At 41.6% G+C, this 71,438-nt stretch overlaps 3 protein-coding genes across 3 annotated transcripts; 2 read left to right on the top strand and 1 right to left on the bottom strand.

The window, feature by feature from the left end:
* Positions 1-39,409: 39,409 nt before the first annotated feature.
* Positions 39,410-41,530, bottom strand: LOC128113937 (KH homology domain-containing protein 1-like). Its single transcript, XM_052743792.1, has 3 exons — positions 41,425-41,530; positions 39,846-40,028; positions 39,410-39,534 (listed from the first exon to the last, which is right to left on the bottom strand). Exons 1-3 carry the CDS (start codon positions 41,528-41,530, stop codon positions 39,410-39,412), a joined length of 414 nt encoding a protein of 137 aa, XP_052599752.1.
* A 10,758-nt stretch (positions 41,531-52,288) lies between these two features.
* LOC128113936 (KH homology domain-containing protein 1-like) lies at positions 52,289-54,076 on the top strand. The gene is made up of 3 exons (XM_052743791.1): positions 52,289-52,388; positions 53,464-53,646; positions 53,958-54,076. The coding sequence occupies exons 1-3, from the start codon at positions 52,289-52,291 to the stop codon at positions 54,074-54,076; spliced, it is 402 nt and encodes a 133-aa protein (XP_052599751.1).
* Positions 54,077-56,730: 2,654 nt separating this feature from the next.
* On the top strand, positions 56,731-58,458 carry LOC128113935 (putative KHDC1-like protein). Its single transcript, XM_052743790.1, has 3 exons — positions 56,731-56,830; positions 57,847-58,029; positions 58,340-58,458. Exons 1-3 carry the CDS (start codon positions 56,731-56,733, stop codon positions 58,456-58,458), a joined length of 402 nt encoding a protein of 133 aa, XP_052599750.1.
* Positions 58,459-71,438: the final 12,980 nt, after the last annotated feature.

The following is a 71,438-nucleotide window of genomic DNA, read 5'->3' as shown; positions in this document are numbered from 1 at the left end:
AAAATACCAAATAATCCAATTAAAAAAATGGGGTACTGATTTAAACAGAATTCTTAACATAAGAATCTCAAATGGCCAATAAACACTTACAGAATTGTTCAACATCCTTAGCTATCAGGGAAATACAAATCAAAATGACTCTGAGATACCATCATCTTTCACCTGTCAGAATGGCTAAGATTAAAAAAAAGCTAGCCAGGCGGTGGTGGCGCACGCCTTTAATCCCAGCACTTGGGAGGCAAAGGCAGGTGGATCTCTGTGAGTTCGAGGCCAGCCTGGTCTCCAAAGCGAGTACCAGGAAAGGCGCAAAGCTACACAGAGAAACCCTGTCTTGAAAAAAAAAAACAAACCAAAAAATAAAAAATAAATGAAAAAAAGCTAGCCAGGCAATGGTGACTCACACCTTTAATCCCAGCACTTGGGAGGCAGATCTCTATGAGTTCAAGGCTAGCCTGGTTTACAGAGCTAGTTTCAGAACAGCTATAGCTGTTACACAGAGAAACTGTCTCAAAAAGCCAAAAACAAAAACAAAATCAAACAAACAAACCCCAAAACAAAACAAAAACCCCAAACCAAAAAGCCAAATAAGCCGGGTGGTGGTGGCTCATGCCTTTAATCCCAGCACTCAGGAGGCAGAGGCAGGTGGATCTCTGTGAGTTTGAGGCCAGCCTGGGCTACCAAGTGAGTTCCAGAAAAGGCGCAAAGCTACACGGAGAAACCCTGTCTCGAAAAAAAAAAAACAAAAAAACAAACAAACAAAAAAAGCCAAACAAAACAAAACAAAAAATACTAATGACAGCCTTTGTTGAAGAGGATGTGGAGCAAGGGGAACACTTCTCCTCCACTACTGGTGGGAATGCAAACTTGTACAGCCACTTTGGAAATCAGTGTGGTGGTTTCTCAGAAAATCGGGCATCAATCTACTTCAAGACCCAGCTATACCACTCTTGGGCATATACCCAAGGAATGCTCAATCATACCACAAGGACACTTGCTCAGCTATGTTCATAGCAGCATTATTTGTAATAGCCAGAACCTGGAAACAACCTAGATGCCCCTCAACCAAAGAATGGATAAAGAAAATGTGTTACATTTACACAGTGGAGTATTACTCAGCAGTAAAAAAACAAAGACATAGTGCAATTTACAGGGAAATGGATAGAACTAGAAAAAAACCATCCTGAGTAAGGTAACCCAGAAAGACAAATATGGTATGTACTCACTTAAAAGTAGATATTAGATGTGAAACAAAGGATAACCAGGCTACAATCCACAGCCCCAGAGAAGCTAGGTAACAAGCAGGACCCTAAGAGGAAGAGGAATGAATGGATTGCTCTGGGAAGGGGAAATAGATGAGATCTCCTGGGTAAACTGGGGACAAGGTAGGTGTTGGAGGGGAGGGTGTAGGGGATGGTAACATGAAGGATCAAGTTGGTTGAGTTGGGGGCGGGACGGAGGGGGAGAGTAATGAAAGAGATACCATGATAGAGGGGGCCACTTTGGAGTTAGGAAGAAACCTGGTGCCAGGGGAAACTCCCAGGAATTCACAAGGATGACCCCAGCTAAGACTCCTAGTAATAGTGGGGAGGGTGTCTGAACTGGCCTTCTCTTGTAATCAGACTGGTGACTACCCTAATTGTCATCGTAGAAGCATCATCCACTAACTGATGGAAGCAAATGTAGAGATCCATAGCCAAGCACTGGGCTGAGCTCTGGGAGTCCAGCTGATGAGAGGGAGGAGGGATTAAGATCATGACTGGGGAACCCACAGAGACAGCTGACCTGAGCTCGTGGGAGTTCACGGGGCTCTAAACCAACAGCTAGGGAACCTGCATGGGACTGACCTAGGCCCTCTGAATATGGGTGACAGCCGTGTAGCTTGAAGTGTGTAGCTTGAGGAGAAAAGGGAGGGGAAACTGTGTATGAAAAAAAAAAAAAGATAATGTAACAAAAAAAACCCCACAAAAACCAAAAACAAAAAAAACAGGAAAGCTATCAAACAAAATGGGACAACCCTGCTCTCAAGAAAACACATAAATAACAATAAAATAACTCATAAATAATATTTTATTTATTTTTGTTTTGGTTTGTTTTTTCAAAACAGGGTTTCTCTGTCTAGTTTTGGTGCCTGTCCTGGATCTCGCTCTGTAGACCAGGCTGGCCTTGAACTCACAGAGATCTGCCTGCCTCTGCCTCCTGAGTGCTGGGATTAAAGGCATGCATGGCACCACCACCCCGCCATGAATGATATTTTAAGGAGTCAATTTCATAGTAATGGAATCAGATGTAGAAAGGCCGCTCAGAAACTGTTTGAAATTAAGTTAGGATGGCATTTATAATATCGCCTTAAGGGCTGGGAGGTAGTAGCATGGTACGTCTCTTGCCAAGTATGCCCAGGGCTCTGGTTAGTGCCCAAGCATGAGAAAAACAAACAAAAAAATAAAGGAAGCCAATTGTCCTAGTTAAATACTGTAACCAAAAGCAACCTGGGGAGGAAGAGGGCTTACACAGCCTTCCCTTGACCCTTGCTCTATGCACAGTCAGTAGACTCCTCCAAAATTCTTTGCTACTACAGAGTATGAAATTTTGGGTTCTTTAGCATTAGAGAGGTAAGTAGTGATTTGGCCAGTGATTCTCAACCTGTGGGTTGTGACCCCTCTGGAGATCACATATCAGATATTAAATTATGATTCATAACAGTAGCAAAATTACAGTTATGAAGTAGCAACAAAGTAATGTTATGGTGAGGGGGTCACCACAATGTGAGGAATTGTATTAGAGAGTCACAGCATTAGGAAGGTTGAGAACCACTGAATTAGACTATCAAATTTGGCCTGAAAGATTAAGTTAGCATAGATAGTTGGGGCTAGAGAGATGGCTCATCAGTTAAGACCATTTGTTGCTTTTGCAGAGGACCTGGCTTCTATTTTTAGCACAACATATGGTGGTTCACAACTCTTGGTGACTCCAGTTCCAGGACATCCAATGACCTTTCTGGGATTCACGGTCATCAGGCATGCATATATTGCACATCACTTTATTTAGGCAAAACACTCATACAAAGAACAAAAATAAACACATTTTTGAAAAAAATCAGACAGTTGATTGAATAAAAGTTTGGTGTGAGAACTGTGGGATAGGACCGTTTCCCAGTGGTGGGCCAACGGCTGTGTTTTTGGACTGGGCCCTTTTCTATACTGTGTGCCTGGACTTGCCATGTTCTGGAACAAGCAGGAGCCTCACAGGAGATGGGTATTGGTGAAATTATTAAGGTCAATGGGGGTTGGAACTTCCAGATCAAATGCCACCCACGACAGATGGGAATGAGTGCTCTCAGCAAAAAAGCATCATCTTTGCTTAAGAAGTTTAATGCCCTCCATGCTGTTCTATGTGTGTGTGGGGAAAGGACCAGGAGGAGGACATACTTGGTAGGTAGCTCTTGCCCACATCTCCCTTTCACTCTCTTTTCCATTTCCAATCTTCTCCCTCTCTGTCTATCCTATAATGCTGCCCTCAAGGATGCCAGTCTACCCACCAAGTGCTGGTGGTTTACATGTTCTCCTTCCTCTTCTGTTCTCAGGTCCCCGGAACACGGAACACATACTTCAGCTGCACTAAGGTGCAATGTCACACCAGGTTCGAGAAGTGGTTCTCAGCTTCAGGCCAGACTTAAGTCACTGTTGTGGTGATCACTCATTTCAAGGCCGTGTGTGATAGACATGATCTGAAGTGCTACCATTGGGACTTCTACCATTAGCCTGGCAATAGGCTTTCTTAACTGACTTGAAAGGGTTTGGTGCCTGTCATGGTAGACTCTTATGCCATTATCCATTCTTAAAGAATTGCGGAGGTGTCTGAGAACTCATATACTCCTCAGAATTCATACAAAGGGGAGGAACCTAAAGTAGCTGGATTATTTTTTGATGGAACAAATTCACCAAGGAAGTAGAAGGTAGGAGGGAGGAATGAGTAAGTCATGTAGGAGGGTTAGGGCTAGAATGACTTAGTTTGCCGAAAGACCCGAGAAGACCTTTCTTCCAGTTACTTGATGCTCTACTTCCTCATGGCCACACATTCCCTCTACAAGCCATGTGATGCTACAGTAGGTAGAGATCCAGCCCCTGACCAAGACTGACCTGGACACCATTATCAGGATTGCAGACAGCTATCTGGGACCTGTCTCTGGCTACCAGGCTGGGTAGAGATACTATGGCTTCCTTATGCCAATTCTTTGGTTGTTTTGGGTTTTGTTAGCGTTAGCTCTATCCGTAATAAAAAGCTTACATCTCTTGGAAACAGGAGTAATCAAAGTCATGGACTGTTTTTGTTGAGAATAGGTCAAGCATGCTGGTGGAAGTTGTAAGTTTGTGACTTGTCCATTGTGACATCTCAGGTCTTCTATTCATGTCTCTGAGGGAAGACTGCTAAGAGTAAAACTGTTCTACCAGAAAACATGTCCAATAAAGCAACTTATGTAATATTTATTGTCTTTGATGTGATGGCCTCTCTTTTGGATTAGTTTATCTAGTCCGGAATAGGCGTTTACAGTTAAGTGTGGTACCAAAGCAAGGGTGGCCTACAGTACTGTGGGGGAGAACAATACCAAGCAAGGAACCAGAGTTTGCGTATTTCTTGCGTGACTTGCTTCTCTCTGATGAGAAGTCTGGCAGGCTGCTCCAATATGAGAGAAACCAGGGGTTTGTTCTGTGAAGGGCTCTCCCCAAGAAGCCAATGATTCTCATTATCATAAAATACAGACAAATGGGGAGTAAAGAAGAGGGAGTGAGTGGTCCAGATGAAGCCAGAAAGAGGTTACCCTGCTAGCCTTCTCTGCTCAGCCCCTCCTTTATGAACTTTCCTCCTCCCAGGTCTACTGCAGTCTGTTTCCCACAACAAAACTGTCACCCTGTTCTATTAGGAGAGAGACACGGTCATTCCAGCCAGTGTGGAGTGTGTCAAGGAACAGTTTTTAAAATGTCCCCTCCTTGTTAGACAGTGGTGGTGCATAACTTTAATCCCAGCACTCAGGAGGCAGAGACAGGTGGTTTCTGTGAGTTCAAGGCTAGCCTGGTCTCCAAAGCAAGTTTCAGGACAGCCAGGACTGCACAAACTATGTCTCAAAAAACAAAATAAAACAAAACAAAAAATAAACACCAAAAATTGCCTAAACATTGACTTTTCCTGGATCTGAGGTAGAACTCAGAGCTTCTGCCAGCCACTGTCACCCTCTATTACCAGACTACTTACACAGATCGGGGTCTTCTGAAACAGTCCCACTATGTGTCCCAAACTCCCTCTACAGCTGACCCTGCTGGGGGAATTTCTGTGGAACTCTGATATCAATGAGAGTAAAAGAGAGGGGATGTCATTAGTGGACCAAAACTGGGTCGCTCCTGAAAGGCTTTGATGCCAGGTGTAGTGGTCTAGTTTATGTTTGAATTTTACGTTTAAATCTGTGAGGTGGGGCAGTCAGTTGGGCAAGATTTTTACAGAAGCCTAGGCAGTCAGCAGGTTGTTAAGGGCAATGACCCATTGTTTCTGCTATTCCTCCAGGTCCTTCTGTTCCAGGTAGCAAGTGAAGTCATGCTTGGTGAATAGGCAGTACAAGTGATGCTTTAAGTAAATCACTAAATGAATCAATAAAACAATATCTATCAATTGGTTTTTTTTTTCCCTACCTGATTCTACTTCAACCTCAACTCTCTAGCTTGGGATTCTATCCAAGGCTCACCGTTCTCATCAATATACTGATTTCTTTCTTTCTTTCTTTCTTTCTTTCTTTCTTTCTTTCTTTCTTTCTTTCTTTCTTTCTTTCTTTCTTTCTTTCAGAGGAACTATCTATGGAGCTGAGGACAATTTCTTAATTTCAGATCAAATGACATCAACTCTCAATTAACAGCATGGAAACAGTTAGCCTGACAGACAAGGGCACTAACAGATACCAACAGATCCCCGATCCCTTTGTAGATCAGGCTGCTCTGGTATTCACAGAAGTCCACCTGCCTCCATCTTCCTAGTGCTGGGGTCAAAGGCATGAGATACCAGCAAATACTAAAGGCTTCAATATGTCCCATAAAGTCTATTAGAAATGACCCTAATGTAGAACCAACAAAGAGTTTTCATTTTAAATAATCAATGTGTTGTGTAACCCAGGTATGGCTAAACATGTCTATAATCCTAGCCCTTGGGAGATAAAGTTAGGACAATCAGAAGTTTAAGGTTATTCTCTCTTTATAACAAGGTCCAGGCCAGCCTTGTCTCAAAGGAAAAAAAAAAAAGTAAATTGTAAGGTCACTTATCGGGAGAGGTGAATCCTGGGGAAATGACTTAGTTTCAAGCTGTTAACCAAAGGTAGGATTAATCGAATAACTGCTTCAGCTCTGAATTGTAACTGGTTCTGGTCATTGTTCTCTTCATTTCTGGATGGAGTGATCTTATTCCTGAAGATCCCAGGTTCTGAGGATAGAACCCCTTCCCAGTTGTTCTGGACCCAAAGAACTCATTTGTTCTTCAGTGAGGCAGGAGAAACAGTCCACGATGGCTATTACTGTTAGTGAACATCCGCTCCAAAATGTATTTCCTTAAAAATAATAAATAAAGGCGCAGACAGCCCCCCACTACCCGATCTCAGACAGTACTCCGGAAAAGAAAGCAAAACCCTTCAACTGAAATCCTGGAAACGCACCAACACTTGAACTTCCGTTGTCCAACAATTCTAGTCTTGGAGGCTTGGGAGAGTGGAGTTGTGAAGGGGGAATGCAGGAATATTTGGAACCAACAGTTAAGGTTTCACGACCACCCAGAATGTAATGATATTTAGAAGTCCACAAAACTCCCAATTTTCAGATTAAGAAGCTGATGACCCTGAGTGGGTACTTCTCTTCTATCAAGAGACTCAAGATGTGTCTTCTTACTCGACCCCTTAAAGCCCTGCTGCACTTCGCGTGCTTTGCTGCCCTCTAGAGGCCGGCCAAGGTTTCAAGACGGGTTCAGGAATCTCCCTTCACATTTCCATGGCCTTTGTTACTCTGGTATCTAAAGAAATGCAAAGTGTCCAGCTACTGTTTTGTTCTGTTTTTATCTTGTTTTGACACAGGGTCTTGCTTATGTCGGCCAGGCCGACTCCTATATCGTACTTTAGTCTAGGCTGAAAGTATTAAATGGACATCTTGGCTCTGCCTCTGGAGCATTTTGGTACACAGACATTCACCTCTGCTGGGTTGTATTCCTTCCCTCTCCTTCCCTCTCCTTCCTCTCCTCTTTTTTTTTTTTTTTTCTAAAAGCTATTGGCAGTTGCTGGTTGCTGGGAGAGGGGAGTCATTTTTCTTGTGGGTGTGGTCACTGGTAGGCTGCCCATGCTCCAATGGATGGTTCCACACAAACATGCATACTGTGAGTCTAAACGACGGGAAAAGGGAGAAAGTGAAGTTGGGAGGGGGATGAATGGGAGTGGGTTCAGGGGGAGTAGGAGTAGGGAAATGGGAAATAGATACGATCAAAACACACTGTATATGTGTATGAAGTTCTTAAAGAATAAGTAAAAATAGTAAAATAAATAAGGTTTTTCTTAATGGATAATCCTTGTAAAAAGAGTTGATTTTATGAAGACCTCAAAATATTATGTATGTATATAATGAATGTTGACCTAATTTATGTCTCTACTTTCTCCTATTGGCTTTCCTTTCTCCTCCTGGTCATCCTTCTTGTTCTGAATTATCTATTCTGTTGACACATTGTGTGTGTGTGTGTGTGTGTGTGTGTGTGTGTGTGTGTGTGTGTGTGTGTGTGTGTTTGAGAGTGTGTACTATGTAACCTTCCCATCCTCCAGTACTGGGATGCCAAGCTTACATCATGGTGACCTGTGGGAGCCCACAGCTGACTCAGTTTCCCAGTTTGACTCTGAAGTCTATTCTGAGTCAATAGAGTTCAGGCTTGCTTGCTCCAGGGCTGTGAGAAAGTCCTAATTAGCCCACAGAGTCTCTTTGAAGGGCTGTGAGAAGGTCCTGATTAGCCCACAGGAAGGAACACATTGTCTAGCTAGATGCAGGCTGCTGATGCCAGTCAGAGGTACATCGAGATAGAAAATGAAACTGCCTGCTCCTTGACTCAAAGCCAGGATAGATAACGGTTGAATGCCTGTGCTGTGCCTTGTTCTACCTCTGTCCTTCAAAACTGTGTATAAGCTGGCTGTGAAATAAACTCAGGGCTGTCCGGCATTGACCAGCAGACCTCTTGACTCCATTCTATCTTCTTCATTGTCTCTACAATTCGCACACCTCTACCCAGCTATCCAGCTGACTGTTGGCAGGCTCTGACGTAGTTGTTGTTTTTAAATCAAACTGATTCATGGATAGTTTTTGCTTACCACAAGATTTAACTAACACAAATTTAATAGCTGTTCAATTAAGCACTCTATAGAGCAAATTTTCTTCTAGGAATTCTGTTAATCTATTAATATTTGTTCTATTAAAGTTGCATTTGGGGTCATGATTCCATACCTTGGTTTTGCAATGTAGGCTCTGATCTCTTAGTTTATTAATAGTATTAAGAAAGAATGTTGCTGGGCGGTGGTGGCACACGCCTTTAATCCCAGCACTTGGGAGGCAGAGCCAGGCGGATCTCTGTGAGTTCAAGGTCAGCCTGGTCTACAGAGTGAGATCTAGGACAGGCACCAAAACTACACAGAGAAACCCTGTCTCGGAAGAAAAAAAAAAAGAAAAAGAAAAAAAAAGGAGTGTTTATGACAGGGCCTGGGGGCCCATGTCTTTAATCTCAACATTTGGGAGGCAAAGTCAGGGAATCTCTGTGAGTTTGAGACAGTTTTGATATACCTAGTAAGGTCCAAGCCAGCAAGGAACTACATGAGACCCAAGTAAAAGAAAAGTAGGTTTTTCAAACAATGAGCAGCATCGTATTTAAGACTGCATCATACTATGTGCAGTCATTATCTTTTTGGATGTTTCATGATATTGGTTTGCATAAGAAGGCCTCTTAGACCCTGACTGTGTGCTGCTGCAGGTGTTGATCTATGAGTCACTTTGTGATCAATGGGCTGTGACAGTGGTGTGTGCTTTAAATAGTCAGGATCCTTTTCAGGCTCCCCAGTGAGATGTGCTGAGGTGGATCTCAGGTGATCAGGTCTTTTCATAGCCACTTACAGCTCCAAATGCTATACAGTGAAGACCCAGCATGAACCTTACAAAATTTCATGCAATAAAATGTGGAGCATGCTGGGCAGTGGTGGTGCTTGCCTTTAATCCTAGCACTCAGGAGGCAGAGGCAGGAGGATCTCTATGAGTTTGAGGATAGCCTGGTCTACAGAGTGAGTTCTAGGATAGACTCCAAAAAGCTACACAGAGACACTCTGTCTCAAAAATGTGGAGTTTACCACTAGTTAACCATAGAGATCTGGAGGTCTGTACAGAGATGAGCTAGGAAGTGACAAGGAGGGGCTGAGACAGGAAGTGATAAGGCAGGGTGGAGACAGGGTCTGTGCCCTTTTGGTCAGAGGATCTGGAGAGGTAGGAAGTCACCGGTGGCTGCTTCTCTGCTTCTCTGAATTTCAAGGTTTTACCCAGATGTCTGACTCCTAATTTTTATTGATAAGATTAATTAGATTCATGCTTCATCTGGTGCTCAAGTTTTGGGGCATGAATTCACAAAAAAACTGCTTGCCCATATGCCGGAGCTGCATTGGGGGTGGGGGGCTCCTGCTGGAGTCACCACCGGACCAGTTAGGTTTTCCTTTTTTTCAACCCCAAAAGGTAGAAATCAGGAAAGATCAATTGTGAACTCTTAATGACTTTCAAAAATTTCTAGGAGACATTAACTGGCCACAGTCCACAATTGGATTTACAACTCAAAAAAATGAGTAATTTCTTTCAAAACTTACAAGGTGACAGGGACTTAAATAGTCCAAGAAAATTATCAGCTGAAGCTGAAAGAGAATTGGCTCTGGTAGAAAGAAATTAGAGGATGCTCATGTGGATTGCTTGTATCCAGAGCTTGAATGCATTCTGGTCATTGTACCTTCTATGCATGTCCCTACAAGAAATTTTACCATATAAACAGAGTAAAAAATGAAAGACCTAGGTAGAAAATGTTTTTGAGTTGATTTTAAAAGGAAAATTGAGACTTCGTCCGTTAGCAGGAATAGACCCAGCAGAAATTGTAGTACCTTTTACGAATGCTGAAATTTCCCCTATATGGGGCAGAAAATGAACATTGGCAAAGAGCTTGAAGTAATTTTTTTGGGAGAGATTAGTGACAAATATCCCAAAAGCAAGAGAATTCAGTTAATAAAGAGAACTAAATGGATCCTTCCTCACATTGTACAGGAAACACCAATTTCTGGAACCCCTACATTCTATACTGCTGCAAACAAATCAGGAAAGGTAGGTTATAAATCAGGAAATGTGAATAAAGTGTCTCAAAGCCCTTATAATTCTGTTCAAAATTCAGAATTATATGCTATTCTGATAGTATTATTAGATGTTTAATATAGTTATTGATTCTCAATATATAGAAGAGTTGTCTTACATATTGAAACTGCTGAATTTATTCCAGATGATACAGAACTAACATTGTTATTTATTCAGTTACAAGAAATAATCAGAAATAGAAATCATCCCTTGGCTCTCTGCTCTTACCACTGTGTCGGACACAGAGACCGAGCTTGGAGTTTGGAGATAATAAAGGCTCTTTGCTTTTACATGTATGTGGGGGGAGGGAAACAAAAACAAACAAACAAAAATCATCCCTTATATATAACACATATTAAATCCCATATGAATCTACCAGGCCCTCTAGCACAAGATTGCTGTGGGATGATCTGTATGTCAAATGTGTTGCTGATTGGTCAATGAATAAATCACTGATTGGCAGTGGCCAGGCAGGAAGTATAGGCGGGACTAACAGAGAGGAGAATTGAGAGAACAGGAAGCTGGGTGAGGGAGACACTGCCAGCCGCCATGATGAGAAACAGCATGTGAAGATGCCAGTAAGCCACGAGCCATGTGGCAAGGTATAGATTAATGGAAATGGATTAATTTAAGCTGTAAGAACAGTAAGAACAGTTAGCAAGAAGCCTGCCACGGCCATACAGTTTGTAACCAATATTATAAGTCTCTGTGTTTACTTGGTCGGGTCTGAGAGGCTGTGGGACTGGCGGGTGACAGAGATTTGTCCTGACTGTGGGCCAGGCAGGAAAACTCTAGCTACACAAGATAATGATGAAATTGATCAACTATTGGCAGGAAATGTGCTAGAAGCCTCAGAATTTAATAAAAAACACCATGTCACTAGCAAGAGTTTGAAAAAAGATTTTTTTTTATCACTTGGCAGCAAGCCAAGGAAATTATAAGGAAATGTCCTACTTGTTCCTTGAATAAACTCTACTACCTGCAGGAATTAATCCAAGGGGCACTCAAAGAAATGAATTTGGCAAATGGATGTGTTTCAATTAGCAGACTGGAAAATTAAAATATGTACACCATACCATAGATATATATTCAGGATTTCAATGGGCAACTGCTTTGAGTTCTGAAAAGGCTGATTTGTAATCACACATTTATTAGAAGTTATGACCATCATGGGTATACCTGTACAAATTAAGACATATGCTCCAGCATATGTCTCTAGTAAAATGAAATAGTTTTTTGCAAATTACAACATAAAGCATATTACAGGTATACCACACAATTCTACAGGGCAAGCAGTTATAGAAAGATCTAATCAAACTCTAAAAGATACATTTAATAAACAGAAAGGAGTCATAAAGACCCCCAGAGGTAGATTGCATAATGCTTTATTCACTTTAAATTTTCTAAATGCTAATGAGAAAGGAATAACAGCTACAGAGAGACATTGGATAGTAGAAAAAACTATTGAATTAAATCAGCCTGTGTACTTTAAAGATGTGTTGGCCTCATAATGGAAACCAGGATATGTGTTACATTGGAGAAGTGGTTTTGCTTTTGTTTCCACAGGAGAAGAAAAGCTTTGGATACCATCAAAACTGATAAAGATGAGATTTGAACATGAGAGACCTCTTGATTAGAAGAGGTGATAGTTCATCAGCCAGTGTGACCATTCAATCTAAACTAACTTATAAGACTAACAAATGCTTTTCATTTATTTCATATAAAAATTGCCAAAAGGGAAACTCCCCAAAGTTAGGGTTGAGACAGGGTTTTGTTTTTGTCTTTCCAGGAGAATGAAGGAATCTAGCTAAAGAATCTGAGGACCACTGGACAAATGAGACATCTGAAGAAAAAGGATGAATCATACAGAGAAAATGCCCCAAGTAAAAGTATAAATTGGCTTATTAATATATCACATTTCCAACAGGATAAAATTTTATAAATCTTCTCAAATGTTTGTTTCTGTTGTTCTCTACAGACACATAATACAAATGGTGTTTTTTGTATTCCCTGTTCAATTAAAAATTAAAGCTTGCTTTGGAGTTGGAGCATGGCTCTCTCCTTCTCTAAACCTAAGCATGCTTGTTAAAAGAAAAATCCAATATCTCTGTCTCATGTCAGAGAACCACCTGATATGGGACAGAAGAAAAACCAAAATGAAGGGGCTATTCTATTGCTACTATTCTCATAAATCGTTGGTTTTATTTTGACTCTTTAAAACTATTCTTAAGGTATAAATATTATATAGAAATTTATAAGATTAATATATACATTTTTTTTACTTTTTGTCATGATTATTAATAGTGATATAGAGAACTCATTCTAGAAAAAGGTTTCATCTAACTTCCTCACATGATTTTGGGTTTGAGTCTCTATCAGGTAACTAGGAATTAAGATTTTGTACTCTGGATGTATATAGCAAATTATGGTTCTTTAACTTCTTTGAGATCTGCTGCATATGACATTTAAAATGTTTAAGTTTCCTACAGTGAACCAAGACCATGCCTAACAGAGACCTTTAAAGTCTTCAAAAGGAGGATGGGGCCCCACTATGACAATTCCACCTGAACTATGGTAATGCCACTAAGCTAACAAACACAACCTAAAGATTGGCTTTGGACTATAAACTGCTTAAGACAATTTTAAGGTGGTTGGCTGAGATGGTGCAGCCTCACAGACTACTCTAGCCAGGACTTGAGACAAGCCCTGTACTTTCCCATTACACAGAGATTGGATAACAAATGATACAGCCAGCTCTCCCAGGACTTGACAATTATCTCGGTTTTTTTCAGGGTCCCCTAAAGATACCATCACCCCCAGACAACAGGAAGTAATTTTAAGAACATGACAGTCATATTCCCAAGGGGTCCAGTGGACAGTTTTTGATCTTTCAATGGATTATGGATATTTGTCATCATTTAGGGGGGTTGGTTACAAGTTATTATTGGTATGGTCAGGAAGAAAGCTAACAAAGGAAATTAGATTCAGGGATCTTGTTCTAAAAAGAAAAAAAGGGTGATGTATAAATAGGGTGAAAGGGTAGATTATTGAATCTACTTTTAAACCAAAAAGGAACTACTAGTCTTAAATATTTTACATTGGCTTAAATTTTTGAATATTGATACAATAGATTATTTTTGTTACACTGTAATATGTTATAGAAATGATCAGATTAAAAGAAATGATAGGTAGATTATTGAATCTACTTTTAAACCAAAAAACAACTACTAGTTTTAAATATTTTGTATTGATATTGATTTTTTTATATTGGTACAAATTTGAGGTTATTTTTGTTAGAACATACTGTACATATGTTTTTACTCTTGTTCAAGATATTATACAGCCCATTTAGCAATGTTATGTAAATTTCTAGTCCTTGAAAGTTATTATTACAAAATATTTAGGATAATAAAGAAATGCAGGTAGTTAGTAGTTAGTCATCTATTATAATCGAACTTGTAATCATGTTAGGTATATTTTCAAGTCAAGCAGAGATATATTTTAGATGGGCAGGTAGTCTTCAAACACTTCAGAGACTTGCAGAATATAGAATTTATGATGTTTTAATAACATAAGGTTCCTTTATAATGACAATGTGACATGTCTGCTCTTGTCAGCAGCAATCTACTTCACAGAAGATGATGGACATCAAAGAAACTCCAAATGGAGTTTACTGTGGATGATTGATTGATAAATAAAATGCTGATTGGCCAGTAGCCAGGCAGGAAGTATAGGCGGGACAAAGAGAGAAGAGAAGTCCGGGAAGTGGAAGGCTGGGGGGAGGAGACGCCAGCCTGCTCTCCAGGGAGTAGCATGTAAAGGCAGAAGGTAAAGCCATGGAACATGTGGCGACATATAGATTAACAGAAATGGGCTGAGTTTAAGTGTAAGAGCTAGATAGTGGTAGGCCTGAGCTAATGGCTGAGCAGTTTAATTAATATGAGCTTCTGAGTGATTATTTTATAAGTGGTTGTGGGGTCTGTGGGGCTGGGCAGGACTAGAGAAAACTCCAGCTACCGGAGTTTACCTTTTATGTGGCAAAAGTTAGCCACTGGGCAAGAAATTGCCCTTGCCTTGACTGCTGACAGTATGCTGCCCAAATTGGACAAGCAGGACAGAAAAGAAAGTGACTTGCCAAACTTTGCCAAGACAAGGTAGGACAGTCCTTTAAAAACCCTGCTTCATGGAAAAGTCTGTCAGTATCTTAGCCTGTGGGTGGAAGATGGATGCTCCAATGTTACAGAGGCAGCTGTTTCTATCGTTTCTTAATTTAGGAAGTTGTTTCCTCTGCACTTTCTGTTTACTCGGCATATACTTCAATAGTATATACTTCTTGGGTCTCTGATGGAGTTGAAGACAAGATAGTTATAGTTTTCCTTTTTAACAAATTCAGAAAAGTCATTCATAAAAGAAGTGTAAAGTATATAAGGTTGAAAGACATCAAAAGACAGTTTGAGGTTGGTAATGCAAGTTAGGATAGAAAGTGAGTTAGGTACAACACTTTGGATTCACCAAGATAGGATAGATAATGGAGTATTTTCACTAAATTTGTCAAATGCTAATGGACTAGATGTTGTTAATGTAATTATTGCCTATATATACATACACACATACATATACATATATATATATATATACTTATTATACTTATTGTATATAGTTTTTCTATGTTAGTTAAAACCTTCACTTTTATTTAGACAAAATGGGGGAAATGTGTGATTTTTGTTTGTGTTCTGACAAATAAAGCTTGCCTGGAGATGAGGTGGTGGAGCTAGACACTAGTTAACCATAGAGGTCTGGAGGTCTGTACAGAGAGGAGACAGAAAGTGATAAAGCGGGTCAGAGACAAAATCTCTGTCCTTTTGGTCAGAGGATCTGGAGAGATAGGAAGTCACAAGTGGCGGTTCCTCTGCTTCTCTAATCTTTCAGGTTTTACCCCAATATCTGAATTCTTGTTTTTATTGATAAGATTAGTTAGAATTACATTTCAGGCAACATGTTTTAATAGATATTGTTGCCAGAATCTTACATCTGGGAGACTTCCCGGCTTGAGAGTGACAGTATAGTCTACCAATTCAATTTCCTGAAGTAATTTTTACTTGTTTTTCAAAGGCTGATGAAGAATCTCTCCTCACCCCCACCCCTCTTCTTTCCAAAAGGAGTTCCCAAGGGCGATCTGTCAGAATATGAATAGAAAGAAAGAACTCTAACAGAACCTCAAGCAACCAAACAATTGTCAAAGGAAACCTTCAATAACTTCCAGAGAAATGATATTACTCATTCTGGTAGCCAAAGACAGGTCTCAGATTCTGAATGAACCCAAAATTAATGTTCAGGTCTTGCTCTGTCGGGGGATGGCTCCAAATCTGACATAGCATCACCTTGACTGAGAAGGGAATATAAGATTCAAAACTAAGAAAAAGAAAAAAAAACTGCATGACTTTATGCTCTCTCCTTCTGTACTAGATTCTGTGTTAAATCTGGTTTACCAGATAGCTGAGAGGTTCTTCAGGAATGTATGGTGCTATACATCTGTTCCTAAAGAGGCATCAAAGCCTCCACCATAATTTTGTCAAGGATACCTACCTTCAGGCTGAAGATCAGTGTCCTGATTCCCCACCTTCCAGATCACGTTCATCATCCACAGCTTTTCCTTAAGTGGTCCCACCACAGTGAGTTGAGTCTTGCCTAAGGCTGTGAGACCCCTCTCCAGCTGAATGAGGGTACATACCTCTATGCAGTGATGATATTTGTCCTCAGGGCCTTGCACAGAAGAGGTAACAGTACATGTAAACCACCAGCACTTGGGGGTGTACAGGGGGCCTTAAAGGCTGAGGACTGAGATAGGCAAGTGAAGGAAGGGAAGATGTGGGCAATGGCCACCTATCAAATATGTGCTCCTCCTGGTATTTGTCCATGCAGAACACCAGTGGACTATTAAAGTGTTCAGGAACAGTCCTCCATGCTTTCTTGCTGAGAGTGCTCATTCCTGTCACCTCTTAGGTGACTTCAGAACACAGCAATTCCAGGCAGATGGTTGCACAATGCATAGAAGGTCCCATGTCTGAACTCATATATAAATGTGTACTCATGCCCAAGGGCCCAGCTTTGACCTACCTTAGGGAGGAGGCTCTAATATTCATAGCTTTTCCCTTAAGAATTCATTTAATCACTGCTTGTAACTACAACTGGATAATTTATTTAGTCTTCACTTGAATGTCCAAGAACCTAAAATTTTCTTCTTTATAATATCAGAAATTCTGGAGGCGATCTACTGATCATGGACTAGAGACATGGATGAGGGATGGGGAAGGGTGGATGAGCTGAAGCAGGAAGGCCCAGGAGGGGTCTCTACACTTTTCTTGGGTGGTTGTTGGTTTGTTTGTATTTTGTTTTCCTTGAGACAGTATTTCACTAGCCCTGGATTTCTTAAAACCCTCTATGTAGCTCATGCTGCCTTGACCTCGTCAAGTGCTGGCATTAAAGGTGTGTGCCACCAGGCCCAATACACCCTACATCTTGACAGAAGCTAACAGAAAACTTATGACTACAAGAGTGTACTCAAGGAAAGCTGGGTTCATTGTGTTATTGCAGCACTCTGGGGAAGCAGGACACCATTTCCTAAGGTGCCATTTGGCAATTGTGTAGATTAGTATGATTTGGGTTTTTTTTGTTTGTTTTGTTTTGAGTATAGGCCAGGTTATACTCAGGCTTGCCATCTTCCCTTCCTGAGCCTCCACAGGCAGCTGTCACTATGCCCAGAAAAACAACAGTATCTTCTTTACTGTTTCCTGTGCTGGTCTGGATCCCAGGACCCCCAGTCTTGAAACACTTTCCAGGCCTCCTTGTGAGCTGTTTCAGGATGTCCTCTCTATCTAATTTTGGACAGTTTTTATGGTCTTGACTCGTTAAAAATTTTTACAGGAGAGCTTTCTGTTGGTTTTGTTTGGCTTTGTTTGCTCATTCGTTTTATTGTGTGGAGGTTAGGTTTTCTGTGGCACAGGCTAGTCTGGAACGCTTTAGACAGCACAGACTGGAGCTGGGTTTACAGAAACTTCCATCAATGTTCCTGGCCTTCCCAGTACTAGGATTATAGATGTGTGCTTCCCTATCCAGCTTTTGGGGAATTGTTTTGTTTTGTTTTTTTCAAGATAGGATTTCTCTGTAGCCCTGGCTGTCCTGGAACTCACTCTTTTTTCTAAATAAATATTTTTATTTTATAATTAATTTAATTTTACATATCAGTCATGGATTCCCCTGTCCTCCCTCCTCCCACCCCAAGCCTCCCTCCCCAATCCACCTCCCATTCTAACCTCCTCCAAGGTAGCCTCCCTGGAGTTGTGAGTTGCAGTCTGGTTATCATTTTCTTTACATTTAGTATCCACTTATGAGTGAGTACATACTATGTTTGTTTTTCTGAGTCTGGGTTACCTTACTCAGGATGATATTTTCTAGTTCTATTCATTTGCCTGCAAACCTCATGATATTGTTTTTCTCTGCTGAGTAGTACTCCATTGTGTATATGTACCACATTTTATTTATCCATTCTTCAGTTGAAGGGCATCTAGGTTGTTTCCAGGTTCTGGCTATTACAAATAATGCTGCTATGAACATAGTTGAGCATGTGTCCTTGTGGTATGATTGAACATTTCTTGGGTATATGCCCAGGGTGATATAGCTGGGTCTTGAGGGAGGTTGATTCCCAATTTTCTAAGACAGAGTCATATTGATTTCCAGAGTGGCTGTACAAATTTGCATTCCCACCAACAGTGGAGGAGTGTTCCCCTTGCTCTACATCCTCTCCAACATAAGCTATCTTCAGTGTTTTTGATCTTAGCCATTCTGACAGGTATAAGATGGTATCTTAGAGTTGTTTTGATTTGCATTTCCTTGATGATTAAGGATGCTGAGCAATTCTTTAAATGTCTTTGAGCCATTTGAGTTTCTTCTGTTGAGAATTCTGTTTATCTCTATAGCCCATTTTTTAATTGGACTGTTGGGTATTTTGATGTCTAATTTCTTGAGTTCTTTATATATCTGGATATCAGCCCTCTGTCAGATGTGGGGTTGGTGAAGATCATTTCCCATTCTGTAGGCTGTCTTTTTGTCTTATTGACTGTGTCCTTTGCCCTACAAAATCTTCTCAGCTTCAAGAGGTCCCATTTATTAATTGTTTCTCTCAGTGCCTGTGCTACTGGTGTTGTATTTAGGAAGTGATCTCCTAAGCCAGTGCGTTCAAGACTACTTCCTACTTTTTCTTCTATCAGGTTCAGAGTAACTGGATTTATGTTGAGGTCTTTGATCCACTTGGACTTGAGTTTTGTGCACAGTGACAGATATAGGTCTATTTTCAATCTTCTATATGTTGACATCCAGTTATGCCAGCACCATTTGTTGAAGATACTTTCTTTTTTCCATTGTACAGTTTTGGCTCCTTTGTCAAAAATTAGGTGTTCATACATGTGTGGATCAATGTCTGGGTCTTCAGTTCAGTTCCATGTCCACATGTCAGTTTTATGCCAGTACCAAGCTATTTTTATTACTGTAGCTCTATAGCAGAGCTTGAAGTCAGGGATCATGATGCCTCCAGAGGTTGTTTTATTGTACAGGATTCTTTTGGCTATCCTGGGTTTTTTTGTTTTTCCATATGAAGTTGAGTATTGTTCTTTCCAGGTCTGTGAAGAATTGTGTTGGGATTTTGATGGGGATTACACTGAATCTGTAGATTGCTTTTGGTAAGATTGCCATTTTTACTATGTTAATCCTACCTATCCATGAGCATGGGAGATCTTTACATTTTCTGACATCTTCTTCAATTTCTTTCTTCAGGTACTTAAAGTTCTTTTCATACAGGTCCTTCAGTTGTTTAGTTAGAGTTACCCCAAGTTATCATTTGTAGCTATTGTAAAGGGTGATGTTTTTCTGATTTCTTTCTCAGTCCATTTGTCATTTGTATATAGGAGGGCTAGTGAGTTTTTTGAGTTAATCTTGTATCCTGCTATATTACTGAAGGTGTTTCTAAGCTGTATGAGTCACTTGTTCAAATTTTGGGGGCCACTTATGTATACTATCATGTCATCTGCAAATAGTGAAAGCTTGACTTCTTCCTTTCCAATTTGTATCCCTTTGATCTCCTTATGTTGCCTTATTGCTCTGGCTAGAACTTAAAGTACTATATTGAATAAGTATGGGGAGAGTGGACAGCCTTGCCTTGTTCCTGATTTTAGTGGAATCGCTTTTTCTCCATTTACTTCGATGTTGACTTGCTGTAAATTTCCTTTATTATGGTTTTTTTTGCCTTTATTATGTTTAGGTATGTTCCCTATATTCCTGATCTCTCCAAGACCTTTATCATGAAGGGGTGTTGGATTTTCTCAAAGGCCTTTGCAGCATCTAGTGAGATGATCATGTGTTTTTTTTTTCTTTCAGTTTGTTTATATGGTGTATTACATTGACAGACTTTCGTATGTTGAATCACTCTTGCATGTCTGGGATGAAGCCTACTTGATCATGGTGGATAATTGTTTTGATGTGTTCTTGGAGTCTGTTTGCCAATATTTTATTGAGTATTTTTGCATCAATGTTCATGAGGGAGATCGGTATGTAGTTCTCTTTCTTTGTTGCATCATTTGCCTTGGGAATCAGGGTAATTGTAGCCTCATAGAAGGGGTTTGGTAACATTCCTTCTGTTTCTATTGTGTGGAACAATTTAAAGAGTATTGGTATTATCTTTTCTTTGAAGATCTGGTAGAATTCTGCGCTGAAACCATCTGGTACTGGACTTTTTTTGGTTGAGAGACTTTTAATGACTGTTTCTATTTCCTTAGGAGTTATTGGTCTATTTAAATAGTTTATCTGGTCTTGATTTAACTTAGGTATGTGGTATCTATCCAGAAAATTATCCATTTCTTTTAGATTTTCCATTTTTGTGGAGTACAGTTTTTTGAAGTATGACCTGATGATTGTCTGGATTTCCTTAGTGTTAGTTGTTATGTCTTCCTTTTCATTTCTGATTTTGCTAATTTGGATGCTCTCTCTCTCTCTCTGCCTTTTGGTTAGTTTGAATAAGGACTTGTCTATCTGTTGATTTTCTCAAAGAACCAACTCTTTATTTCATTGATTCTTTGTGTTGTTCTCTTTGTTTCTATTTTATTGATCAGCTCTCAATTTGATTATTTTCTGGCTCCTATACCGCCTTGGTGACTTGGTGGTAGTTAAGTCCCTTATTTCTCTGTTAAGTTTTGATTTGGCAGATCTGTCCAGTGGTGAGAGTGGGATGTTGAAGTCTCCAACTATTAACCTGTGGGGTGTTATGCGTGATTTAAGCTTTAGTAATGTTTCTTTTACATATGTGGGTGCCCCTTGTGTTTGGGGCATAAATGTGCAGAATTGAAACTTCATCTTGGTGGATCTTTCCTGTGATTAGTATGTAATGTTCTTCTTGGTCTCTTTTGATTGATTTAGTTTGAAGTCTATTTTGCTGGGTATTAGGATGCCTACAACAGCTTGCTTCTTAAGATCATTTGATTGGAAAGACTTTTCCCAGCCTTTTATTCTGAGGTAGTGTCTACCTTTGAAACTGAGGTGTGTTTCTTGTATGCAGCAGAAAGATGGGTCCTGCTTTTGTATCCATTCTGTTAGCCTGCGTCTTTTTATAGGTGAATTAAGTCCATTGATATTAAGGGATATTAATGGCCAGTGATTGTTAGTTCCTATTTTCTTTTGGTGGTAGTGTGTGTGTACTTCTCTTCTTTGGGGTTTACTGTTGTGGGGTTATCTATTGCCTGTGTTTTTGTGGGTGTATCTGACTTCCTTAGGTTGGAATTTTCCTTCTAGTGCTTTCTGTAGGGCTGGATTTGTGGATAGGTATTATTTAAATCTGGTTTTGTCTTGGAATGTCTTGTTCACTCTGTCTATAATGATTGAAAGTTTTGCTGGGCATATTAGTCTAGGCTGGCATCCATGGTCTCTTAGTGTCCGCATTACATCTGCCAAGGTCCTTCTGGCTTTCAAAGTCTCCATTGAGAAATTGGGTGTTATTCTGATGGGTTTGCCTTTATAAGTCATTTGGCCTTTTTCCTTTGCTGCTCTTAATATTCTTTCTTTATTCTGTAGGTTTAGTTGTTTAATTACTATGTGGCGAGGGGACTTTTTTTGGGGGGTCTAGTCTGTTTGGTGTTCTATAGGCTTCTTGTATCTTCATAGGTATTTCCTTCTTTAAGTTGGGAAAGTTTTCTTCTATGATCTTGTTGAATATATTTTCTGTGCCTTTGAGTTGGTATTCTTCTTATTCCTCTATCTCTATTTTTCTTAGGTTCGGTCTTTTCATGGTGTTCCATTTCTTGGACATTTTGTGTTATGACTTTTTTGGCTTTGGTGTTTTCTTTGACTGATGAATCTATTGTATCCTCTATACCAGAGATCCTCTCTTCCATCTCTTGTATTCTGTTGGTTATGCTTGCATCTGTGTTTCCTGTTCATTTACTCAGATTTTCTATTTCCAGCATTCCTTCTGTTTGTGTCTTCTTCATTATTTCTATTTCCCTTTTCAGGTCTTGAACTGTTTCCCTCACATGTTTAGTTGTTTTTTCATGATTTTCTTTAAGGAATTTATTGATTTCTTCCAATTTTTTTATTTGTCTTTTTCTCAGTTTCTTTATTGTTTTTTTTCTCACTTTTTTGTTTGTCTTTTCCTCAATTTCATTTTTTATTTTTTCTTGAAAGGCCTTTAGCATCTTCATGATGCTATTCTTTTTTTTTTTTTTTTTTTTGGTTTTTCGAGACAGGGTTTCTCTGTGTAGCTTTGCGCCTTTTCCTGGAACTCACTTGGTAGCCCAGGCTGGCCTCGAACTCACAGAGATCCGCCTGGCTCTGCCTCCCGAGTGCTGGGATTAAAGGCGTGCGCCACCACCGCCCGGCATGATGCTATTCTTAAGGTCACTTTCTTCTGCTTCTTCTACCTTGTGATGTTCAGGTCTTGCTGTTGGAGGAGGGCTAGGTTCTGGTGATGCTGTATTGCTCTTTATGTTGTTGTATGTACTTCTGCCTTGATGTCTGCCCATCTCCTCCTCTAATGGGTATAAGAGGTGCCCGTGTTTGAGTGAGTTGCTGTTGGTCTACTCTGTGCTTGTTTTTTTCTGTGTCTTAGCTCTTGGTCTAATTGGAGCAGGCAGATTCTTTGTCTCGGGGAGCTTCTCTTGGGTCAACCCAAGCTAGTTGATTCTGTGACTCACTGATCCGCTCTTGGTCTTATCAGGGCTCTTGGTCCAGTCAGAGCTGACAGATTCTGTGTTTCAGGAAGCCTCTCTTGGTCCCATGAGAGGTGGCTGATTCTGCTTCTCAGAAAGCCACTCTTGGTCTAATGAGGGCTGGCAGATTCCCTGTCTCCTGAGGTTACTCTTGGTCCAATGACAGCTCTTTTTCCAATGACAACTCTCTCTTTCTAGGCGCAATGAGAGCTCTAGGCCCAATGAGAGCTGGGGGCTGGTTTCCAAGCCTCAGGAAGTGGCTGGGGTCTGGGGTGGATGGGTATGGGGGCAGGACGTGTAAATTGCAGGGTCCGCTGTGGGGGTCTTATTGAGGGAGGGGTCTTTCTGCAGGAGCCCTGCCTGGTGGCCAGCAACTGGGGCTGAGTTGGGCAGGCATTCCCGGGGAATGACTGGAACCCAGGGATGGGTCCTAGAGGTAAGACTCACTGGGTATGAACAGAGTCACTCATCGCTAGGTCGGAATAGAGCTGAGGGTTGGTTTCCAAGCCCTGGAACTCACTCTTTAGATCAGGCTGGCCTCAAACTCAGAGATCTACCTGCCTCTGCCTCTCGAGTAATGGGATTAAAGGCATGCATCACCACCACCAGGATTTGAAGAAATATTTATGTTAAGGAAGAAAGATTAAAGGTTTTTTTTCAAGCTGGGACAGCCAGGGCTATATAGTGGGAACCTGTCTGGAAAAAATCAAAATGAATTCCGCCTTTTATCCTATCTTGTTTCTTCACTCTACTAAACTCGGTCTCTTTCCCTCTAAGCTCAGAGACCACTACCTCTGTGCATGGATAGAATTTTGTAAGGTTTGGACTGGGTCTTCACTGTATTGCAGGCTTTGAAGTTGTAAGTGACTGGCACCATGAAAGGACCTGATTACCTGAGATCCACCTCAGCACATCTCACTGGGGAGCCTGAAAAGGATCCTGACTGTTTAAAGCACACACCACTGTCACAGCCCATTGATCACAAAGTGACTCATAGATCAACACCTGCAGCACACAGTTAGGGTCTAAGAGGCCTTATGCAAAACAATATCATGAAACATCCTAAAAGACAATGACTGCACATAGCATGATGTAGTCTTAAATATGATACTGCTCTTTATTTGAAAAAATTTACTTTTCTTTTACTTGGGTCTCATGTAGTTCCTTGCTGGCTTGGACCTTACTAGGTATATCAAAACTGTCTCAAACTCACAGAGATCCCTGGCCTTTTCCTCCCAAGTGCTGGAATTAGAGTCATGGGACCCCAGGCCCTGTCATAAACACTTATTCTCTGTACTACTAATAAAGAAATCAGAGCCTAGATTGCAAAACCAAGGCAGAGAATCATGTCCCCAAATGCAACTTTAATAGAATGCATATTCACAGATTAATAGAATTCCTAGAAGAAAATTTGTTCTAAAAAGTGCTTAATTGAACAGCTATTAAATGTGTGTTAGTTAAATCATGTGGCAAGGAAAAACTATCCATGAATCAGTTTGATTTAAAAACAATAACTGATTCCCAACACCCAGGGAAGGAGCCGTCTCCGTGGGACGAGACCAGAATGGATCTGAACACTGTCTGAGGCCAACCCAGGGCCCAGCTGCTGATCCTGAGAAACCCAACAACTTAGAGGTGCTAGTGAGACTACCCTGCTCAGCTGAAATCCATCTGGGAGAGGATTCAGAATCCTACAGTTTGAAGTCTGAGGAAACAAGATCAGCTGAGGAGTTGACGAATGAGCAAAACATGACCTGAGAACACAAAAGAGGGCACTGCCCAGCCACCGAACCAGATCACCAGAATCATAAGTATACACTTCACTGACTGAGAACAGGTAAGCTCCCATCCCTAGACTGACAGATCAGGTCTCTAACCCCTAGGCCCTACCCATCAGAGTCCCAGAGACCAGAGAGCTACCTTTCCCTGCTCCCCACCAAAAAACCCCCCAAAAAACAAACAAACAAAAAAACTAACCCCTATTAACCTAACAACCACTGAAACCATAAGCACACCCTACACCAACTGGGAACAACTCCCAGAGACAGAACCCACTAACACTTTCCCGAAGAAACAGAGCCCAACAGTAACAATTTAACCAAGAACTCCTAGTGAACCAAGACTAAAAATTAGGACAAGAGAGGCCCCTTCAGACACAGACACAGCCTGTACAGAGCAGAGGAAGAGATGAGTAGATGCCAGTGCAAAAATACAGGCAACAACATAAAGACCTATATGACAACATCAGAACCTAGTGATTCTACACCTGCAAGACCTGAACATACCAAGGCAGAAGAAACAGAAGAAATCAATCCTAAAAATGACTTTAAGAAGATGATAGAGGCCCTTAAAGAAGAAACAAAAAATCCCCTTAAAGAGGAAATAAAAAAATTCTCTTAAAGAAATGGAAGAAAAAACAAACAAAAATTAGAAATAATCAAAGAAAGCCAAGAAAAAGTAATTAAACAGATGAAAGAAACCTTCCAAGATCTGAAAAATGAAACTGAGACAATAAAGAAAACACAAGCTGAGGGAATGATGAAAATAGAAATCCTGACTAAACGAACAGGAACTACAGAAACAAGCATAACCAACTGAATGCAAGAGATGGAACAGAGAATCTCTGACACTGAAGACACAATAGAGGAAATAGATTCATCAGTCAAAGAAAACACTAAAGACAAAAAAGTCATAACACAAAACTGTAGCTAGAGTTTTCCTGCCTGGCTCACAGTCAGGACAAATCTCTCTCACCCACCAGTCCCACAGCCGCTCAGACCCGACCAAGTAAACACAGAGACTTATATTGGTTACAAACTGTATGGCCATGGCAGACGTCTTGCTAACTGTTCTTACAGCTTAAATTAATCCATTTCCATTAATCTATACCTTGCCACATGGCTCGTGGCTTACCGGCATCTTCACATGCTGTTTGTCATCGTGGCGGCTGGCAGTGTCTCTCCAACTCAGCCTTCCACTTCCCAGCTTTATTCTCCTCTTTGTCCTGCCTATACTTCCTGCCTAGCCAAAACATCCAAGAAATTTGGGAGACCATGAAAAGACCAAACCTAAGAATAATAGGGATAGAAGAAGGAGAAGAATACCAACTCAAGGGCACAGAAAATATATTCAACAAAATCATAGAAGAAAACTTTCCTAACCTAAAGAAAGAAATACCTATGAAGATACAAGAAGCTTACAGAACACCAAATAGGCTGGATCCAAAAAAAAGTCCCCTGGCCACATAATAATCAAAACACTAAACATACAGAACAAAGGAAAAATATTAAGAGCCGCAAAGGAAAAAGACCAAGTAACATTTAAAGACAATCCCATCAGAATAACACCAGACTTCTCAATAGAGACTATGAAAGTTAGAAGGTCCTGGACAAATGTTATGCAGACACTAAGAGACCATGGATGCCATCCCAGACTATTATACCCAGCAAAACTCTCAATCACCATAGGCAGAGTAAGCAAAATATTCCATGATAAAACCAGATTTAATCAATACCTGTCCACAAATCCAGCCCTACAGAAAGCACTAGAAGGAAAAAAAAATCCAACACAAAGAAGCTAAACATACTCATGAAAACTCAGGCAATAGATAATCCCATACCAACAAACACCAAAGAAGGACAACACACCAGGAACACAAAAATAACAGGAATTAACAATCACTGGTCATTAATATCCATCAATATCAATGGTCTCAACTCACCTATAAAAAGACACAGACTAACAGAATGGATAAGAAAACAGGATCCATCCAACTGCTGCATACAAGAAACACACCTTAACTTCAAAGACAGACACTACCTCAGAGTAAAGGGCTGGGAAAAGGCTTTCCAAGCAAATGGACCTAAGAAACAAGCTGGTGTAGCTATCCTAATATCTAATAAAATAGACTTCAAACTAAAATCAATCGAAAGAGATCAGGATAGACATTACATATTTATCACAGGAAAAATCCACCAAGATGAAGTCTCGATTCTGAACATTTATGCCCCAAATACAAAGGCACCCACATTCATAAAAGAAACATTACTAAAACTTAAATCGCACATCAAACCCCACACATTAGTAGTGGGAGATTTCAACACACCACTCTCACCAAAAGACAGATCTACCAGACTGAAACTTAACAAAGAAATAAAGGACCTAACAGATGTTATGACTCAAATGGACAATAGATATCTACAGAACATTCCATCCTAACACAAAAGAATATACCTTCTTTTCAGCACCCCATGGAACCTTCTCAAAAATCGACCACATGCTTGGTCACAAAACAATTCTCAATAGATACAAAAAAATTGGAATAACCTCCTGTATCTTATTGGACCACCATGCCTTAAAGTTAGACTTCAGGGCTGAAGAGATGGCTCAGAGGTTAAGAGCACTGACTGCTCTTCCAAAGGTCCTGAGTTCAATTCCCAGCAACCACATGGTGGCTCACAACCATCTGTAATAAGACCTGGCACCCTCTTCTGGCCTGCAGGGATATGTGCAGACAGAACACTGTATACATAATAAATAAATAAATCTTTAAAAAAAGTTAGACTTCAACAACAACAAAAATTATAGAAAGCCTACAATCTCATGGAAACTGAATAATGCCCACCTGAAACATCAATGGGTCAAGGAAGAAATAAGGAAAGAAATTAAAGATTACCAAGAATTCAATGAAAATGAAAGTACAACATACCCAAACTTATGGGACACTATGAAAGCAGTGCTAAGAGGAAAATTCATAGCTCTAGATGTACACATAAAGAAGATGGAGCAATCCCATACCAATGAATTAACAGCACAACTGAAAGCTCTAGAACAAAAAGAAATAAACACACCCAGGAGAAATAGATGCCTTGAAATAATCAAATTGAGGGCTGAAATCAACGAAATAGAAACCAAGAGAACAACACAAAAAATCAATGAAACAAAGAGTTGGTTCTTTGAAAAAAATCAACAAGACAGACAAACCCCTAGCCAAATTAACCAAAAGGCAAAGAGAGATCACTCATATTAACAAAATCAGAAATGAAAAGGGAGACATAACAACAGACAACGAGGAAATCCAGAGAATCATCAGGTCATACTTCAAAAACCTGTACTCCACAAAAATGGAAAATGGAAGAAATGGACAATTTTCTGGATAGATACCACATACCAAAATTAAATCAAGACCAGATAAACCATTTAAATCGACCAATAACCCCTAGAGAAATAGAAACAGTCATCAAAAGTCTCCCAACCAAAAAAAGCCCAGGACCAGATGGTTTCAGTGCAGAATTATACCAGACCTTCAAAGAAGAATTAATACCAATACTCTTCAAATTGTTCCACACAATAGAAACAGAAGGAACACTACCAAACTCTTTTTATGAAGCTACAATTACCCTGATACCAAACCACACAAAGATGCAACAAGGAAAGAGAATTACAGATCAATCTCCCTCATGAACATTGATGCAAAAATACTCAACAAAATATTGACAAAACAAATCCAAGAATACATCAAAAAAATTATCCATCCAGACCAAGTAGGTTTCATCCCACGGATGCAAGGATGGTTCAACGTATGAAAATCTGTCAATGTAATACACCATATAAACAAACTGAAAGAAAAAAACCACATGATCATCTCATTAGATGCTGAAAAGCCTTTGACAAAATCCATCACCCCTTCATGACAAAGGTCTTAGAGAGATCAGGAATACAAGGAACATTCTTAAACATAATAAAGGCAATTTACAGCAAACCAACAGCCAACATCAAATTAAATGGAGAGAAACTCAAATCAATACCACTAAACAAATTAAATGGAGAGAAACTCAAATCAATACCACTAAAATCATGGACAAGACAAGGCTGTCCACTCTCCCCATATTTATTCAATATAGTACTAGAAGTTCTAGCTAGAGCAATAAGACAACAAAAGGAGATCAAAGGGATACAAATCGGAAAAAAAGAAGTCAAACTTTCACTATTTGCAGATGATATGATAGTATACATAAGTGACCCCAAAAATTCTACCAGGGAACTCCTACAGCTGATAAACTCCTTCAGTAAAGTGGCAGGATACAAGATCAACTCAAAAAAAAAAAAAAAAAAGAGAATCAGTAGCCCTCCTATACACAAATGACAAACGGGCTGAGAAAGAAGTCAGAGAAACATCACCCTTTACAATAGCCACAAATAATATAAAATACCTTGGGATAACACTAACTAAACAAGTGAAGGACCTTTTTGATAAGAACTTTAAATCTCTAAAGAAAGAAATTGAAGAAGGTATCAGAAAATGAAAGGATCTCCCATGCTCATGGATAGGTAGGATTAACATAGTAAAAATAGCAATCTTATCAAAAGCAATCTACAGATTCAATGCAATCTCCATCAAAATCCCAACACAATTCTTCACAGACTTGGAAAGGAAAATACTCAACTTCATATGGAAAAGCAAAAGACCCAGGATAGCTAAAAGAATCCTGTATGATAAAGCAACCTCTGGAGGCATCACCATCCCTGACCTCAAGCTCTACTATAGAGCTATAGTAACAAAAACAGCTTGGTACTGGTATAAAAACCGACATATGGACCAATGGAATCGAATTGAAGACCCTGACATTAATCCATGCACATATGAACACCTGATTTTTGACAAAGAAGCCAAAACCATACAATGGAAAAAAGAAAGTATCTTCAACAAATGGTGCTGGCATAACTGGATGTCAATATGTAAAAGATTACAAATAGATCCACATCTGTCACCATGCACAAAACTCAAGTCCAAATGGATAAAAGACCTCAACATAAATCCAGTTACACTAAACTTAATAGAAGAGAAAGTAGGAAGTACTCTTGAACGCATTGGCACCAGAGACCACTTCCTAAATATAACACCAACAGCACGGACACTGAGCACAACAATTAATAAATGGGATCTCTTAAAACTGAGAAGCTTTTGCAGGGCAAAAGACATGGTCAATAAGACAAAAAGACAGTCTACAGAATGGGAAAAGATCTTCACCAACCCCACATCTGACAGAGGATTGATCTCCAAAGTATATAAAGAACTCAAAAAACGAGACATCAAAATACTGACCAATCCATTTAAAAAATGGGCTAAAGAGCTAAACAGAGAATTCACAAAACAAGAATCACAAATGGCTGAAAGACATTTAAAGAAATGCTTAACATCCTTAATTATCAGAGAAATGCAAATCAAAACGACTCTGAGCTGGGCGGTGGTGGCGCACGCCTTTAATCCCAGCACTCAGGAGGCAGAGGCAGGCGGATCTCTGTGAGTTCGAGGCCAGCCTGGTCTACAGCGCGAGATCCAGGAAAGGCGCAAAGCTACACAGAGAAACCCTGTCTCGAAAAACCAAAAAAAAAAAAAAAAAAAAAAAGACTGAGATACCACCTTACAGCTGTCAGAATGGCTATGATCAAAAACACTAACAGCACAGATAGTCAATGTTGGAGAGGATGCGGAGCAAAGGGAACACTCCTCCACTATTGGTGGGAATGCAAGCTTGTACAACCACTGTGGAAATCAGTATGGCGGTTTCTCAGAAAATTAGGAATCAATCTACCTCAAGATCCAGCCGTACCACTCTTGGGCATATACCCAAGGAACGCTGATTCATACCACAAAGATACATGCTCAACTATGTTCATAGCAGCATTATTTGTAATAGCCAGAACCTGGAAACAACCTAGATACCCTTCAACTGAAGAATGGATTAAGAAAATGTGGTACATATACACAATGGAATACTACTCAGCAGAGAAAAACAATGACAGCATGAAATTTGCAGGCAAATGGATGGAGCTAGAAAAATTCATCCTGAGTGAGGTAACCCAAACCCAGATGGACAAACATGGTATTTTCTCACTCATAAGTGGATCCTAGATATAAAGTAAAGAACAATGAGGCTGCAGCCCTCAGAACCATGGAGGCTATATATATATAGCATAGGGGACTCCAGGATGACTATTGCTTATAATAAGTTTTGGTTTTACTCAATTACTGAGCAAGCCTCAATGAAACATTTCACTATTAAGATAAGAATTTGTACTGTATCAAGCTGATAATAGAAAAATAAATAAATTAATTTAAAAAATAAAAAATAAAAGAAAAATTTCAACTATTAAAAAAAACCAAGCAAACATATTTTACTAAAGTAAAAAGGGGGAACTAGGGACTCATCATTCCTCTCCACATTCTATTCTTTCCCTTGTTTTATATATTTTAAATTTTTTATTGGTGGATTCTGCTGGCGTATCCACTGCAGATAAGCACTGGAGGGCTCCTGTTGCAAATCACCCTCTGGAGCGATAGAAAGATCTTTCTACTGGCACGTGGAGGAGACCCGATCTGGTGTTGGTGTGGGCCTGGGGTTCTGTTTATGTCTTTCCTTAGGACAAAGAGGCTCCTCTTTGGATTCCTGAGTTCTGTGTGTGCCCTGTGGCTGCTGCTGAAGCCCAACATGGCAGAGACCTATTGGGCCTTCGTGAAAAACTCTTCCCTTCTGTTGCCAATGGGGATTGAGAGCCCAGTATGGCCAGCCTTGGCAAGCATTAATGTAAGCCTAAGAACTGTAGCCATGCAGTTGGATTCTACAGAAGGTAATGTATGGTAACTGCTTTTTTAAGTATGTTTGAGAACGTGTCACCCAGACACCTTAGAGAATAAGGATAACCCTGAAGGTCACTGACCTCCATTTGTTAACAGTAGCATGCCAGCTAAGCCTTTTCATTTTCACAATCCTCTTCAAGCTGGTGTAGTACCTACTTTTCAGGAGTGGCTCTGTGCAACATTTATTGGCCTCCTGAAATTCATTTAGCCCCCTTTGAAGATACCTTAAAATTTATGAGCCTAAATGTAGCCATTATAAGACCATTAGTTATGCTCCTTGTGAGCTACCTGCTTTTTCTTTATGGTTCTTAGTTGTTCTTTTGCCGAGCTGCCTGATTAAGTCATGCTGGGATCAAGAAAAATGGACCTTGGTGGTTTCTGGAGTTGTATCCATGCCAATGAATGCCCACATGCTTCAGAAGAGAACTTGACATCACTGCTGCTGTCGTTGCTGTTATAGCAGTGGCAGCCACTGCTGCTACTGTTTCTGGGATTACCTTTTCATAATTTGTTACTACAGCTAGCACCGTGGAGACCATGGCAGCAAAAGTAGCTACCACAGTTAGTTAATTTTTCATTCTATTGGGTATGATGAATTTAATTCAATAGTTATATACAGTTCAATTGGCTTTGAAAATTATAAATTTATAAACTCAAGATCCATTTGCTTTTGGGATACCATCTTATAAGGACTCCAATTTGCAATAAGGCTCATTAAGGAAGGGAATGGCTCAGTTCCCTTTAGCCTACTGGCTATGGGTGGGTTAGGACTTCTGTTGTTGTTCTTTTCTGTGTTGAACACACAGATTGTAAGTCCAGCACCACTTTGAGATCTTTGGCAGCAGTTAACTCTGCAACTCACATACGATTGAGCCTGTATGATAATGAGTATTCAGAGATGGGTAATGCCTGGGAAGCGCTCACCAACCTAAGACAGAGTTTCTGTGTGGCCTGGGCAGGAGTCTCCATGACAGGTAAGGTGTCCCACTGACTACCATGCAACCTAAGTCAGAAGCTCATTTTCTAGTAAAAGGGGGACCTGTAGGTCCCTGGCCTGCATTTTGAGTAACTGTTGCCTTGCTTGCTGACCTTGACCTTGATATCCTCTCTATGCTAATTCCCTGCCGGGTTCCACCCTTCTGAATGCTTAAGGGAAGTTCCTTGTCTATGTATCCTGCATAATGGGCGTTAACAGCTTAGATGTAAGATTGTAAAACATTGGTAGCAAACTTCTGCCCTCTGGGGTTCTCCCATTGTGCTGTAAGCCTGTATTTAAGACCTCCTCCCTCCTTCAATAAATGGCACTCAGCAAAAAAAAAAAAAAAAAAAAAAAAAAGAAAAAAAAGAAAAAGTAAATAACATATATAATAGATTAAAAAAAAAGGAAAAAAAAAAACAATAACTATCAGGTCATCGTGGTCCAAGCTTGGCATCCCAGTACTGGAGGATGGGAAGGTTACATAATACACACTCTCAAATACACACACACATACACACACAATGTTATCAAGAGAAATTCAGAACAAGAAGGATGACCAAGAGGAGAAAGGGAAGTCAACAGGAAAAAGTAAAGACATAAATTAGGTCAATATTCATTATATACATATATAATATCTTGAGGTCTTCATGAAATCAACTCTTTCGTACAAGAATTAGCTATTAAGAAAAACCTTATTTATTTTAATATTTTTATTCATTCTTTGAGAACTTCATATACATATACAATGTGCTTTGATTGTATCTATCCCATTTCCCTACTCCTACTCCCCCTGAACCCACTCTCACTCATTCCCCTCCCAACTTCTTTATGGCAGGTGTTGTGCTGGGTCATCTTGCCCAGTGGTCAGTGTTACCAACAATCTGTTAGAGTCATTGTTGTTGTTCTATGTCTTCTTTGTAGACCTTGGGAGTCATTGCTAGGAGCTGGGAGTCTCTGTCTGTTATATTAAGCTTTTTATTAAACATTTATTAAACATTTTAAATGCCATATTCTGCAGATCTCTGAAGCATTTGGGGACTGTCTATCTATTAGAGATATCTAAATAGACAAATTTTGCTTCTAGTTACTTATCTTCAGCTTAATTTTGAAAATATATACAGGGGACTAAGGAAGACTTATCCTTGTACTTAATTATATTAGTACTTAGCATGACTATAATTGAAGAACTTGATCATTTATAAGACGGCTATTAATTTGTGTTCCTTAACAGTCTACAATAAGTTAGCAGATCTCATAAGACTAGGACTTTACATTCCATTTCTGGCAGGTTTAGCCTTAAAAATCATGACTTTGAATTGAAGTTTTTCCAGTATCAAAATAAAACTTTTTAATCATAGATAATGGGCTCAGTAAAGAAACCAGAATAACCATTTCATGGGGGAAAAAAGAACAAGTTTGTACTAAACTAAGGCTGTCTTCTGAGAAGGCAAGGAAAAGTGACAGGAGAAAGACCACCAGGGCCCAATAGGAACAGTAGAAAGAGGGCTTTTGAGTTGGGGTGTAGCCCATGAGCAGAGCCTGAGGGAGCCTGGAGGCCAGCACTGCCCTTGATAAGCAATGGAAGGATCTGCCTGAAAGTCCAGCCCTGGGAAAAGGTCCCTCTTGGGAGACCAGAAACTCCATTATAGAATATATATCTAATTTACCAAATATCTTATTTATCAAACATATGTTCCAATTTATCTAAATTCTCTGAAAGTCTGGTGTTGAACATTGGGTAAAGACATAAGTACTTAGGTGTAATTCTCTAAGTCAGATTTGTTAACCTGAATAGACCTTTATAACCTTAAATTTTTATCACCATATAGAGTATATATTCTAAACCACAGTTGAATCACATATACAGTATGTTGTAACAAATCTAACTGCTGCAGTATGGTCTTTCTTTACACTGTAAATTTGTTTTGCTCTAATTGGTTGATAATAAAGCTGTTTTGGCCAATAACCAGGCAGAATAAGGGTTGGCAGCACATTCAAACTGAAGACCAGATGGGGAAGAATGGAATCATGGCAGATGCTTCGAGCCATTCCAGAAGCACGATGTGAAAGAACTACTAAGCCAAGGGCCATGAGGCAATAAATAGATTAATAGAAATGGGTTAATTTAAATGTAAGAACTAGACAGTAATACACCTGAGCCATCGTCCAAAAATTTATAATTAATATAAGCCTCTGAGTGGTTATTTGGAAACAGGCAGGTGGGAGAGATTCATCTGTTTACATCTAACCTTACATTTCTTTTCTTTCTTTTTTTGTAATAATTTAACTTTATTTAATGTGCATTGGTGTGAAGATGTCAGATCCCAGGGAACTGGAGTTACAGACAGTTGTGAGCTGCCATGTGGGTGCTGGGAATTGAACCTGGGTCCTCTGGAAGAGTAGCCAGTGCTCTTAACCACTGAGTCATCTCTCCAGCCCCCTAACCTTACATTTCTGTGATCATTACAACAGTCCACATCAGTGCTACTGTTCTGGGTCCGATGGCAACCATTCCCTACACCAAATATAAAGTTAGAGCCGTATTTTTCTAAAATGGCTTTGTTAGAAGTGTTGCTTTTTGCAGGCCAGAGTTCTGCATTTGTTTTGCTTTCATCTTATAAGCATTTTTCTTTTAAGAAACAGGTTTGGGCTTTTCTAAGAAACTCTGAGTAACTAAGAGTTTTAGTCTTGTCATTTCATAGAAAGCCAATCATAGAGAACCCTGTAACCCAGAGGACTATGACATGATGATTCACTATTAACCTGTAGTCTTAGTTGTATATTATATTTTTAAATAAGTCTGACATGGAACCTCAGTCCTCCTCTCTCTTTTAAAGAGCATGACCCCATTCTCAAACGTTTTGCAGTGAAGAATCATCAGCTTTGTTTTTTAAATGACGAAAACCAACCAGAATTAACATGACTTGGTCAAATCTCATACCCGCTCTGGCCTTCTACAACTTACTATACACCCCCAAGGCAGGCTTTTGCGCTCTCTGCTGCTCGGGTTCAGCCAGACATTTTATTTTAGACAAACTCCTCTTTCTCTTCTCTTCTGTTTGTAATTTCAGTTTCTTATTTTCTCTCTTGCTTTCCAGATAACATGAAAACTTTTATCAAAGTCCTTCTTGTGGTCTCCCTCAGTAGTCTAGAATATTGTATAGGCTCTTAAATTAGAACAGAAACATACATATACCATAATAAAAATAACCCTAAATTTGCATCAACACATAAAAACCTGTACCAACGTGAAACATCTGGGACTAGCAGTAGATTTTTCTTGCCCTAACCAATAATAATTTGTAACCAACCCCTCAAAATGATGACAAATATTTATAAACCAGTGGACCTGAATGACCAAAAGCCGTATTTTTTTTTTTTTTGCCCTGTGGAAACAAAAGCATAATTTCCCCTAAACATAATATTTTATAGGCTGGTTCAATTCAGCAGTTTCTTAGGCAGTGTCAAGACAGGAAGGAGTTAAGGGGAAGTAGCTGTGGCAAGAACCTTGGTCCACAGTGAAGAATTTGGCTCACAAAGGAGGGAAGGGGGAACAGTGGCTACATATAGTCACTTGTGGCCACTGAGTGCCAATCAGTGTTCCTGCAAAAGAATTATCAGCCTCCCTGGCCATAACAATCAATCCCAGGTTTTCAATCTGGTGCCTGAAGACCTTGCCCACTCCGGGCGGGTCGCAGCAGGCTGCCCCACCTGCTGGCCCCAAGTAAACTGTCACAACATGGCTGCCACAGCTTAGCAAATACAGGAAATGACTCCCCAGCACCCCACCACCCCACCCACAGGAGCATGCTGGTCTGCAGCCTGGTCCCCACCATGGCTGTATTGAGCAAGCCCCTCCATGCCCATTCCAGACAATGAGCTCCAAGTCACCAGCTTGTGCCTGAAAGTCCTTGAAATGGTCCAATAAAATGTTCATTGGGGTGGAAGCTATCTGCCTCACCCTTTTAGGAGGACAAGTGTAGTGTAGTGAGGAGACAAAATCACAACAGGGTGACAGAGAACACAATGTACCAGGACAGCACACTAAATAGAAACCAGGAATGGGCTGATGGCTTTCTGGGGGAGGGTGAGTTCCGTTTTGCCCCAGGAGCAACCTGTGCTCCCGTCCAATCAAATGGACCCTCTGTCCCTATTCAACCTAGGGGACCCAGTTCCTTCCAGGTGCCTCTGAGATGTCTCTTGACCCAGATGGTGCAAGTGCTAATAGTGCGCCCGCCTAGCGCTCCGCCTTCCAGATTCAGATAGCTCCATCTTTCCATAGAAACACAGAACACAGAACAGAACCATGACAGTCAGAGCAACGACAAACAAAGACAAAGAGCTCTCACACTTACTATCAGTCGGGTTTTCTAATGCTTTCTTGCCAGGAGTCTTGAGGGGACTTTGCAGCCAACGCATCATATGGTAGGGTCCACGAGAAGTCCCATAAAAGACTACCAAATCATATATACAATCAACAAGAGCATTTATTAAAGTTACCAAGATGTGCCAGGGCTGGAGAGATGGCTCAGAGGTCCTGAGTTCAACTCCCAGCAACCACATGGTGGCTCACAACCATCTCTGGCGCTTATAATAAATAGCTAAAAAAAAAAAAAAAAAAGTTACCAACATGTGGGGTCTAACCATCTGACAAAGTGGGTAATAGTGACCCACAGAGAACCTCACAGGCTCCTTTTAAGCAAGGTTAGGGACATTCCAGGGAGGAGAGAATAGTCTGGGGTTAATTGGTGGATTTAAACAAAAAGTTTACTAGTTGTTACAGGATTGGTAGGGGGCTACAGGGTGGGGAGAGCTCTCTTTAGCCAGCAGAAGCCTGTGGGACATACACTAAGTTAGCAGCAGGCTGGGGGGGAACTGGATTGGTTGCCCCTGAGTTGGGGTTTTCCCCAGAACTGCTTGCTCAGCTCCAGTAAATGGAAACTAAGGCCTGGTCTCTGGCAAAGATACTAGGAGAGCCTGTCATGGCCCTAGCCTGGGGTCCCTGGCTCAATCAGGGAGAATCTTTCCTAGAGCAAACCCTGTTCTCTCTCATATCAGAGCAGACAGACTTCTCTTCAGAGAGAAGCACTTCGTGCAGAAATATGTAAACTCTGGTTCCTTGCTTGGTATTGTATTCCCCCAAAGTACTACAGGCCACCCTTGCTGTGGTACCACACTTACTGTAAAAGGGGGCCGGTGTGGTGGTGCGCGCCTGTAATCCCACCACTCAGGAGACAGAGGCAGGCAGATCTTTGTGAATTCCAGGACAGCCTGGGCTACGACCTAGAGAGACGCTGTCTCAAAATAACAGAAAGACAGTAAAAGAGAAAGAAAAAATGAACCTGGCCATGGTGGTTTCTCTTCTCATTGTTGTTTTGGAGATCATGATATCTATGTACTGAGTAATGTGCCAGAGATGACCAAGTATCAGCAAAAGTTCCAGCAAAAAGCATGCCGCCACTGCCACATCACCTCAAAGGTGAATGCACCTAGAGCTCACAAATATTTCGGACTGGAATTTAGAGACCTGAATTGCAGCCTGGAGAAAAAGGTTGATTTGCTGAAGGTTGATGGGAAAGAAAAAATACCTTTTATGATTTTTTTTGAGACAGGGTCTATGTAACCCTGTCTGGCCTGGAACTCTCCAGGCTGACCTCAAACTCAGAGATCCACCTACCTCTGCCTCCCCAGTGCTAGGATTAAAGGCGTGTACCATGCCTGGTGGTGGTGGTGGTGGTGGTGGTGCACGCCTTTGATCCCAGCACTGGAGAGGCAGAGGCAGGTGGATCTCTGTGAGTTCAAGGCCAGATTGGTCTACAGATCGAGTTCCAGAAGCTGCACAGAGAAACCCTGTCTCAAAAAAAAACAAAATCAAAAACAAAAGGCATGCACTACTATGCCTGGTTTTATTTCTATTATTATTGAGATTATAATATAATTACATCATTTCACCCTTTTCCTTTCCTCTTTCCAAAGCCTCTCATATACCCCTCCTTGATCTTTCAAATTCATGGCCTTTTTTCATTAGCTGTCTTTACATGCATACATGGATATACAATATATTCCTAAATAAACACTCAGTCTGTTTTCCCTCTACCTCCTAAGCCCTAAAATGTGAAATTATCAAATCAAAGGCAAATGATACTCCAATTTGAGAGTAGTTAGGTTGCTTTCTTCTTCTAGTCAGACTCACAAGTGTTTTCTACTGTAAAACTGATCTAATTCCTGTTCAGCAGTTGGCAGGGTGAAACTAATGAAATTAGCTCCAACTGGTGTTCCAGATTCAACGGTTTTCTGAAACTTCTCCCATTTTCACTCTGGTCCAAAACATGATGCCTCTCTCCTAGTCTAAGGCAATGAAGTCCTTGTGAGATGCAGGCTGCTGAGGAGCAGTGTGAAGAGGAAGTGACTGAGGAAGAAAACACTTCGCCGGCTCTCTGGTGAGTGATCAACAGGAGGAGAGCACTGCTCTGAATGGAGTCAGGAGACCCTTGTCATTAACTTACTGACGGATCCTCCCAATCGCTGTCCAAGCCCACCCCCAAACAACTGGCAGTCAGAGATAATTCGGGCAGCTCATTTTCACCAGGCTCAGTGCCCTGACCGTCCACCCTGGCTACGTCAACAAACCGTCCCCATCTGAATCCCTACATCCACTCTTCTCTACTCCCTTGTGATTTAAGGATAGAGACTCCTAAACCTCCTGAGAAGGTTCGTCTGCAGAACCTGCATTTTGGGCACATAGAGGGTAGCCTACCAGGCTTTCCATCTTTTAAGCTGATTGTATCATGTTCCCAGTCCCCTTCTTTGTACTAGGAATCCTAGGAGACAATATAGTCTGTCCAGACCTAGGAACACAGCTTGCAGAGATACTGTGTTGATAAGTTTATCCAAAGGAAATAAATGAGCAGGGAAAGCATTTCACGCTAGGTAACTTATTTATTGCACGTTTGCTAACACAGTCGTATGCTGAGGAGACTCCCCTCAGAGTGACAGGATCGTGACAGGATAGTGACAGGATAGTGACAGGATAGTACACCAAGTCCCTTCAGTAGCTTCCATGTTTTTCTCAAAGGCTGTTGAGAACTCCCCCACCCTGGTTTCCCAGGAGAGATCAGTCTTAGGTGGTCCCTTTCATCCGGTCCGGTGGAGAAAGGCCCCAGGAATGTGACCGCACCCTGAAAGAGGCATCAAAGTCGGCATTGGTCAGGGGTTGGTTCCGAACTCTCTGCAACATCTCTTCACCTAGGAAGGGAATGTGGAACACTGGTCAAGTGAGGCTCAGGACTAGGAACCAAGATTTCCTTGGGGACATGATAGGGGAAGAATTCAGGCAAGCCCAGGCCTTCCCAGGTGATCTATTCATACCTCCCCAGGATCTTAGAGACCTCAGAAAATGAAAATGGCTGTAAACTAAAACTGTTGCCCTTAGAATGGACTTTGAGCAGCATCTGGATTCCCACAGTCCTGGGAGGCTCAATCAGAATTTTGGTGCCATACAAGTGTTATCTGTCAGGCAAGCAACCCTCAACCGCATATCTGTCAAGGTCACCTACCTCGGGCCTGGTGGTAAGCTTCCTGGCTACCCACACTCCAAATCATATCCATCAACCACTGCTTTGCTCTGAATGGTCCAACCACAGTGACTCGAGTCTGGCCTGAGGCTGTAAACCACCTCTCCAGTTGAATGAGGGTGTTGCTGTGTACTTCGATGCGTCTGAGGTGTAAGTCTTCATGGCCTGAGCACAGAAGATACAACAAAAAGATTTATAAGCCACTAGCATTGGTTGTTGGTGAGGAGGCTGGTATTGGGTGGCAGTTACCTCCAAGATTAAAACCTGTTTTCTTCCTTTCTTCCTTCCTTCCTTCCTTCCTTCCTTCCTTCCTTCCTTCCTTCCTTTCTTTCTTTCTTTCCTTTCTTTCTTTTTTTTTTTTTTCTGGAGCTGAAGACCGAACCCAGGGCCTTGCACTTGCTAGGCAAGCACTCTACCACTGAGCTAAATCCTCTAAAATCTGTTCTGTGTGAAGTTGTAAAGACAGTCGATGTTAAAGAAGAGGTAGAACAGGGTGTGGCAGTCATTGTGGTGCACTCCTTTAATCCTGGCACTCTCGGCACTGAGGCAGGTAGATCCTTGTAAGTTCAAGGCCAGCCTGGTCTACATAGCTAGTTCCAGGTCATCCAAAGCTACGTAGAGAGGCACTATGTCAAAAAAAAAAAAAAAAAAAAAATGAACAAAACCCAAAATAAAACAACAACAAAAAAACCAAAGGAAAAACCAAAATGGTCAAAATTGACCAGATTCATGAGCTCTGACCTGCCCAAGTGTACTTAAGCAAACTGGGAGGTGGTCAAACACCCGGCACTCAGGAGGCAGAAGCAGGGGGATAACTTGGTCTACAGAGCAGATTCCAGGACAGCCAAGGTTACACACAGAAACTCTGCCTCAACAAAACCAAACAAGCATAACAGAGAATGGAAGCAGCGCAGACTGCCTGTAGTAACACTCAGGCGGACAGAGCTGCTGAGAAACCCCATCCAAGCAGCCTGCAAGAGCAGAGAACAAAGCCGGGCGGTGGTGGCGCACGCCTTTAATCCCAGCACTCGGGAGGCAGAGCCAGGCGGATCTCTGTGAGTTCGAGGCCAGCCTGGGCTACCAAGTGAGTTCCAGGAGAGGCGCAAAGCTACACAGAGAAACCCTGTCTCGAAAAACCAAAAAAAAAAAAAAAAAAAAAAAAAAAAGAGCAGAGAACAACGAGCCCCTGGGAAAGAACACCCAACCGCATGTTGAGCTGCCTGCTGGCTCTTCAGTGTGCTCCACGTTCCACAGCTTCTGTGGGCTGTCACCCATGCTGGGTGGGCTTTAGTGACACAGCTGTCTTGGAGTCATTTCTGCTCCTATGGGTAACCCCTCACTCCTACCCCCAAGGAGTCCAAATAAATCTCATTGGTTCACCAAGTTCTACTGATGGCTTTCTTTGCTGTTATGGGCTCCCTCTCCAGGGTGAGTACATACTTGCCCACATCTCCCCAGGAATGGTGTCACACAACAACTGGGAATCTGGGACAGACTGCACAAAAGGAGATGGTTGGAAAACTGTGAAAGAGAGGAAGAAGATGTAGGAAAGGCCACCTACCAAATATGTGCTGATCCTGGGCTTCATCTATGAATGTCACAAGTGGGGCATCAAAGTTTTCAGGCAATGTCCACCAGGCATTCTCGTTGACACCATCCATTTCCATGTCAAGTGCTCTCCTACTTCAGAATAAGGCAAGTTCAAGCAGCTGACTGTCCAATGTAGTTGTGAAGAAGGGCCCAGGCTCTGGCTTATCTACTCCCTCCTAACGCCCAGCCCTTGACCCACCTTAGGGTAAAGGATCCATCCCTAAATTTCTCCTATTAATCCAACCAATCAGCTGTTCGCTTACTCTTTTACTACAGTGAGGTCATCTTTAGTGCCCAGGAATTCTAATTTTCTTCTAGGTAATCTTAAAGTGCTTGAGGAAGTCTCCTGAGCATCAACTAGAAAAGTGGATGAGGGACGAATGTGCAGAAGCAGGAAGGTCCTGGGTGGGTCCTACATCTGTTTGTTTGTTGTTTTGTTTTGTTTTGAGACAAGGTCTCTCTACATAGCTCTGGCTGTCTTTGAACTTATTATGTACATCAGAATGGTCTCAATCTCACAGAGATTCACCCATCTCTTCCTCCACAGTGCAGGGATTAAAGGCCTATGCCAGCAAGCCAGCACACTTACTGCCCTTCTTATAAAATCAGTGTCTGTGGGTAAGTCTAGTCTACATCCCTAGTTCCAATAGGGTGGTGGCATTTATTACTAATTTGATAATTTCATATTTTAGGGCTTAGGGCGCAGAGGAAAAACAAGGAGAGCTGGTCATATAGGAGTATATATGTATATACATATACATGTGCATGTGATGACAGCTAATGAAAGAAGGCCATGAATTTGAAAGAGATCAAGGAGGGGTATATGGCAGGGTTGGAATGGAAGAAAGGGAAGGGGTAAAATGGTGTAATTATATAATACTCCCCAAAATAAGAGAAATAAAGTCAGAAAAGGGGTGCAAGCCTTTAATCCTAACACTGGGGAGGCAGAGATAGGCAGACCTGTGAGTTGGAGCCCAGCCTGGAGAGTTTCAAGATGCAGAAAAGGTATTTCTCCTTCACTGAAGTTTCACACCAACCATTAGCAAATCAACATTCTTTCTCCAGGCTGCAGTGCAGGTCTCTAAATTCCAGTCTGAATGTTGTGTGCTGTCAGCATCTAGGTGCATGGATGTTTGAAGTAACATTGTAAAGATGGCCTGCTTATTTTTTTTTAACCATTGAGTACGTGTTGATTTAATGAACAAATGAGTGTGAACCTTTGTATGTTTCTGAATCATCACACATCTAGCCTATTAAGATGACTTGATACCAAAAATAGCTGATCGGATTTAAAGCAAACCAGATGCTTATAGAAAGTAAAGCTGACCATGGTGGCATTCACCTGTAATCCCAGCCCTTGGGAGGTAGAGGCAGGACAATCAGGAGTTCAAGATCAGCCTCAGCTTTGTCAAGAGTTCAGCCAGTGTAACATACATGAAACCATGTCTCAACATGCCCAAGTTGCCCTCCTCCCACTGCCATCTGCAAATGAAGAGCTGTATTCACAGATGTTGAGATGGATCCACAAATTTCAAAGCTGTTTTGACATTTTGGAGACATCAAACTCTGAGATATTTTAAACAATTTTTTAAAATTAGAGTGTGTGTGTGTGTGTGTGTGTGTGTGTGTGTGTGTGTGTGTGTGTGTGTACGTACAGGTATGTAGCAGGCCACATGTGTGGAGGTCAATAGACAACTTGCAGGAATTAGTTCTTTCCTTCTTCCATGTGTCTTAGGAATGGAACTCAGGCTGTTTGGCTTGACAACAAGTGTCTTTACCAGCTTAGCCATCTTGCCAGTTCTCTGAGAGTGTTTTCGCATTCATTTAAAAATTTTGTTCGCTTGTTTATTTATTGTTTGTTGTTTTGTTTCTGGTTTCTTTTCTTTTCTTTTTTTTACTTTTGGAGACAGGGGTCTCACTATGTAGTCCTGACTGTCTCAGAACTCACTATCTAGACCAGGCTGGCCTTAAACTCACAAGAGATCCTTTTTTCTTGGTTGCTGGGGATAAAAGATGTGCACCAGGTTCAGACAGGATCTCTCTACATAGGCCTGGCTGTGTAGATCAGTCACACCTCTAACTCACAGAGATCATCCTGCCTCTGCTTCTCAAGTCCTGGGATTAAAGGTGTGCACTCCCAGGCCTCGCTCACTTTTAAATTTTAAATATAAATATATACATATTATATACATAAACAAATTAGCCTCTAGTTATTACAATATACATATTATTAAATATTAAATTATATTAAATACTATTAAATTATATTAAATATAAATATTAGCAACAATAAAAACATAGGCCACATACATTACCTTTTTTTTTTTTTCTTTTGAGACAGGATTTCTCTGTGTAGTTTTGGTGCCTGTCCTGGACTTCGCTCTGTAGACCAGGCTGGCCTCGAACTCACAGAGATCCGCCTGGCTCTGGGACTAAAGGCATGTGCCACCGCTTCCCGGCTTTTTTTTTTTTTTTTTTTTTTTTTTTTTGAGAGAGGGTTTCTCTGTGTAACAGTCCTGGCTGTCCTGCAATTCACTTTGTAAACCAGGCTGGCTTCCAGCCCACAGAGATCCACCTGCCTCTGCCTCCCGAGTGCTGGGGATTAAAAGCTTGGCCACCACCGCCCGGTGAAATTATTTATTTAAGTTCTTTTTGCTTGTTTGTTTTGTTTTTTTTGGGACAGGGTTTCTCCATGTAGTTTTGGTGCCCCTCGTGGAATTCACTCTGTAGACCAGGCTAGCCTACGAACTCACAGAGATCCACCTGCCTCTGCCTTCTGAGTGCTGGGATTAAAGGCGTGTGCCACCACCACCCGGCTGTAATGCATTTCTTTTGGGAGCATGTTAACATCTGAATTTGGAGGGGAATATACACAAACCATCCTCAACAGCTTCCAGATTTTCTTATTTCTTTTATGATTGTTTCAGAAAATTTAAATCATACCTAACCAGTGTTCACCTTAAATACACACACTGAATTTCATTCAACTAGAAAAATATTCCATAGAAGTCATTACCCGGCTCTGTCCATTGACAGCCTGCTTATTATACTGCAGCTTTTTCTGATGCTTGGTCATCTCTGGCCAAGTCACTGATTTCTCAGTGCTCGGATTTATGAGGTACTAATTATAGCAATGGTAACCACCTTGGCCAGGATAATTTCTTTTTCTTTCTCTTTAACTCTCTTTGTTTGTTTGTTTGTTTGATTTCCTTTGAGATAGAGCCCTCTCTGATGTAGGTCTGGCTGTCCTAGAACTCACAGGGATCCTCCTGACTCTGCCACCTGAGTGCTAGGATTAAAGGTGTGTTTCTCCACCCAGCCTTTGAAGAAATGTTTGTGTTTGGTAGAAAACATTAAACTATCTGTTGTGGTCATTTTGTCTAGTGACTACAAGCTTCTGGGGAGTCTGGATCCCTTTTTTGGACTCTAAGACAAAGTTTGCGAAAGTTAACTTTTCCAGTCCATGAACAATTGTAGGTACCTGATGCAGTCGTTCTGAGGAATGGAGAAAGAGAAGAAGCCAGGACACTGAGGCTTACTAGGGCCCTGGGGGGGGGGGGGCGTCTGCTTAGGGAGGGGGTCCCTCCTAGTCTTGCAGATACATCTCATCATCTGCCCCATTCCCTGCTTTGAAAATGCAAGGGTTCTGAGAAGAGACTCAGCTGTGTGAGGGACTGAGCTTTAGGAATCAGTCTCCCTTGTCTGAGAGGCCTCTGAGCAGAGGGGTGGGAGGTGGTGGAAGCAGAGAAGGTGCAGAGGAGACCTAACAGCAGTCCCTCTGCTCTGTGAGAGTTCCAGGCCTACAGTTAGATGAACAGGGCATGGTGGTGACATGGACCTGTGTGTGATCCCAGCGCTCTAGAGCCCGAGGCAGGAGGATCCTGATTTCTTTCTTAACCTTCTCTTTTTTTTTTTTTTTTTTTTTTTTTTTTTTCTGAAACAGGGTCTCTCTATGTAGCCCTGTACTGGAATTCTTTTTGTAGAACAGGGTGGCCTAAAGGTATGGATTCTCCTGCTTCTGCCTCCTCTCTTTCTTTCTTTCTTTCTTTCTTTCTTTCTTTCTTTCTTTCTTTCTTTCTTTCTTTCTTTCTTTCTTTCCTTCTTTCTCACTCATCTCTCTCTTCCTCCCTCCCTCCCCTCCTTCCCTCTCTCCCTCCCTCCCCTCCCTCCCTCCCTCCCTCCCTCCCTCTCTCTCTCTCTCTCTCTCTCTCTCTCTCTCTCTCTCTCTCTCTCTCTAGTTTTTCAAGACAGGGTTTCTCTGTGTAACTTTGTACCTTTCCTGGAACTCACTCTGTAGCCCAGGCTGGCCTCAAACTCACAGAGATCCGCTTGCCTCTGCCTCCTGATTGCTGGGATTAAAGGTGTGCACCACCACCGCCCGGCTCTTTCTTTCTTTCTTTCTTTCTTTCTTTCTTTCTTTCTTTCTTTCTTTCTTTCTTTCTTTCTTTCTTTCTTTCTTTCTTTCTTTCTTTCTTCCTTCCTTCCTTCCTTCCTTCCTTCCTTCCTTCCTTCCTTCCTTTTTTCCTTTCCTTCCTTCATTTATTTTTGTATTTACATCCAGACTGAAGCTTCTCCTCCCTCTTATCATCCCAGTCCCTCCTCCCATCTCTCCTCCTCTCCCCCATCCACTCCCCCTGGGAGATAGGGTTTCTCTTCTTAGTCCTGGAACTTGATCTGTAGAGCAGGCTGCTCTCAAAAGCAGAGATCTGCCTGCCTGTGCCTCCTAGGCACTGGGATTAAAGGCGTGCAACATCACTACCCGGCCTGGACCTTGATTTCTGGACCAGCCTGCCAGGCATAGCCAGATTTTGTCTCACCAAACCAAAATAGCTTGTGTTGTTATGCAAGCTTGTATCAACAGCCTAAGGGAAGCTGAGCCCAGAGGGTCATCTAAGGCCTGAGACCAACATGGGATACATCTGAGATCCTGTGTCAAACCAGCCCCCAGATACATCTGAAGCAAGCCCTCCAAATCAATAGTAATAATACAACTAGGGAATACGACCCAGAAGTTGTCTCTTTTGAGGTCCTAGGGATCTAAATGAATGAATGCTCCATGGTGGGTTTAGAAAGATGCACAGCCTCTGGTGGGGCAAGATCTTTATTTTATTATTCATGGCTGCCTCTGTGACATTATTGTGCAGTCAGTTTTGGGAGAGGGCTAGAAGAAAAAGCAACAGCTTTCTAGAACAGTTTCTTTTGGATTTGGTGACATATCATGTCACCAAAACAAAACAAAAAAAAAAAGAAAAGAAAAGAAAAAAAGCTTTAAATGAAATAAAAGGAAAGAAATATTAGATGTGAATGACTGTGACTTATAATAAGTTTTGATTTTGCCCAATCACTGGGCAAGCCTTAGTGCAACATTTCACTATTAGGATAAAATTTGAAATGTCTGTTCTTGAAGTTTATTAATAGAAGTAAGAATATGTTTTTCTAGTTATGAGCAGTATTGTATTTGACCATGGCATAGTATTCAATGAGCAATCCGTTTCCTGTCCGATGAATTGATAGTTCAGTGTGCATCAAGATGCCTATGGACACTAATAGAATGGGACTTCAGCAGGTGCTGAGTGAGTCTCCACAGTGCTATATGTTGGAACTCTGCAAACTGAAGAGGAGGAAAAGGCAGGCATTTTCCTTCTTTCTTTCTCTCTTTTCCTTTTTTTTTTTTTTTTTTTTGGAGACTGGGTCTCTCTATTACATAGCTCTGGCTGTCCTGAAACTCATTATGTAGACCAGGCTGGCCTCAAACTAAGAGATCCACCTGCCTACAGAGACTCCTAAGTCTCATAAGGCGCCCATCCAAGATGGATATTTAAAAAATATATTTGTTATTTATTTTGTGTCAGAGGTTAAAGAACAACTCTCTGGAATTGTTGAAACCAAGGTTGGATAAAGCACAGGGACAAATAGCCAAACGAATGGAAACACATGAACTATGAACCAATGGCTGAGGGGTCACCAACTGGATCAGGCCCTCTGAATGGGTGAGACAGTTGATTGGCTTGATCTGTTTGGGAGGCATCCAGGCAGTGGGACCAGATCTTGTGCTCATTGCATGAGTTGGCTGTTTGAAACTTGGGGCCTATGCAGGATTGTTTGGCTCGGCCTGGGAGGAGGGGACTAGACCTACCTGGACTGAGTCTACCAGGTTGATCTCAGTCCTTGGGGGAGGTTTTGCCCTGGAGGAGGTGGGAATGGGGGGTGGGGGTGGGGGGAAGGTGAGAGGGGCGGGAGGGGGAAGAACAAGGGAATCCATGGCTGATATGTAGAACTGAATTGTATTGTAAAATAAAATTTAAAAAAAGAATTAAAAAATTAACCACTAAATATGCTCATAAAAAAAAAGAACAACTCTCTGGATTTGTTTGCAAATAATAGATTCATGTCCTTTAATAGTCAGGGCACTCACAGCAGATGAAACTGTGGAACTGGGATAATACATCCAATAGCAACCGATGGAACAAAGGACAATATTTACATTTATAGATTTTAGAGGGCATTAATCTCCGAGATTAAAAGGGCCTCTGAGTCTTAGACTTTAGTAGACTAGTGAACTAACTAGATAGAATAAGATAAAGCAATAAATTGACATTACTCCTGTTGCACCCACCCTACCTTGGGGCTATTCATGCTCAGGGCTTAGGAGCTTAAGTGATAGGATATAAGTGTGGCTACTCCCTTCTCAGAGACAGCCTCTGAATTTCAACCATGTCTCTGGTTAAAAAAAAAAAGAAAAAAAGCTTTAAATAAAATGTAAAATAAAATAAAAGGAAAGAAATATTAGATATGAATGACTGTGGCTTATAATAAGTTTTGATTTTGCCCAATCACTGGGCAAGCTTTAGTGAAACATTTCACTATTAGGATAAAATTTGTATTGTATCAAGCTGATGAAAGAAAATGCTGGCCATACTTTCAGGAGGGGAGGCTAAAATCTTTTTATATTATGTATTAGCCTATAGAAAAATGTCTGCTGAAAATCAAACAGTGAATGAGAAGATGAATAGGAGTCTCACTTACACAACTTCAGTAAAACATAGCTCTCTGAACAGATGAAGATAGGTTTCTTCTGTATCCCAGAATCTAATCAATATTTATATATATAATTCAACTATCATTTGGCTTAAAAGGGCTTATTGGGAAATGTTATCATTTATGCTATTTTCTACAGAGAAAATATTTTACTATTTAAAATAACCCTGGGCTTTTAAATTATAACCTGTTTTTGTGTTCAAGCTATCTGTGTATTATTTCTCCTGCAGTTGTACATAAAATATTTTTACATTAAAAAGGACATTTACTATAGGACTGTATTACATGAAATACAAAGAATATATAAATTTATAGAGACAGAAAGATTAGACGTTATCTCAAGATGGAGAAGAAAGGAATACAGAGCAATGATTTCCTAAGTACAGAATGTCTGTTTTGTGTGATGGAAAAGTCCCACAAATGGACAGTAGTATCAGGACATAATATCATGAAAGTAATAAATCAATACAATTAATGTAATTAATGAATACCATAAATATAATTATTGAATGAATACTGAGAATGTAATCCAAATACCACAATGTAATTAATATCATGAGTGTAATTAAAATAAATAAAAACTTAGCCCGGAGGTGATGGCCACACGTTTAATCCCAAAACTCCGGAGACAGAGGCAGTCAGATCTTTGTGAATTTGATGGTAGCCTGGTCTACAGTGCGAGATCCAGGAAAGGTACAAAGCTACACAGAGAAACTCTGTCTCAAAAACCAATAAGTAAATAAAACAAACAAACAAACAAATAAATAAATAAAAACTTAAGAAAAAAAGAAAAAGAAAAATTAGATGTGAACAATGACAACAAATTCCCCAAGAGCTTGTAGTTACTAATATTTTTCTAACAAACACAAACATTTCTTCAAAGGCTGGGTGGTGAAGCACACCTTTAATCCTAGCACTCAGGAGGCAGAGTCAGAAGAATCCCTGTGAGTTCAAGGACAGCCAGACCTACATTAGAGAGACCCTGTCTTAAATGAAATGAAACAAACAAACAAACAAACAAACAAAGAGAGTTAAAGAGAAAGAAAAAGAAATTATCCTGGCCAAGGTAGTTACCGTTGCTATAAATAATGCCTGATAAATCTGAGCACTGAGAAATCAGTAACTTGCCAGGGATGACCAAGCATCAGAAAAAGCTGCAGTATAATAAGCAGGCCATCTTTACAATGGTGCTTCAAACATCCATGCACCTAGATGCTGACAGCACACAACATTCAGACTAGAATTTAGAGACCTGCACTGCAGCCTGGAGAAAGAATGTTGATTTGCTAATGGTTGGTGTGAAACTTCACTGAAGGAAAAAAACATCTTCTGAATCTTGAAACTCTCCAGGCTGGGCTCAAACTCAGAGGTCTGCCTGTCTCTGCCTCCCCAGCGTTCGGATCAAAGACATACACCCAGCCGGGTGGTGGTGGCACATGCCTTTAATCCAAGCAATTGGGAGGCAGAGCCATGCAGATCTCTGTGAGTTCCAGGCCAGCCTGGGCTACCAAGTAAGCTCCAGGAAAAGCAGAAAGCTACACAGAGAAACCCTGTCTCGAAAAACCAAAAAAAAAAAAAAAAAAATTTATCAGCCTAAATGTAGCCATTATAAGACCATTAGTTATGCTCCTTGTGAGCTGCCTGTTTTTTCTTTATGGTTCTTAGTTGTTTTTTTTGCAGAGCTGCCTGATTAAGTCATGCTGAGATCAAGAAAAATGGACCTTGGCGGTTCGCATTCCTGGAGTTGTATCCAGAAGAGAATTTGACATCGCTGCTGCTGTTGTTACTGTTATAGCAGAGGCAGCCACCATTGCTACTGTTTCTGGGATTACCATTTCATAATCGCTTACTACAGCTAGCACTGTGGAGACCATGGCAGCAAAAGTAGCTACCACAGTTAATTAATCTTTCATTCTATTGGGCATGATAAATTTAATTCAATAGTTATATACATTTTGATGGCTTTTAAAATTATAAATTTATAAACTCAAGTTCCATTTGCCTTTGGGATACCATTTTACAAGGACTCCAATTTGCAGCAAGGCTCGTTAAAGAAGGGAATGGCTCATTTGCCTTTAGACTACTGGCTATGGGTAGGTTAGGACTTCTGTTGGTCTTTTCTGTGTCGAACACACAGATTGCAAGCCCAGAGCCACATTGAGATGTTTGGCAGCAGTTAACTCTGCAGCTCACACACGATTGAGCCTGATATTGAGCCTGAGTATGATAATGAGTATTCAGAGATGGGTAATGCCTGGGGGGTGCTCACCAACCTAAGATAGAGCGCCTGTGTGGCCTGGGCAGGCGTCTCCATGATGGGTAAGGTGACCTGCTGATGTCCCACGAAACCTAAGTCAGAAACTAATTTATTAGTAAAAGGGGGACCTGTAGGGCCCTGGCCCCCGTTTTGGATGACTGTTGCCTTGCTTGCTGACCTTGACCTTGATATCCTCCCTATGCTAATTCCCTGCCCGGTTTCAACGTCCTGAATGCTTAAGAGAAGTTCCTTGTCTATGTATCCTGCATAATGGGCATTAACAGCTTAGTTGCAAGATTATAAAACATCTGTAGCAAACTTCTGCCCTCTGGGGTTCTCCCATTGTGCTGTAAGCCTGTATTCAAGACCTCCTCCACCCTTCAATAAACCGCATTTGGCATTAAAAAAAAAATAAATAAAATGGGGATATAATAGCAAGTTTACCAAAAAAAAAAAAAAAAAAAAAAGGAATGCATCCCCCTTTTTGACTTTATTTCTCTTATTTTGGGGAGTATAATATAATTACGAAATTTTACCACTTCTCTTTCTTCCCTCCAAACCCTCTCACATACTCCTCCTTGATCTCCTTCAAACTCATAGCCTTTTTTCATTAGCTGTCTTTAGAGACATATATATATATATGTATATATATATATATACATATATATATATATGTATATACATATATACTTCTATATAACCACCTCAGCAAGTTTTTACTCTACCCACTAAGCTCAAAAATTTGAAATTATCAAATAAATAATAAATGCCACATCCTATTGGAACTAGGCATGTAGACTAGGCTTACACACAAACACTGATTTTATAAGAAGGGCAGTAATTGTGCTGGCTTGCTGATATAGGTCTTTAATCCCTGCATTGTGGAGGAAAAGATGGGCGGATATCTGTGAGACTGAGACCTGCCCGATGTACAGAGTAAGTTCCAGGACATCCAGAGCTATGTAGAGAGACCTTGTCTCAAACAAAACAAAATAAAACAAAAGAGAAACAAACAGATATAGTACCCACAGAGGACCTTCCTGCTCCTGCACATTCGACCCTCTTCTGCTTGTTTTTGTTTTTGTTTTTGTTTTTTGAGACAGGGTTTCTCCATGTAGCGTTGGAGCCTGTCCTGGAACTCACTCTGTAGCCCAGGCTGGCCTTGAACTCACAGAGATCCACCTGCCTCTGCCTCCCAAGTGCTGGGATTAAAGGCCTGCACCACCACCACCCAGACCTCATTCACTTTTCTAGTTGATGCTCAGGAGACTTACTCAAGCACCTTTAAGATTACCTAGAAGAAAATTAGAATTCCTGGGCACTAAAGATGACCTCACTGTACTAAAAGACTAAGCCAACAGCTGATTGGTTGGATTAATAGGATAAGTTAGGGATTGATCCTTTACCCTAAGGTGGGTCTAGGGTTGGGCTTTAGGAGTGAGTATATAAGCCAGAGCCTGGGCCCTTCTTCACAACTACATTGGACAATCAGCTGCTTGCACTTGCCTTATTCTGAAGTGGGAGAGATCTTGTGATGGAAATGGATGGTTTCAACGAGAATGCCTGGTGGACATTGCCTGAAAACTTTGATGCCCCACTTGTGACATTCATAGATGAAGCCCAGGAAGAGCACATATTTGGTAGGTGGCCTTTCCTATGTTCTCTTCCTCTCTTTCATGGTTTTCCCACCTTCTTCTTTGGTGCAGTCTTTCCCAGATTCCTAGTTGCGTGTGACACCATTCCTGGGGAGATGTGGGCAAGTATGTACTCACCCTGGAGAGGGAGCCCATAATATCCAAGGAAACCATCAGTAGAACTTGGTGAACCAATGAGATTTATTGGGGTTCCTTAGGATAAGGAGTGAGGAGTTACCCATAGGAGCAGAAATGCCTCAAGACAGCTGTGTCACTAAAGCCCACCCAGCATGGGTGAGAGCCCAGAGAAGCTGGGGAACCTGGAGCACACTGAACAGCCAGTAGGCAGCTCAACAGGCGGATGGGTGATCTTTCCCAGGGGCTCAGCTGGTCTCTGCTTCTTTCAGACTTGTTGGACTGTGTTTCTCCACAGCTCTGTCTGCCTCAGCCTGACTACTGACAGTCTTTACTGCTTACATACCCTTTTTGTTTTGTCATTTTGAGAGAGAGTTTCTGTGTGTAGCCTTGGCTGTCCTGGAATCTGCTCTGTAGATGAAGTTATCCCCCTGCCTCTGCCTCCTGAGTGCCAGGATTAAAGGTGTGTTTGACCACCTCCCAGTTTGCTTAAGTACACTTGGTGAGGTCAGATCTTCCTGAAGCTGGTCAATTTTGAGGGACTTCCAGAAGTTGCTTGTTTCTTCTGTCTTAACAGGCTTTCCTGCAGGATGAAGTATATAACTGCCCTGGTTCTTGAACATTTTGTTTGCTCTTTACTTTTTTTTTTTGAGATAGTGCCTCTCTATATAGCCCTGTGTGGCCTGGAACTAGCTTTATAAACCAGGCTGGCCTTGAACTCACAAGGATGTGTCTGTCTCTTTGCTCCGAATGCTGGCATTAAAGGAGTGCACCACAGTGACTGCCACACCCTGTTCTTCTATCTCTTCTTCAACATCCACTGTCTTTACAACTTCACTCAGATCAGGTTTTCAACTTGGAGGTAACTGCCACTCAATACCAGCCTCCTCACATACAAAAAATGCTAGTGGCTTATAAATCCTTTGGTTATATCTTCTGTGCTCAGGCCACGAAGACTTACACCTCAGAAGCATCGAGCTACACAGCAACACCCTCATTCAACTGGAGAGGTGGTTTACAGCCTCAGGCCAGACTCGAGTCACTGTGGTTGGACCACTCAGAGCAAAGAGATGGTTGATGGATATGATTCGGAGTGTGGGGAGCCAGCAAGTTTACCACCAGGCCCGAGGTAGGTGACTTTGACTGATATGCGTTTGAGGGTTGCTTGCCTGACAAATAACAGTTGTATGGCACCATAAATTCTGATTGAGCCTCCCAGGACTGTGGGAATCCAGATGCTGCTCAAAGTCCATTCTAAGGGAAACACTTTTAGGTTACAGCCATTTTCATTTCCTGAAGTCATTAAGATCCTAGGGAGGTGTGAATAGATCACCTGGGTGGACCTGGGCTATCTGAATTCTTCCCCAAACATATCCCCAAGGAAATCTTGGTTCCTAGTCCTGAGCCTCAGTATACCATTGTTCCACATTCTCTCCCTAGGTGAAAAGATGTTGCATCTTGTCCAGAAGCAACCCCTGACCAACGCTGACTTGGATGACTCTTTCAGCATGCTGGCATACATATGTGGCCTGATTCTTGATATTGTTTTTGGGTTCTGACCTGGTTGACCTCCACCTCACAGAGATACACCTGGCCTTGCCTCCCGATTACTGGGATTAAAGGTGTTCTCCACCACCGCCAGGCTCGTATTTACTATATTCTACAGAGAAAATACTGTACTTTTGAAAATAATCCTGGACTTTTGAAGTATAACCTGATTTTAAGTTCAAGCTATCTGTATTATTTCTCCTGCAGTTGTACATAAAATCTTTTCACCTTCAAAAAAAGGACAAAAACTATAGAATTGTATTACATGACATATACAGAATATACAAATCATAGAGACAGAAAGATTAGACATTGTCTCAAGATGTAGAAGAAAGAAATATAGAGCAATGATTTCTTAAGTACAGAATGTCTGTTTAGTGTGATGGATGAGTCCCACGAATGGAGAGTAGTATTAGGAAATAATATCATGAATGTAATAAATCAATACAATATAATACAATTAATGTCATTCATGAATATCATAAATATTGAATGAATACCGTGAATGTAATCCATGAATACCAGGAATGTAATCAATAACATGAGTGTAATTAAAAGTAAATAAATAAGTAAATAAATAAGTAAGTAAGTAAGTAAGTAAGTAAGTAAGTAAATAAATAAATAAATAAATAAATAAATAAATAAATAAATAAATTCTTAGCCCGGCAGTGGGTGGTGCTACACACATTTAATCCCAGCCCTCTGGAGGCAGAGGCAGGCAGATCTTTGTGAGTTCTAGGCCAGCATGGTCTACAGTGTGAGATCCACGAAAGGCACTAAGTTACACAGGGAAATATTGTCTCAAAAACAAAAAAAAATAAGTCAAACAAAAAATACAAACAAACAAACAAACAAACAAATAAACACTTAATAAAAAAGAAAAATTAGCCGGGCGATGGTTTCGCACGCCTTTAATCCCAGCACTCGGAAGGCAGAGCCAGGTGGATCTCTGTGAGTTCGAGGCCAGCCTGGGCTACCAAGTGAGTTCCAGGAAAGGCGCAAAGCTATACAGAGAAACCCTGTCTTGAAAAACCAAAAAAAAAAAAAAAAAAAAAAAATTAAAATTAGATGTGAACAATGACAACAAATTCCCCAAGACCTTGTAGTTACTAATTTTTTTTTATATCAAACGCAAACATTTCTTGAAAGGCTGGGTGGAGAAGCACACCTTTAATCCTAGCACTCAGGAGGCAGAGGCAGAGGACCCCTGTGAGTTCCAGGACAGCCAGACCTACATTAGTGAGACCCTGTCTTAAATGAAATGAAACAAACAAACAAACAAACAAAGAGAGTTAAAGAGAAAGAAAAAGAAATTATCCTGGCCAAGGTGGTTACCGTTGCTATAAATAATGCCTGATAAATCTGAGCACTGAGAAATCAGTAACTTGCCAGAGATGACCAAGCATCAGAAAAAGCTGCCATCTTTACAATGGTGCTTCAAACATCCATGCACCTAGATGCTGACAGCACACAACATCAGACTGGAATTTAGAGACCTGCACTGCAACGTGGAGAAAGAACGTTGACTTGCTAGTGGTTGGTGTGAAAATCCACTGAAGGAAAAAAACATCTTCTGCATCTTGAAACTCCTCCAGGCTGGGCTCCAACTCACAGGTCTGCCTATCTCTGCCTCCCCAGTGTTACAATTAAAGGCATGCACCCCCTTTTCTGAGTTTATTTCTCTTATTTTGGGGAGTATTATATGATTACACCATTTTACTCCTTCTCTTTCTTCCATTCCAACCCTCTCACATGCCCCTCCTTGATCTCTTTCAATTTCATGGACATTTTTCATTAGCTGTCATCACAGGAATATATATTTCTGTATAATGAGCTCAGCATGTTTTTCCTCTACCCCCTAAACTGTAAAATACGAAATTATCAATTAAATAATAAATGCCACCAACCTATAGGAACTAGGGATGTAGACTAGACTTACCCACAAACACTGAATTTATAAGAAGGGCAGTAAGGGTGCTGGCTTGGTGGCTCAGGACCTTAATCCCTGAACTGTAGAGGAAAAGATGGGTGGATCTCTGAGAGAATGAGACCAGCCCGATGTACCTAGTAAGTTCCAGGACAGACAGAGCTATGTAGAGAGACCTTGTCTCAAAGGAAACAAGATAAAACAAAAAAGAAACAAACAGATGTAGCACCCACCAAGGACCTTCCTGCTCCTGCACATTTATCCCTCATCCACTTTTTCTTTTTGGCTTTTTTGAGACAGGGTTTCTCCATGTAGCGTTGGAGCCTGTCCTGGAACTCACTCTGTAGCCCAGGCTGGCCTTGAACTCACAGAGATCCACCTGCCTCTGCCTCCCAAGTGCTGGGATTAATGGGGTGCACCAACACCACCCAGACCTCATCCACTTTTCTAGGTGATATCAGGAGACTTCCTCAAGCACCTTTAAGATTACCTAGAAGAAAATTAGAATTCCTGGGCACTGAAGAATGACCTCACTGTACTAAAAGACTAAGCCAACAGCTGATTGGTTGGATGAATAGGAGATACTTAGGGATGAATCCTTTACCCTAAGGTGGGTCAAGGGTTGGGCTTTAGGTGTGAGTATATAAGCCAGAGCCTGGGCCCTTCTTCACAACTACATTGGACAGTCAGCTGCTTGCACTTGCCTTATTCTGAAGTAGGAGAGCTCTTGAGATGGAAATGGATGGTGTCAATGAGAATGCCTGGTGGACATTGCCTGAAAACTTTGATGCCCCACTTGTGACATTCATAGATGAAGCCCAGGAAGAGCACATATTTGGTAGGTGGCCTTTCCTACGTTTTCTTCCCCTCTTTCATGGTTTTCCAATCTTCTCCTTTTGTGCAGTCTGTCCCAGATTCCCAGTTGTTGTGTGACACCATTCCTGGGGAGATGTGGGCAACCCCGGAGACGGAACCCATAACAGCAAAGAAAGCCATCAGTAGAACTTGGTGAACCAATGAGATTTATTGGGGCTCCTTAGGGGTAGAAGTGAGGGGTTACCCACAGGAGCAGAAATGACTCCAAGACAGCTGTATCACTAAAGCCCACCCAGCATGAGTGAGAGCTGGGGAACCTGGAGCACACTGAACAGCCAGCAGGCAGCTCAACAGGCGGATGGGTGATCTTTCCCAGGGGCTCAGCTGGTCTCTGCTTCTTTCAGACTTGTTGGACTGTGTTTCTCCACAGCTCTGTCTGCCTCAGCCTGACTACTGACAGTCTTTACTGCTTACATACCCTTTTTGTTTTGTTCTTTTGAGACAGAGTTTCTGTGTGTAGCCTTGGCTTTCCTGGAAACTGCTCAGTAGATCAAGATATCCCTCTGCCTCTTCCTCCTGAGTTCTGGGATTAAAGGTGTGTTTGACCACCTCCCAGTTTGCTTAAGTACTGGATGTAGTCAGATCCTTGTGTAGCTTTTCAATATTTAGGGACTTCCAGAAGTTGCTTATTTCTTTTGTCTTAAGGTACTTTCCTGCAGGATGGATTGTGTAACTGTCCGGGCTCTTGAACATTTTGTTTGATTTTTCATTTTTTTTTTGAGATAGTGCCTCTCTATATAGCCCTGGCTGGCCTTGAACTCACCCGGATCTGTCTGTCTCTGTGCTCTGAGTGCCAGCATTAAAGGAGTGCACCACAGTGACTACCACACCCTATTTTTCTATCTCTTCTTTACCTTGGACTGTCTTTACAACTCAGAACAGATTTTAATCTTGGAGGTAACTTCCACCCAATACCAGTCTCCTTACATAGCATCAATTCCTAGTGGCTTACCAGTCCTCTTTTAAATCTCTGCACAGGCCCTGAAGACTTATACCTCAGATGCATCGAAGTACACAGCAACACCCTCATTCAACTGGAGAGGTGGTTTACAGCCTCAGGCCAGACTCGAGTCACTGTGGTTGGACCACTCAGAGCAAAGAGGTGGTTGATGGATATGATTCGGAGTGTGGGGAGCCAGCAAGCTTACTACCAGACCCGAGGTAGGTGACTTTGACAGATATGCGTTTGAGGGTTGCCTGCCTGACAAGTAATAGTTGGATGGCACCATAAATTCTGATTGAGCCTCCCAGGACTTTGGGAATTCCAGATGCTGCTCAAAGTCCATTCTAAGGGAAACAGTTTTAGTTTACAGCCATTTTCATTTTCTCAAATCTCTAAGATCATGGGGAGATTAATAGATGACCTGGGAAGGCCTGGGCTTGTCTGAATTCTTCCCCTATCATGTCCCCAAGGAAATCTTGGTTCCAATCCTGAGCCTCACTTCACCATTGTTCCACATTCCCTTTCCAGGTCAAGCGATGTTGCATCTTGTCCGGAACCAACCCCTGACCAATGCTGACTTGGATGCCTCTTTCAGCATGCTGACATACATATGTGGCCTGATTTGTCATATCTTTTTTGGTTTCTGAACAATACATCTTGCCTGGAGATTAGAGGAGGAAGCTTGCCACTATCCATAGAGTCTAAGCAGTGGTAGCATACATTTCTCTGTCTGTCTGTCTGTCTGTCTCTCTTTCAAGACAGGGTTTCTTTATGTAGCTTTGTTCCTTTTGTGGATCTCACTCTGTAAACCAGGCTGGCCTCAAACTCACAGAGATATGCCTTCCTCTGCTTCCCAAGTGCTGGAATTTAATGCCATCACCTGGTTGTGGCACACTCTTTTAATCCCACACTTGGAAGGAAGTAGGGAGATCAGGAGTTCAAGTCTTCCCTGGGCTACATAAAACTGAAGCAATCTAAAAGAGAACCAGAGCCAGATGGTAGTTATGCAGTCCTTTAATCCCAGCTCTAGGGAAGCGGAGACAGGAATATAAGTTGGGCAGAGACAGAACTTGGTCCTCCATTTGGCTTGAGGATTTGTAGAGGGAAGAAGTTTTAAGTGGCTGGCTGCTGCTCTGCTTCTCTGATCTTTCAGCTTTCATTCTCAATATCTGACTCTGGATTTTTATTGTCAAGACTAATTAGGATCATTCTTTAGGGGACTATCTATACCTAACAGGCTGAAAGAAACCACTTAAGACTGATCTCCCCTGGGAAAGTAGGATATGAGAATTCTCACCAACATTTAAGAAAAAACATAGAGGATAATAAAGTGACTTGTATTGGTGTACTATCCTGTTGCTCTCTGAGGGAAGTCTCCTAAGTATAAGACATGGTTTGATAGCAAGCATCCAGTAAATATTTTACCTAGTGTGAAATGCCTTTTCTGCTCATTTATTTCCTTTGGATAAACTTACCAACCCAATATCTCTGCAAGCTATGTTCCTAGGTCTGGACAGACTATATTGTCTCCTAGGATTCCTAGTACAAAGAAGGGGACTGGGAACATGATACAATCAGCTTAAAAATGGAAAGCCTGGTAGGCTACCCTCTATGTGCCTAAAACGCAGGTTCTGCAGACGAACCTTCTCAGGAGGTTTAGGAGTCTCTATCCTTAAATCACAAGGGAGTAGAGAAGAGTGGATGTAGGGATTCAGATGGGGACGGTTTGTTGACGTAGCCAGGGTGGACGGTCAGGGCACTGAGCCTGGTGAAAATGAGCTGCCCGAATTATCTCTGACTGCCAGCTGTTTGGGGGTGGGCTTGGACAGCGATTGGGAGGATCCGTCAGTAAGTTAATGACAAGGGTCTCCTGACTCCATTCAGAGCAGTGCTCTCCTCCTGTTGATCACTCACCAGAGAGCTGCAAAGTGTTTTCTTCCTCAGTCACTTCCTCTTCACACTGCTCCTCAGCAGCCTGCATCTCACAAGGACTTCATTGCCTTAGACTAGGAGAGAGGCATCATGTTTTGGACCAGAGTGAAAATGGGAGAAGTTTCAGAAAAATGTTTGAATCTGGAACATCCTTTGGAGCTAATTTCATTAGTTTCACCCTGCCAACTGCTGAACAGGAATTAGATCAGTTTTACAGTAGAAAACACTTGTGAGTCTGACTAGAAGAAGAAAGCAACCTAACTACTCTCAAAGGGGAGTATCATTTGCTTTTGATTTGATAATTTCACATTTTAGGGCTTAGGAGGTAGAGGGAAAACAGACTGAGTGTTTATTTAGGAATATATTGTATATCCATGTATGCATGTAAAGACAGCTAATGAAAAAAGGCCATGAATTTGAAAGATCAAGGAGGGGTATATGAGAGGCTTTGGAGAGAGGAAAGGGAAGGTGTAAAATAATGTAATTATAAGTGTTGTACCCAGAGTCCCCCAAAGATCATCAAGATACCAAATCCGATGCAAACGCAGAGTCTTTTTACTGTTTCGAGTTAACCAGAGCCTGTACGTCTGTCTGATGCAGCAGCAGAGCAGGAGAGACCCAGAGTAGCAATGGGGTAGTGTTTTTATAGAGGGTAACACAGGTGGAGGTTCTTGGGGTCTACAGACTACATAAGAACAGACTCAGGATTAGTTTATGAGAGTGGCAATCATGTTAGTAACTTTTAATTGGCTAGGGTTAGGTGGGGGTTACAGTTTTCTATTTTGGGGCTGGCAATGACTTGTCCTTGAGCTGCCATGGAGGCTGGCTGGCCTACCATGTACTGACTGTGGGGTCTGACTCAGTGGCCCAGGCTTGGTGTGTCCTATCTCCCTTTCCCTTCTGGCAGGGGCACCTGTGATTAATTTTCCTTTGTTCATGGCCCTACCAGAAACTGCTTGCTTAGTCTCAGGAAACTGAAGTTGAGGCCTGATCTCTGAGAGAAGACTGAGCAGTCTGTTAATGGTGTCTGCTTGGTCTTTTCAATAGTCTCAAAAATAAAAGAAATAAAACTGGGTGTGGTTGTGCACACCTTTAATCCTAGTACTGGGGAGGCAGAGGCAGACTGATCTCTGAGTTTGAGGCCATCCTGGAGAGTTCCAGGCCATTCAGGGCTACATAGACCCTGTCTCAAAAAATGTGTAAGAGATATTTTCTCCTTCAAATCAACCATCAGGAAATCAACATTCTTCTCCAGGCTGCAATTCAGGTCTGCAATTTCTAGCCCGAAGTATTTGTGAGCTCTAGGTGCATTTATCTTTGAGGTGATGTGGCAGTGGCGGCATGCTTATACTGGAACTTTCACTGATACTTGGTCATCTCTGCATGTTACTGATTTCTCAGTACATAGATATCATGATCTCCAAAACTGTGATGAATACAGAAACCACCACTGCCAGGTTCATTTTTTTCTTTCTTTTTGGCTTCTTTTTTTTGTTATTTTTGTATTCTCTCTAGTTAGTAGCCCAGGCTCTCCTAGAGTTCACAGAGATCTGCCTACTATGCCTTTTGAGTGGTGGGATTAACGTCGTTCACCAACTCACTAGCCCCCTTACTACCTTTCTGATGAGACCAGTGTTTGTGTTTTGGTCTACTCTATATCCTGAGCTCCATCCAACAGCTGAGGCTACAGCCAATCAGATCATATACTTTGTGATGCTACTGCTTTGAGAATTCCCATTTGACTGGTGTTGGTTTCATTAGGTGCCAGGAAAGCATTTTTATTTTTTATTTTTTTATTTTTAAGGAAGAGGGCTTCCTGTCTCCTTCCTATGTTAGAAATCATTAAAGAGACATGTTGTGGGCTCCTGATGCAAAGCACCTTCTGGAGCAATGGAAGGATCTTTCTACTGACACTTGGAGGAGACCCGATCTGGTGTTGGTGTGGGCCCGGGGTTCTGTTTATGTCTTTCCTCAGGACAATGATGTTCCTCTTTGGATTCCTGAGTTCTGTGTGTGCCCTGTAGCTGCTACTGAAGCCCAACATGGCAGAGACATATTGGGCCTTCGTGAAAAACTCTTCCCTTCTGATGCCAATGGAGATTGAAAGCCCAATATGGCCAGCCTTGGCAAGCATTAACGTAAGCCCAGGAACTGTAGCCATGCGGTTAGATTCTACAGAAGAGTTACCAGCTTAAATCATGCTGGGATCAAGAAAAATGGGCCTTGGCAGTTCGTGTTCCTGGAGTTGTATCCATGCCAGTGGATGCCCACACGCCCCAGAAGAGAATTTGACATCGCTGCTGCCATTGTTGCTGTTATAGCAGTGGCGGCCACCGCTGCTAATGTTTCTGGGATTACCATTTCATAATTGGTTACTACAGCTAGCACAGTGGAGACCCAGGCAGCAAAAGTAGCTACAACAGTTAATTTCTTTCTTTCTTTCTTTCTTCCTTCCTTCCTTCCTTCCTTAACTCCCTCCCTTCCTCCCTCCCTCCCTCCCTCCCTCCTCCTCCTCCTCCTCCTCCTCCTCCTCCTCTTTTGATAGGATTTCATTGTTGTTGCTCTGGCTGGCCTGGAATTTGCTTTGTAGATCAGGATAGCCTCAAGCTCACAGATATCTACTTGTCTCTGCCTCCCTAGTGCTGGTATTAAAAGTGTGCCACCGCACCCACCCTAGCCAGTGCTCCTAACTGCGAAGCCATTTCTCCAAGCTACTAAAAGCAGTTGTATACTGACAAGATGCCAGAGCAAGGAGGGACCTTACATGTGGTTGGTGGTGTCCTCAACTTACAGGACTCACCCATGAAGGCAAGCCTCTAGGCACACCTGTGAGGGATTAGATAACTTTTGGGCCTGTCTGTGGGGAATTATGTTGATTAACTTAATTGAGACAAGATCTATAATAAAAGTGGGTTGTCTTTCAACTTGGGTCCCAGGCTGCATCAAAAGGAGAAAGCTAGCTGAGCCCTGGATTTGTTGCTCTCTGCTTCTTGACTGTGGATGTCATGTGACCAGCGGCTCCAAGCTCTGGCCACTGTGACTTCCCCGACATGATGGACTCTATTCAGAGCTGTGGACCAAAACAAACCCTTCCTTACATAGCTTTTGGCAGGCTGTTTGTATGACAGCAATAGAATAAAACCCTACACAGTGTTGTTTTCAATCATTTGTAAGTTAGTAGTTGAGAAACGGTCCCTTCTGGCCTTTTTTTAAAGTCAAGGAGGGAGCTTCCTTCTCAATACTCTCTGATTCTACTTTTCCTTGGCTAAAGATATCTCCCATGGGGCTTTTTGCCCATGTGTTCTGGAGTTTTAAGATTCTGAGTTTCCTTGAAAAGAGTTGAACTAATTCCAGCCTCCTGGCACAGAGTTGCCAATAGTTAAAGGTAATAGAAGGTATTTTTATTTATTTTTATTTTTGAAACAAGGTTTCTCTGTATAGCCCTGGCTGTCCTGGAACTCACTCTGTAGATTAAGCTGGCCTTGAACTCACAGAGATCCCCCTGCCTCAGTCTCAGGAATGATGAGATTAAAGGTGTGTGCCACCACCACACGGCTGGTATTTATTTTTTTAGACAGAGTCTCATTATGTAGCCTCAGGCTAGCCTCCAACTCATAGCAAACCTCTTGTCAAAAAAGATACATCTACTGGTGTGAGCCACCGTGGCTGGCTGTAGTGGAAGCATTTTTTATTATTATTATTTTTTTTTTAATTTATTTTAATTTATTTTGCAATACAATTCAGTTCTACATATCGGTCACGGATTCCCTTGTTCTCCCCCCTCCCGACCCCCTCACCTTCCCCCCAACGCCCCCCCCCCATTCCCATCTCCTCCAGGGCAAAGCCTTCCACACAGACTGAGGTCAACCTGGTAGACTCAGTCCAGGTAGGTTCAGTCCCCTCCTCCCAGGCCGAGCCAAACAATCCTGCATAGGCCCCAGGTTTCAAACAGCCAACTCATGCAATGAGCACAAGATCTGGTCCCACTGCCTGGATGCCTCCCAAACAGATCAAGCCAATCAACTGTCTCACCCATTCGGAGGGCCTGATCCAGTGTGGACCCCTCAGCCATTGGTTCATAGTTCATGTGTTTCCATTCATTTGGCTATTTGTCCCTGTGCTTTATCCAACCTTGGTCTCAACAATTCTCGCTCATATAAACCCTCCTCATTCTCGTTAATTGGACTCCCAGAGATCCACCCAGGGCCTAGTCATGGATCTCTGCATCCAGATCCCTCAGTAGTTGGATGAGGTTTCTAGCACAACAATTAGGGTGTTTGGCCATCCCATCACCAGAGTAGGTCAGTTCGGGCTGTCTCTCGACCATTGCCGGCAGTCTGTTGTGTGGGTATCTTTGTGGATTTCTGTGGGCCTCTCTAGCACTTTGCTTCTTCCTGTTCTCATGTGGTCTTTATTTACCATGGTCTCCTATTCCTTGTTCTCCCTCTCTGTTGTTGATCCAGCTGGGATCTCCCGCTCCCCCAAGCTCTCTTTCCCTCGACCCTCGCCTTTCATTACCCCCACTCATGTCCTGGCTGTTCATGTAGATCTCATTCCATTTCTCTGTCATTGGGCGATCCCTGTGTCTTTCTTGGGGTCCTGTTTTCCGGGTAGCCTCCCTGGTGATGTGAGTAGCAGACAATTCATCCTTGTTTCATGTCTAGTATCCTGCTATGAGTGAGTACATACCATGTTTGTCTTTCTGAGTCTGGGTTACCTCACTCAGGATGATTTTTTCTAGATCCATCCATTTGTCTGCAAACCTCATGATGCCATTGTTTTTCTCTGCTGAGTAGTATTCCATTGTGTATATGTACCACATTTTGTTTATCCATTCTTTAGTTGAAGGGCATCTGGGTTGTTTCCATGTTCTGGCTATTACAAACAATGCTGATATGAACATAGCTGAACAAGTGCTCTTATGGTGTGGTTGAGCATTTCTTGGGTATATGCCCAAGAGTGGTATAGCTGGATCTTGGGGGAGATTGATTCCCAATTTTCTAAGAAAGCGCCATATTGATTTCCAAAGTGGTTGTACAAGCTTGCATTCCCACCAGCAGTGGAGGAGAGTTCCCCTAGCTCCACATCCTCTCCAGCATAAGGTGTCTTCAGTGTTTTTGATCTTAGCCATTCTGACAGGCGTAAGGTGGTATCTCAGAGTTGTTTTGATTTGCATTTCCCTGATGATTAGGGATGATGAGCAATTCCTTAAATGTCTTTCGGCCATTTGAGTTTCCTCTGTTGAGAATTCTCTGTTTAGTTCTATAGCCCATTTCTTAATTGGACTGTTGGGCATTTTGATGTCTAATTTCTTGAGTTCCTTATATATTCTGGATATCAGTCCTCTGTCAGATGTGGGGTTGGTGAAGATCTTTTCCCATTCTGTAGGCTGTCGCTTTGCGTTGTTGACCATATCCTTTGCTCTACAAAAGCTTCTCAGTTTCAAAAGGTCCCATTGATTGATTGTTTCTCTCAGAGTCTGTGCTACTGGTGTTCTATTTAGGAAGTAGTCTCCAATGCCAATGCGTTCAAGACTACTTCCTACTTTCTCTTCTAGCAGGTTCAGAGTAGCTGGATTTATGTTGAGGTCCTTGATCCACTTGGACTTAAGTTTTGTGCACGGTGATAGATATGGATCTATTTGCAGCCTTCTACATGTTGATATCCAGTTTTGCCAGCACCATTTGTTGAAGATGCTTTCTTTTTTCCATTGTGCACTTTTGGCTTCTTTGTCAAAAATTATATGTTCATAGGTGTGCGGATTAATGTCAGGGTCTTCAATTCGATTCCATTGGTCCACATGTCGGTTTCTATGCCAGTACCAAGCTGTTTTTATTACTGTAGCTCTATAGTAGAGCTTGAAGTCAGGGATCGTGATGCCTCCAGAAGTTGTGTTATTGTACAGGATTCCTTTGGCTATCCTGGGTTTTTTGTTTTTCCATATGAATTTGAGTATTATTCTTTCCAGGTCTGTGAAGAATTGTGTTGGTATTTTGATGGGGATTGCATTGAATCTGTAGATTGCTTTTGGTAAGATTGCCATTTTTACTATGTTAGTCCTGCCTATCCATGAGCATGGGAGATCTTTCCATTTTCTGACATCTTCTTCAATTTCTTTTTTCAGGGACTTAAAGTTCTTGTCATATAGGTCCTTCACTTGCTTGGTTAGTGTTACCCCAAGGTATTTTATGTCATTTGTGGCTATAGTAAAGGGTGATGTATCTCTGATTTCCTTCTCCACTTCTTTGTCCATTGTATATAGGAGGGCTACTGATTTTTTTGAGTTGATCTTGTATCCTGCTATGTTGCTGAAGGTGTTTATAAGCTGTATCAGTTCCTTGGTGGAATCTTTGGGGTCGCTCAAGTATACTATCATGTCATCTGCAAATAGGGAAAGCTTGACTTCTTCCTTTCCAATTTGTATCCCCTTAATCTCCTTATGTTGTCTTATTGCTCTGGCTAGAACTTCAAGTACTATATTGAATAAGTATGGGGAGAGTGGACAGCCTTGCCTCGTTCCTGATTTTAGTGGAATTGCTTTGAGTTTCTCTACATTTAATTTGATGTTGGCTGTTGACTTGCTGTAAATTGCCTTTATTATGTTTAGGTATGTTCCCTGTATTCCTGATCGCTCTAATACCTTTATCATGAAGGGGTGTTGGATTTTGTCAAATGCCTTTTCTGCATCCAGTGAGATGATCATATGGTTTTTTTCTTTGAGTTTGTTTATATGGTGTATTATATTGACGGACTTTCGTATGTTGAACCACCCTTGCATCCCTGGAATGAATCCTACTTGATCATGGTGGATAATTGTTTTGATGTGTTCTTGGAGTCTGCCAGTATTTTATTGAGTATTTTTGCATCAATGTTCATGAGGGAGATCGGTCTGTAGTTCTTTTTCTTTGTTGTATCCTTGTTTGGTTTAGGAATTAGGGTTATTGTAGCCTCGTAGAAGGAGTTTGGTAATGTTCCTTCTGTTTCTATTGTGTGGAACAATTTAGAGAGTATTGGTATTAACTCTTCTTTGAAGATCTGGTAGAATTCTGCGCTGAAACCATCTGGTCCTGGGCTTTTTTTGGTTGGGAGACTTTTAATGACTGTTTCTATTTCGTTAGGGGTTATTGGACTATTTAAATAGTTTATCTGGTCTTGATTTAACTTAGGTATGTGGTACCTATCCAGAAAGTTATCCATTTCTTTTAGGTTTTCCAGTTTTGTCGAATAGAGGTTTTTGAAGTATGACCTGATGATTCTCTGGATTTCCTCAATGTCTGTTGTTATGTCCCCCTTTTCATTTCTGATTTTGTTGATTTGGATGCTCTCTCTCTGTCTTTTGGTTAGTTTGGATAAGGGCTTGTCTATCTTGTTGATTTTCTCAAAGAACCAACTCTTTGTTTCATTAATTTTTTGTATTGTTCTCTTTGTTTCTATTTTATTGATTTCAGCTCTCACTTTGATAATTTCCTGGCGTCTATTTTTCCTGGGAGACTGTGCTTCTTCTTGTTCTAGAGCTTTCAGGTATGCTGTTAAGTCTCTAGTGTGAGATTTCTCCAACTTATTTATGTGGGCATTTAGTGCTATGAATTTCCCTCTTAGTACTGCTTTCATAGTGTCCCATAAATTTGGATATGTGGTGCCTTCATTTTCATTGATCTCTAGGAAGTCTTTAATTTCTTTCTTTATTTCTTCCTTAACCCATTGGTGATTCAGTTTGGTATTATTCAGTTTCCATGAGATTGCAGGTTTTCTGTAGTTTTTGTTGTTGTTGAAATCTAACTTTAGACCATGGTGGTCTGATAGAACACAGGAGGTTATTCCAATTCTTTTGTATCTGTTTAGATTTGTTTTGTGGCCAAGTATGTGGTCAATTTTAGAGAAGGTTCCATGGGGTGCTGAGAAGAAGGTATATTCTTTTTTGTTAGGATGGAATGTTCTGTAGATATCGATTAAGTCCATTTGAGTCATGACATCAGTTAAGTCCTTTATTTCTCTGTTAAGTTTCAATTTGGGAGATCTGTCCAGTGGTGAAAGTGGGGTGTTGAGGTCTCCCACTATTAATGTGTGGGGTTTTATATGTGATTTAAGCTTTAGTAATGTTTCTTTTACATATGTGGGTGCCCTTGTGTTTGGGGCATAAATATTCAGAATTGAGACTTCATCTTGGTGGATCTTTCCTGTGATGAGTATGTAATGCCCTTCTTGATCTCTTTTGATTGATTTTAGTTTGAAGTCTATTTTGCTGGATATCAGGATGGCTACACCCGCTTGTTTCTTAAGACCGTTTGATTGGAAAGTCTTTTCCCAGCCTTTTATTTTTAGGTAGTGTCTATCTTCGAATTTGAGATGTGTTTCTTGTATGCAGCAGAAAGATGGGTCCTGCTTTTGTATCCATTCTGTAAGCCTATGTCTTTTTATAGGTGAATTAAGTCCATTGATATTGAGGGAAATTAATGACCAGTGATTGTTCATTCCTGTTATTTTTTGGTGGTGATGTGTGGGTACTTCTATATGTTGGGGTTTACTGCTGTGGCTTTATCTGTTGCCTGTGTTTTCGAGGGTGTATCTGACTTCCTTAGGTTGGAATTTTCCTTCTAGTGCTTTCTGTAGGGCTGGGTTTGTGGATAAGTATTGTTTAAATCTGGCTTTGTCATGGAATGTCTTGTTCACTCCATCTATGTTGATTGAAAGTTTTGCTGGGTATATTAGTCTAGGCTGACATCCATGGTCTCTTAGTGTCTGCATTACATCTGTCCAGGTTCTTCTGGCTTTCAAAGTCTCCATTGAGAAATCGGGTGTTATTCTGATGGGTTTGCCTTTATATGTCACTTGGCCTTTTTCCTTTGCTGCTCTTAATATTCTTTCTTTATTCTGTACGTTTAGTTGTTTAACTATTATGTGGCGAGGGGACTTTTTTTGGGGGTCTAGTCTGTTTGGTGTTCTATAAGCTTCTTGTATCTTCATAGGCATTTCCTTCTTTAAGTTGGGAAAGTTTTCTTCTATGATCTTGTTGAATATATTTTCTGTGCCCTTGAGTTGGTATTCTTCTCCTTCTTCGACCCCTATTATTCTTAGGTTTGGTCTTTTCATGGTGTCCCAAATTTCTTGGACATTTTGGTTCATGACTTTGTTGGCTTTAGTGTTTTCTTTGACTGATGAATGTATTTCTTCTACTGTATCTTCAACGCTAGAGATCCTCTCTTCCATCTCTTGCATTCTGTTGATTATACTTGCATCTGAAGTTCCCAATCGTTTTCTCAGATTTTCTATTTCCAGCATTCCCTCTGTTTGTGTCTTCTTCATTTTTTCTATTTCCCTTTTCAGGTTTTGGACTGTTTCCTTCATTTGTTTCATTGATTTTTCTTGATTTTCTCTCAGTATTTTATTGTTTTCTTCCAGGACTTTATTGATTTCTTCTAATTTGTTTGCCCTTTCCTCTAGTTGTTTACAGCGTTCTTCACATTTTTTTGTCTTTTCCTCTACACAAGCCTCTAGCTTCTTCATGATGTCATTCATAAGGCTGTTTTCTTCTGCTTCTTCCAATTTCTGATGTTCAGGTCTAGGTGTTGGAGGAGGGCTAGGGCCTGGTGATGCTGTATTGCTATTCATTTTGTTGTATATGTTTCTGCCTTGACGTCTGCCCATCTCCTTGTGGTTCGTTACTGGCCTTATCCGCACACTTGGTTCAGCCAGACCAGTGTTCCAAAAGGGAAGTCCGGAGCAAGATGGGAGCTGGGGGCCGGCCTCTAAGTCTCAGGAAGAGGCTTGGGGCTCAGGGGGATGGGCGTGGGGGCAGGGCGTGGAGACTGCAGGGCCTGCCAGGGGTCTTGGAGAAGGGGATCCTTCCCGGTGGGGCTAGCAGGGAACCTGCCCGGTGGCCAGAACCTGGGGCCAAGTTGGGCAGGTCTTCCCTGGAGTGGCTGGTGCCCAGGGATGGAGTCTGGGGCAAGGAAGGGTACTCACCAGTTTTCCAAAAGGGAAGTCCGGAGCAAGATGGGAGCTGGGGGCCAGCCTCTAAGTCTCAGGAAGAGGCTTGGGGCTCAGGGGGATGGGCGTGGGGGCAGGGCGTGGAGACTGCAGGGTCTGCCAGGGGTCTTGGAGAAGGGGATCCTTCCCGGTGGGGCTAGCAGGGAACCTGCCCGGTGGCCAGAACCTGGGGCCAAGTTGGGTAGGTCTTCCCTGGAGTGGCTGGTGCCCAGGGATGGGGTCTGGAGCAAGGAAGGGTACTCACCAGTTTTCCAAAAGGGAAGTCCGGAGCAAGATGGGAGCTGGGGGCCGGCCTCTAAGTCTCAGGAAGAGGCTTGGGGCTCAGGGGGATGGGCGTGGGGGCAGGGCGTGGAGACTGCAGGGCCTGCCAGGGGTCTTGGAGAAGGGGATCCTTCCCGGTGGGGCTAGCAGGGAACCTGCCCGGTGGCCAGAACCTGGGGCCAAGTTGGGCAGGTCTTCCCTGGAGTGGCTGGTGCCCAGGGATGGGGTCTGGGGCAAGGAAGGGCACTCACCAGTTTTCCAAAAGGGAAGTCCGAGCAAGATGGGAGCTGGTGGCCAGCCTCTAAGTCTCAGGAAGAGGCTTGGGGCTCAGGGGGATGGGAGTGGGGGCAGGGCGTGGAGACTGCAGGGTCTGCCAGGGGTCTTGGAGAAGGGGATCCTTCCCGGTGGGGTTTATTATTATTTTTAAAGATTTATTTGTTCTTAGATTTTATGTGTGTGCTCCTCCTTGAGTTTGTGTGTGTCAAATGTACGCAGTGCCCTTGGAGAATGTGTCCGATTCTCTGGAACTAGAGTTACAGGAGGTTGTGAGTTGCTCAATGGTGGGTGCTGGGAAGTGATCCTGGGTCCTCTGCAAGAGCAGTAAGCACTCTTTTTTTTTTAAGATGAATTTCTAAATGGTTATATTTTTTAATTAATTTATTTTTCTATTATCAGCTTGACACAGTATAAATTCTTATCTAATAGTGAAATGTTTCCTTGAGGCTTGCTCAGTAATTGAGTAAAACCAATACTTATTATAAGCCAGTCATCCTAGGGTCCCCCCTGCTATATAGCTTCTCTGGTTCTGTGTGTTGCAGTCTGATTGTTCTTTGCTTTATATCTAGAATCCACTTATGAGTGAGTACATACCATGTTTGTCCTTCTGGGTTTGGGTTACCTCACTCTGGATAATTTTTTCTAGTTTCATCCATTTGTCTACAAATTTCAGAGCAGTAAGCACTCTTAACTGCTGAGCCACTTCTTCAGACCCTGTAATGGAGTTTCTCGTGGAGGAAAGGACAGTGTTCCTTTGAGGTATAAACATTTTCCTGGTAAGGCAGAGCTGAGTGCATGTACCCATAGGATCTGCACTGGGCATCTACCTGCTTTTTGTTTCTTATCACTTGTTTAGCAAACCCCTTTGTTATCCTGGCTGGGTATCGCTAGGACTGAATCCCCAAGGCTCTCAGTAGTTTCTGAGTGCTGACATGAACACCATAAATAGGAAATTCCATTCCATGAAACTTTCTTCCATGGCACAAGTTATTAAAAATAGTATATAAATATCTGGGGTAAGCTCCATGGCTGAGTACTTGTCTATTTGTAAGAATTTAGATTTGAGTGTATGTGACACAGCGGATTTTGTGTTTAGGCTTGGATCCCATCCCTAAAGCAGATTACGTATTTTCAAATATTCTAAAATCAACATCAATCGGCAATCTAAAAA

The sequence above is a fragment of the Peromyscus californicus genome, unplaced genomic scaffold (genome assembly GCF_007827085.1).
Source record: "Peromyscus californicus insignis strain IS unplaced genomic scaffold, ASM782708v3 Scaffold_19__1_contigs__length_69161282, whole genome shotgun sequence".
Classification (NCBI taxonomy): Eukaryota; Metazoa; Chordata; class Mammalia; order Rodentia; family Cricetidae; genus Peromyscus; species Peromyscus californicus.
This window is presented reverse-complemented; position numbering and strand designations above follow the sequence as displayed.

Coding starts and splice junctions, on each gene's coding strand:
- LOC128113936 (XM_052743791.1), top strand. CDS start 52,289: ATGGATGGTTTCAACGAGAATGCCTGGTGGACATTGCCTGAAAACTTT. Junction 52,389..53,463: donor CCAGGAAGAGCACATATTTG/GTAGGTGGCCTT, acceptor TTCTGTGCTCAG/GCCACGAAGACTTACACCTC. Junction 53,647..53,957: donor AGTTTACCACCAGGCCCGAG/GTAGGTGACTTT, acceptor TTCTCTCCCTAG/GTGAAAAGATGTTGCATCTT.
- LOC128113935 (XM_052743790.1), top strand. CDS start 56,731: ATGGATGGTGTCAATGAGAATGCCTGGTGGACATTGCCTGAAAACTTT. Junction 56,831..57,846: donor CCAGGAAGAGCACATATTTG/GTAGGTGGCCTT, acceptor ATCTCTGCACAG/GCCCTGAAGACTTATACCTC. Junction 58,030..58,339: donor AGCTTACTACCAGACCCGAG/GTAGGTGACTTT, acceptor TTCCCTTTCCAG/GTCAAGCGATGTTGCATCTT.
- LOC128113937 (XM_052743792.1), bottom strand. CDS start 41,530: ATGGAAATGGATGGTGTCAACGAGAATGCCTGGTGGACATTGCCTGAA. Junction 40,029..41,424: donor CCAGGATCAGCACATATTTG/GTAGGTGGCCTT, acceptor TTCTGTGCTCAG/GCCATGAAGACTTACACCTC. Junction 39,535..39,845: donor AGCTTACCACCAGGCCCGAG/GTAGGTGACCTT, acceptor TTCCCTTCCTAG/GTGAAGAGATGTTGCAGAGA.